The sequence below is a fragment of the Heterodontus francisci genome, unplaced genomic scaffold (genome assembly GCF_036365525.1).
Source record: "Heterodontus francisci isolate sHetFra1 unplaced genomic scaffold, sHetFra1.hap1 HAP1_SCAFFOLD_51_2, whole genome shotgun sequence".
Lineage (NCBI taxonomy): Eukaryota > Metazoa > Chordata > Chondrichthyes > Heterodontiformes > Heterodontidae > Heterodontus > Heterodontus francisci.
The window spans coordinates 1,285,857-1,357,945 of NW_027141369.1; the positions used below are offsets into that span (position 1 = coordinate 1,285,857).

Here is a 72,089-nt window from a genome sequence, read left to right on the forward strand (position 1 = left end):
AAGATTGAATATGATCTCATTTCATTCTCAGCTCGGGGTCTGTGCGGCTCAGTGGCACTTCTGGCTGTCTCCCGCTTCACAATCCATCAGTACTGAGAAAGCAATGGGGAATATTACTCATATGTTGTGTTCTTTAATTTTTTGGAAAACTTGAATGTATGTATTTTCTTCCACAACAAGGACACCAAGCCACTGTTAATGTAGGGCTGAAATAGCTCAGTTGGGAGAGCGTTAGACTGAAGATCTAAAAGTCCCGGGTTTCAGCAATTTTGCTTCCTTATGCGTCCCTTGCCTTGGTTCTGATTTTCCGGTTGCACAATTTACTTTGAAATTATTTACCAAGCGCCAGTGGATTGAATTTGAGAAACAACACAGAGTCATTTACAGCACAGAAGGTGGTCGTTTGGCCTATCACGTCCATGCTGGCTCTCCCCGGAGCAATCTAGTCAGTTCCACTCACCAGCTCGATCCCTTTCCTCCTGCAAGTTTCTTTCCTTCTAGTATCCATCTAATTTCCTTTTCAAATCATTGATTGTCTCTGCTTCCACCACACTCGTGGGCCAAGACATTACCACCCACAACATAAAAAATTCCACCTCATCAAGGATGGGAAATACTTACATCTTCTATATTTGCTTATTCTCTATTTCTATGAGAATAGACTGACAGTCAACATGAAAGGAAACCCAAAAATCTTCGAGCAGCATGTAAATGATAAGTGGGTAGTAAGAGGTTGAGTCGGGCCTATTAGGGACAAAAAGGATAATATAAGTTTCGGTGACTGCAGCGTTGATAGCAACGGAGGTGCGTGAACGGGCTTACAGCTGAGAAGTCAATTTCAGCGTAAGTTTAAAAGTGAATTCCCTTTTGTTTTCGGAGGACCAGGGGACTGCTGGGTAAGGAAAAGGGTATATATTTGTGTGGTTTAGAATCTCTTTCTTTTAGTTTCGGTGACTGCAGCGTTGATAGCAACGGAGGTGCGTGAACGGGCTTGCAGCTGAGAAGTCAATTTCAGCGTAAGTTTAAAAGTGAATTCCCTTTTGTTTTCGGAGGACCAGGGGACTGCTGGGTAAGGAAAAGGGTATATAGTTGTGTGGTTTAGAATCTCTTTCTTTTAGTTTCGGTGACTGCAGCGTTGATAGCAATGGAGGTGCGTAAACGGGCTTCCAGCTGAGAAGTCAATTTCAGCGTAAGTTTAAAAGTGAATTCCCTTTTGTTTTCGGAGGACCAGGGGACTGCTGGGTAAGGAAAAGGGTATATATTTGTGTGGTTTAGAATCTCTTTCTTTTAGTTTCGGTGACTGCAGCGTTGATAGCAACGGAGGTGCGTGAACGGGCTTACAGCTGAGAAGTCAATTTCAGCGTAAGTTTAAAAGTGAATTTCCTTTTGTTTTCGGAGGACCAGGGGACTGCTGGGTAAGGAAAAAGGTATATATTTGTGTGGTGGCTGTACCCGAGACACTACACGTGCAGTGTCTCCCACCCACCCTCCTCCTCTAACCAAAAAAAAAAGGACTCTGGTGTGTTGATAAGGTAAACTTTTTATTTGGGAAGTTCTGTCCGTTGGATTGCTAACCTAACAAGTTTTGACTTTTTGTTTTTTTGGTTTTTCAGTAGATTTGTTGGGAATTTGGAATAGTGGGAATGGAGATTAAGGCAGTTGTATGTTCCTCCTGCAGAATGTGGGAGGTAAGGGTCGCCAAGAGTGTCCCTGCTGACTGCATCTGTGGGAAGTGCACCCAACTCCAGCTCCTCGAGAACCGCGTTAGGGAACTGGAGCTGGAGCTGGATGAACTTCGGATCATTCGGGAGGCGGAGGAGGTTATTGAGAGGAGTTATGGGGAGGTAGTCACACCTCAGGTAAAAGAAGTAGGTAGATGGGTTAGCGTCAGGGGAAGGAGAGGGAACCAGCAGGCAGTGCAGGGATCCCCTGTGGCTGTTTCCCTCAACAACAGGTATACCGTTTTGGATACTGTTGCGGGGGACGACTTACCAGGGGTAAGCAATGGGGTACGGATATCTGGCACAGAGTCGGTCCCTGTTGCTCAGAAGGGAAGGGGGAAGAGGAGCAGAATATTAGTCATTGGGGACTCCATAGTTAGGGGAACAGATAGGAGATTCTGTGGGAACGAGAGAGACTCACGGTTGGTATGTTGCCTCCCAGGTGCCAGGGTTCGTGATGTCTCGGATCGTGTTTTTGGGATCCTTAATGGGGAGGGGGAGCAGCCCCAAGTCGTGGTCCACATAGGCACCAACGACATAGGTAGGAAGAGAGATGGGGATTTAAGACAGAAATTTAGGGAGCTAGGGTGGAAGCTAAGAGCAAGAACAAACAGAATTGTTATCTCTGGGTTGTTGCCCGTGCCACGTGATAGCGAAGCGAGGAATAGGGAGAGAGAGGAGTTGAACACGTGGCAGCAGGGATGGTGCAGGAGGGAGGGATTTGGTTTCCTGGATAATTGGGGCTCTTTCTGGGGTAGGTGGGACCTCTACAAACAGGATGGTCTTCACCTGAACCAGAGGGGTACCAATATCCTGGGGGGAAGGTTTGCTAGTGCTCTTCGGGGGGGTTTAAACTAATTCAGCAGGGGAATGGGAACCCAAATTGTAGTGCCAAAGTATAGGATGTTGAGAGTAGTGAGGTCAGGGATATGGTTACAAGGAAGCAAGAGGGCACTGGCAAGCAAGAACCTGGTTTAAAGTGTGTCTATTTCAACGCCAGGAGCATCCAGAATAAGGTGGGTGAGCTTGCAGCATGGGTTGGTACCTGGGATCTCGATGTAGTGGCCATTTCAGAGACATGGGTAGAGCAGGGGCAGGAATGGATGTTGCAGATTCCGGGATTTAGATGTTTCAGTAAGAACAGAGAAGATGGTAAAAGAGGGCGGGGTGTGGCATTGTTAATCAAGGAGAGTATTACAGCGACAGAAAGGACGTTTGAGGACTCGTCTACTGAGGTAGTATGGGCTGAGGTTAGAAACAGGAGAGGTGAGGTTACCCTGTTGGGAGTCTTTTATAGACCTCCGAATAGTTCCAGAGATGTAGAGGAAAGGATAGCGAAGATGATTCTCGACAGGGGTGAGAGTAACAGGGTAGTTGTTATGGGGGACTTTAACTTTCCAAATATCGACTGGAAATACTATAGTTCGAGTACTTTAGATGGGTCAGTTTTTGTCCAGTGTGTGCAGGAGGGTTTTCTGACACAGTATGTAGACAGGCCAACCAGGGGCGATGCCACATTGGATTTGGTACTGGGAAATGAACCCGGCCAGGTGTTAGATTTAGATGTAGGTGAGCACTTTGGTGACAGTGATCACAATTCGGTTAGGTTTACCTTAGCGATGGGCAGGGACAGGTATATACCGCAGGGCAAGAATTATAACTGGGGGAAAGGAAATTATGATGCGATTAGGCAAGATTTAGGATGCGTAGGATGGGGAAGGAAACTGCAGGGGATGGGAACAATCGAAATGTGGAGCTTATTCAAGGAGCAGCTACTGCGTGTCCTTGATAAGTATGTACCTGTGAGGCAGGGAGGAAGTTGTCGTGCGAGGGAGCCGTGGTTTACTAAAGAAGTTGAAGCGCTTGTCAAGAGGAAGAAGAAGGCTTATGTTAGGATGAGACGTGAAGGCTCAGTTAGGGCGCTTGAGAGCTACAAGCTAGCCAGGAAGGATCTAAAGGGAGAGCTAAGAAGAGCAAGGAGAGGACACGAGAAGTCATTGGTGGATCGGATCAGGGAAAACCCTAAGGCTTTCTATAGGTATATCAGGAATAAAAGAATGACTAGGGTTTGATTAGGGCCAATCAAGGATAGTAGTGGGAAGTTGTGTGTGGAATCAGAGGAGATAGGGGAAGTGTTAAATGAATATTTTGCGTCAGTATTTACAGTAGAGAAAGAAAATGTTGTTGAGAATATTGAGATTCAGGCTACGAGGCTAGATGGGATTGAGGTTCACAAGGAGGAGGTGTTAGCAATTTTGGAAAGTGTGAAAATAGATAAGTCCCCTGGGCCAGATGGGATTTATCCTTGGATTCTCTGGGAAGCTAGGGAGGAGATTGCAGAGACTTTGTCCTTGATCTTTATGTCGTCATTGTCGACAGGAATAGTGCCGGAAGACTGGAGGATTGCAAATGTTGTCCCCTTGTTCAAGAAGGGGAGCAGAGACAGCCCTGGTAATTATAGACCTGTGAGCCTCACTTCGGTTGTGGGTAAAATGTTGGAAAAGGTTATAAGAGACAGGATTTATAATCATCTTGAAAAGAATAAGTACATTAGAGATAGTCAGCACGGTTTTGTGACGGGTAGGTCGTGCCTCACAAACCTTATTGAGTTTTTCGAGAAGGTGACCAAACAGGTGGATGAGGGTAAAGCAGTGGATGTGGTGTATATGGATTTCAGTAAGGCGTTTGATAAGGTTCCCCACGGTAGGCTATTGCAGAAAATACGGAAGTATGGGGTTGAAGGTGATTTAGAGCTTTGGATCAGAAATTGGCTAGCTGAAAGAAGACAGAGGGTGGTGGTTGATGGCAAATGTTCATCCTGGAGTTTAGTTACTAGTGGTGTACCGCAAGGATCTGTTTTGGGGCCATTGCTGTTTGTCATTTTTATAAATGACCTGGAAGAGTGTGTAGAAGGGTGGGTTAGTAAATTTGCAGATGACACTAAGGTCGGTGGAGTTGTGGATAGTGCTGAAGGATGTTGTAGGGTACAGAGAGACATAAATAGGCTGCAGAGCTGGGCTGAGAGATGGCAAATGGAGTTTAATGCGGAAAAGTGTGAGGTGATTCACTTTGGAAGGAGTAACAGGAATGCAGAGTACTGGGCTAATGGGAAGATTCTTGTTAGTGTAGATGAGCAGAGAGATCTTGGTGTCCAGGTGCATAAATCCCTGAAGGTTGCTAACCAGGTTAATAGGGCTGTCAAGAAGGCATATGGTGTGTTAACTTTTATTAGTAGGGGGGTCGAGTTTCGGAGCCACGAGGTCATGCTGCAGCTGTACAAGACTCTGGTGAGACCGCACCTGGAGTATTGCGTGCAGTTCTGGTCACCGCATTATAGAAAGGATGTGGAAGCTATGGAAAGGGTGCAGAGGAGATTTACTAGGATGTTGCCTGGTATGGAGGGAAGGTCTTACGAGGAAAGGCTGAGGGACTTGAGGTTGTTTTCGTTGGAGAGAAGGAGGAGGAGAGGTGTCTTAATAGAGACATATAAGATAATCAGAGGGTTAGATCGGGTGGATAGTGAGCGTCTTTTTCCTCGGATGGTGATGGCAAACACGAGGGGACATAGCTTCAAGTTGAGGGGTAATAGATATAGGACAGATGTGAGAGGTAGTTTCTTTACTCAGAGAGTAGTAAGGGCGTGGAATGCCCTGCCTGCAGCAGTAGTAGATTCGCCAACTTTAAGGGCATTTAAGTGGACATTGGATCGACACATGGATGAAAATGGAATAGTGTAGGTCAGATGGTTTCACAGCTCGGCGCAACATCGAGGGCCGAAGGGCCTGTACTGCGCTGTAATATTCTAATCTAATCTAATAAGCTTGGAGGTGCAGGGCAATGTTAATCTACTTAATGAGTACTTTGTATCAGTGATCACTAAGGAAGTGGAATTTGACAAAATATCAGTCGAAGTGAAGAGAGTAGAGTCAATGGAGAGGGTACAAATTGAGAGAGGGAGGTACTAAAAAGGCTGGCTGTGCTTAGGGAAGATAAATCACCTGGTCCGGATGGCTCACATCCCAGGTTGCGAAAGGAAATGCGGATGCAGATAACGGAAGGGCTTGCTATAATCTTCCAATCTTCTCTGGATACGGGGGAGGTGCCAGAGAATTAAACAGTGGCAAATGTGACACCCTTATTCAAGAAAGGGTGTAAGGACAGCCGGGTAACTACAGGCTAGTTAGATTAACAGCAGCGGTGGGTAAGGTTTTAGAAAGAATAATCAGGGTAAAAAATCAACAGTCACTTGGAGAGGTTCGAGTTAATTAAGGAGAGTGAGCATGGATTTATAAATGGGAGTTCATGCTTGACTAATCTAACTGCATTTTTTGATGAACTAACAGAGCAGGTTGATGAAGGGAATGCAGTGGATGTTGTTCATATGGATTTTAAGGAAGCGTTTGACAAGGTACCACACAAAAGGGCGGTTAACAAAATTGAGGTTCGTGGTATAGGAGGGTCAGTGTCCAATTGGATAGAAAATTGGTTGAAGGACAGAAAACAGCGAGTCTTATTAAATGGTTCTTTGTCAGACTGGAGGATAGTCGACAGTGGTGTTCCCCAAGGGTCAGTGCTAGAACCACTGCTTTTTTTGCTCAAGGTAAGTGACTTGGATCTTGGAATACAGAGTAGAATCTCAAAATATGCCGATGACACCAAACCTGGAGGAGCGACAAACAGTGAGGATGATATGAACTGCCTGCAACAGGACAGTGATAGGCTAGCAGAATGGGCAGACAGGTGGCAGATGGAATTTAATAGTGACAAGTGTGAGGTGATGTATTTTGGCATAAGGAATAGGGAGAGGCAATATATACTTAATGGCACAGTTCTAAAGAGTGTACTGGAAGAGAGGGACTTGGGGTTCATGTGCATCAATCTTTGAAGGAGGCAAGTCATATTGCGAGAGTGGTTCGCAAAGCATAAGGGATCTTGGGCTTTAAAAATAGAGGCATTGAGTACAAAAGCAGGGAAGTTATGCTGAACCATTATAAAACTCTGGTTAGGCCCCAATTGGAGTGTTGCTTCCAGTTCTGCTCAGCAGACTCTAGAAAGAATGTGAGGGTCCTTGAGACGATGCAGAGGCGATTTACCAGAATGGATCCAGGGATGGGGGATTTTAGTTACAAGGTTAGGTTGGAAAAGCTAGGATTATTCTGCCTTTCTCAAAGGAGATTGAGTGGAGAATTGATAGAGGTGTATAACACCTCAAGAGAACAGGCCATCCTGGACTGGGTATTGTGTAATGAGAAAGGATTAGTTAACAATCTTGTTGTGTGGGGTCCCTTGGGGAAGTGCGCCCATAATATGATAAAATCCTTCATTAAGATGGAGGGTGAGAGAGTTGATTCCGAGACTCGGGTCCTGAATCTAAACAAAGGAAACTATGAAGGTATGAGGCGGGAGTTGGCTATGATAGATTGGGGAACGTTACTTAAAGGGTTGACAGTGGATAGGCAATGGCTAGCATTTAAAGAGCGCATGGATGAATTACAACAATTGTTCATTCCTGTCTGTGCAAAAGTAAAACAGGAAGGGTGGCTCAACTGTGGCTTACAAAAGAAATTAAGGAAAGTATTAGATCCAAGGAGGAGAAATATAAAATGGCCAGAACAAGCAACAAACCTGAAGATTGTGAGCAGTTTGGAATTTAGCAGAGGAGGACAAAAGGATTGATTAAGAAGGGGGAAATAGAGTATGAGAGTAAGCTAGCAGAGAACATAAAATTGACTGTAAAAGCTTCTATAGATATGTGTAGAGAAAAAGATTAGTGAAGACAAATGTGGGCCCCTTACAGTCAGAAACGGGGGAATTTATAATGGGGAACAAAGAAATGGCAGACCAATTAAATACATACTTTGGATCTGTCTTCACAAAGGAGGATACAAATTATCTCCCAGAAATGTTGGGGAACATAGGGTCTAGTGAGAAGGAGGAACTGTATGAAATCAGTATTAGTAGGGAATGTTTGGGAAATTGATGGGATTGAAGGCCGATAAATCCCCAGGGCCTGATAATCTACATCTCAGAGTACTTAAGGAAGTGGCCCTTGAAATAGCAGATGCATTTCTGGTCTTTTTTCAAAATTCTATCGACTCTGGAACAGTTCCAATGGATTGGACGGTAGTTAATGTAACTCCATTATTTAAAAAAAGAGGCAGAAATTAAACAGCGAATTATATACCGGTTAGCCTGACATCAGTCGTGGGGAAAATGCTGGAGTCCATTATAAAAGATGTAATAGCAGAGTGCAATAATAACTCGTCTCCACTCCTAGTATTTCTAAATCCCACACATTCACTATAATGTGAACAATTATTTCCTGTTGTGTCTCTCTCAGATTTGTAAACTTCACTGTGTTGGAGTGAGGTGACATCTACTGGCGGGAAGCAAGAACTGCAATCAAGCAGCAGAAACTCCACAGTCTGTCAGGGTTAAAGAAACATTGCAATGTGAGGATACAGCGAAGTGGTTTGATTGGGTAGATGGAGACATGATTCCACTTGTGTTGGTGTCTGAAGCAAAGGCCAGAAATACAAAATTGTCATTAATAAAAGAAATGAGGAATTCATGAAAAATGTCGTAACGTAGTGAATGGTTAGAATGTGGATAGAATAGAAAGTGAGATTGGATGGACAGAAGCAGTCTGAAAGGATGGCTGAAACAAAAGGTGAGTGCCCTGAAACTTTAACTGTGTTTCTCACAGCACAGATGCTGCCAGAGCTGCTGAACATTTCCAGCACTTTCTGTTTTTATTTCCGCATTTGCAGGATGTTGCTTTGATCTGAAAAAAAATGGATGATTGGCTGGAGGGTTCCAGTGAAATTCCACAGCAGCTAATAAAATTTGACTTGTCAGTGGCTCGTTTGTCTAGGGGTATGATTCTCGCTTAGGGAGTATGGTTAATTAACATGCGAGAGATCCCGGGTTCAAGTCCCGGACGAGCCCTGGTCTGCTGGCATTTTTAGATTAAGGTTATCTATTGGTTTCAGCCTTGCAGAAGGTGGAATTGACTTCCATGCGGAGCTGGCTTGAGGACCAGACAACTGGATTCAAAGAGCTTGTCGACAAAATTGCAATTAGCTAAATGTGCAGATAGCCAAGTGGGAATATAAAGTTGTTGCTGTAATTGTGACCTGACTCCAAAAACAACAGGACTGGGTTCTGGACTGGAATGGAATGGAATTCTTCAGTGTTTCTGTTGTTTGGCTTGCATTGACTCATCGATTTTCTTGTTTTTCACTTTGTCGATGCCTTTGAATAATTGTGGATCCTTCTTCAGGGTGTCTTCTTTCACCTGGTAGTTCTGACCTCTGATGATGTTGATTGTAATCAGCTTCAACTCGCTGAAAGTTTTGGAAGTGAGCAGATTTCCTTTGCTTGAGTCTACAACATGGAACTCAGTCTGACATGTGGACCCATGGGAGGATTTGAATGCCATCCCTGCGTTGGAGTTGTATCCATCCAATAAGAGACCGAGTAGAAGTGACAGTTCTGTCAGTCGAACATGAGACTTTTAATGGCAGGGTTGTGAGTTTGAGTGCCATTCCGTTTTCCCCTTTTTTAAGGCTTCATGAGCAGAGAGTACAGGGAGTGTTTGAAATGAGCAAGTCTCGCTTTGATTCAGGACTCTTACCTCTCAGCAGCATCTCACTATGAAAGATTGAATTTGATCTCATTTCATTCTCAGCTCGGGGTCTGTGCGGCTCAGTGGCACTTCTGGCTGTCTCCCGCTTCACAATCCATCAGTACTGAGAAAGCAATGGGGAATATTACTCACATGTTGTGTTCTTCAATTTTTTGGAAAACTTGAATGTATGTATTTTCTTCCAAAACAAGGACACCAAGCCACTGTTAACGTAGGGCTGAAATAGCTCAGTTGGGAGAGCGTTAGATTGAAGATCTAAAAGACCCTGGTTCAATCCCGGTTTTCAGCAACTTTGCTTCCTTTGCGTCCCTTGCCTTGGTTCTGATTTTCCGGTTGCACAATTTACTTTGAAATTATTTACCAAGCACCAGTGGATTGAATTTGAGAAACAACACAGAGTCATTTACAGCACAGAAGGTGGTCGTTTGGCCTAATCACGTCCATGCTGGCTCTCCCCGGAGTAATCTAGTCAGTTCCACTCACCAGCTCGATCACTTTCCTCCTGCAAGTTTCTTTCCTTCAAGTATCCATCCAATTTCCTTTTCAAATCATTGATTGTCTCTGCTTCCACCACACTCGTGGGCCAAGTCATTACCACCCACAACAAAAGAAAGTTCCACCTCATCAAGGATGGGAAATACTTACATCTTCTATATTTGCTTATTCTCTATTTCTATGAGAATAGACTGGCAGTCAACATGAAAGGAAACCCAAAAATCTTCGAGCAGCATGTAAATGATAAGTGGGTAGTAAGAGGTTGAGTCGGGCCTATTAGGGACAAAAAGGATAATATAAGCTGAGAGGTGCAGGGCAATGTTAATCTACTTAATGAGTACTTTGTATCAGTGATCACTAAGGAAGTGGAATTTGACAAAATATCAGTCGAAGTGAAGAGAGTAGAGTCAATGGAGAGGGTACAAATTGAGAGAGGGAGGTACTAAAAAGGCTGGCTGTGCTTAGGGTAGATAAATCACCTGGTCTGGATGGCTGGCATCCCAGGTTGCGAAAGGAAATGCGGATGCAGATAATAGAAGAGTTTGCCATAATCTTCCAATCTTCCCTGGATACGGGGGAGGTGCCAGGAGGAAACAGTGGCAAATGCGACGCCCTTATTCAAGAAAGGGTGTAAGGACAGTCCGGCTAACTACAGGGTAGTTAGATTAACAGCAGCGGTGGGTAAGGTTTTAGAAAGAATAATCAGGGTAAAAAATCAACAGTCACTTGGAGAGGTTTGAGTTAATTAAGGAGAGTGAGCATGGATTTATAAATGGCTGTTCATGCTTGACTAATCGAACTGCATTTTTTGATGAGCTAACAGAGCAGCTTGCTAAAGGGAATGCAGTGGATGTTGTTTATATGGATTTTAAGGAAGCGTTTGACAAGGTACCACATAAAAGTGGGGTTTACAAAATTGAGGTTCGTGGTATAGGAGGGTCAGTGTCCAATTGGATAGAAAATTGGTTTAAGGACAGAAAACAGGGAGTCTTATTGAATGATTCTTTGTCAGACTGGAGGATAGTCGACAGTGGTGTTCCCCAAGGGTCAGTGCTAAGATAAATGACTTGGATCTTGGAATATTGAGTAGAATCTCAAAATATCCCGATGACAACAAACTTGGAGGAGTGGCAAACAGTGAGGATGATATGAACTGCCTGCAACAGGACAATGATAGGCTATCAGAATGGGCAGACAGGTGGCAGATGGAATTTAATAGTGACAAGTGTGAGGTGATGTATTTTGGCATAAGGAATAGGGAGAAGCAATATTTACTTCATGGCACAGTTCTGAAGTGTGTGTTGGAATAGAGGGACTTGGGGTTCATGTGCATCAATCTTTGAAGGTGGCAAGACATATTGCGAGAGTGGTTAGCAAAGCATATGGGATCTTGAGCTTGTAAAAAAGAGGCATTGAGTACAAAGCAGGGAAGTTATGCTGAACCATTATAAAGCTCTGGTTCGGCCCCAGTTGGAGTGTTGCTTCCAGTTTTGCTTACTGCACTTAAGAAAGAATGTGAGCGTCCTTGAGAGGATGCAGAGGAAATTCACCAGAATGGATCCAGGGATGGAGGATTTTAGTTACAAGGTTAGGTTGGAAAAGCTAGGGTTGTTCTACCTGCATCAAAGGAGAGTGAGGGGAGAATTGATAGATGTGTTTTCGGCTATGACAGTTTTAAATAAGTTGGCAAGGAAACATTGTTCCCGTTAACTATTGGCACAAGGACTAGGGGACACAGATTGAAGGTTTTGGACAGGAGGTACAGGGGGAATGTGCGCAAGAACTTTCTTACACTGATTGGTGATGATCTGTAACTCGCTGCCCACGAGGGCGGTGGAAATGGAGACAATCGAGGATTACAAAAGGAATTTGAATGGGCACTTGAAGGAAATAATTTTACAGGGCTATGGGGATCGAGCAGACAAGTAATAACTCGTCTCCACTCCTAGTATTTCTAAATCCCACACATTCACTATAATGTGAACAATTCTTTCCTGTTGTGTCTTTCTCAGATTTGTAAACTTCACTGTTTTGGAGTGAAGTGACATCTACTGGCAAGAAACATGAACTGCCGCTTCTCGGCCTTTTGGCTAAGATCAAGTGTAGTATCTGTTCTTATCAGTGCTTATTTGATTGAGAAGAGACCATGATCATTGCCTTTTGATCCTGGGAAAGCTTTGAGTAAAATGGCTATAACCAATTTTCGAGCTTCGGGCCAGGGAGTGCGCAACACCGTTCGGGTGGTCGTGAAGGACAAGGAAGGAGATGCACCGGTCGATCGCACCTTCTTCATCAAGAACATTCTCTTAGATTGCTGCGGATTTCAAGCGACGGACGTCTTCGGCCTCCAGGATTTCCCCAGCAGTGGATACTTCGACGTGACGTTCCGGAACGTGGCGGGATGCATCAAGTTCCTGAAGGCGTTCAAGGAGAAAGGATACCGGGCGCCACTGTCGATCCTCACAGCGGAGCCGCTCTTCACGCTTCCGTCACAACGGGACTGGGTGGTGACGATTCACCTCTACAACCCCCATGTTCCGGTGGTGGATGTACTCACCTTTCTCGCCAGGTACATCGAGGTGGCCGGCAGCAGCACTGATGTCAAGGACCCCTTTGGGATCTGGACCAGCAAGCTGCAGGTCAAGGTGACCTTGAAGGTAGATGCCAGTGGAGCCATCATCCACCCTCCCTCCAGCTTCGCTATCGGGGGAAGTCGAGGCTTCTTGGTCTACGCTGGGCAGCCCAGAGTTTGCCGCACCTGTGGCAAATCTGGTCACACGGCAGCCAACTGCAGCACGGTTGTTTGCAAGAACTGCAAGGAGGAAGGCCATCAGACCAAGGACTGTAAGCAGACTAAGTGTTGCAACTTGTGCGGTGCGGCAGGCCATCTCTACAAGACCTGCCCCAAACGTTGCCTCAGCTATGCTCAGGCGGCAAGGTCCAAGGATAGGCCGGGAGAAGGTTCGACGAAGGCGTCCGCTGTTCGAAAGGAGACCAGCAGCTTTCTCCGCAGTGAGGAACTTCAGCATGAGAAGGAAGGGGAGGCAGCTGAAACCAACGACCCAGCACCTACCCAGCGCCCGGAAACCCCTCCTCCACAGACAGAATCGATGGAGGAGGAGGCAAAGATGGACAAACAGGTCAGTGGCAAGTGGTCCAAAGGAAAGCCACAAAGAAAAAACATCCCAAAGCCACCACCCAAACCAGTGGCAAGAGGAGGCTCTCTTCTGAATCAGACTGCAACAACTCCTCTTCACTGGACGGGGAAATGCTGGAACGACAGCCCCTTCAAAAGAGGCGGCAGAACTCCGAGATGGATGATAAAGCATCCCAGCCCCCGGGCACTGGAAGCTGTGAGGGGCCCGGCGTGCCCCAACCCCAATGCCCCACACGTAACGAAGTGGCCAACGCATCTCAGCTCTGCGACACCGGGAGCAAAGACACGTCTGGCGCACCTGAGCTCCTGGAGACCGGGAGCTGTGATGTTTTCGAGGAGGAACAGATGGAAGCAGCTGAGGACAACCCAATCCTCTCTGCCTACAAGACCCCCCCCCCCACCCCCGATGTCACCCGAGCGGCACAAACCCTGCATGAAAAATCAGGAGGCGTTTCTGAGCCCAACCAACGTGAAACTGCTTGCGCATACGATGGGTATGCAGGAACATCCCGAAGGGGAAGGACTGGGACAAGCGAGGACAAATGGTATGGGAAGCAACAACTAATTTTTCGTAAAAAATGGGTGCAAGAATTGCTTCCATTAATGTGCGTAGCATTAAATCGACTACGCGATGTGTTTCAACCTTGGATTACCTTGCCAAGGTCAAAGCTGACCGACTGTTTCTGCAGGAGTGTGGAATACCACACCTCAGCACCTGCAGGCAGTGGTCGCGATGGTGGTCCCACGGGCCATCGATCTGGTCGGGGGTAATGACTGCCGTTCCTCCGGCCTGGGTATTCTGCTGCGGGGAGGTAACTTCACCATCTCCGAAGTTAAGGAGGTGGTGGGCGGCCGCCTCCTCGTAGCAGACGTGATGTACAACAACGCTCCGCTCCGGTTGATCAACGTGTACGCCCCGGTACAACGCAGCGAGCGGCTGACCGTCTTCCAGCAGCTCCCACTGCTGCTGGCGACGTCCAGGCCGGTCATCCTAGGCGGTGACTTCAACTGCATCATCGATGCGACTGGACGATCCGGCAGTGACGACAGCAAACTGGACGCTACGTCCAGATTCCTAATAGAAACAGTTAAGGATGCCAAACTGCACGACGTCTTCAGCAAACCTGCAGACGGAGCGCAGCGCAGATACACATGGTCAAGATCGGACGGGTGTGCCCGTTCCAGGATTGACTTCCTGTTTGTGTCCCGTGCTGTCACGGTCGGATCCACCGACGTCAAGCCGGTGTTCTTCTCCGACCACTGCCTCTTACTGGCCGACTGTCACTTACAGGACGACCAGCGGGTTGGCAGAGGGACGTGGAAGCACAATGCGACACTGCTGACCCCAGAGAACGTTGAGGAACTCAAAGGGGATTACAAAGGTTGGAGGACCGTGAAACCCCTCTTTGAGTCTCCAGTTCACTGGTGGGAAGCGATTAAGGAGAACATCAAGAGGTTCTTCATCCACAAAGGTGTTCAGAAGGCGAGAGAGAGAGACAGAAGGAACTGTCCCGACTCCAGAAAATTATGCAAAATCTACTCCGGTTGCAGTCAATGGGGGTCGAGGTCAAGGAGGACCTCCAAGAGGTGAAGAGCCAGCAAGCCTCGCTCTTTGCCAAGGAGGCCTCCAAGATCATCTTCCGGTCCAGAGTCCGCTCCATCGAGCAGGATGACACGTGCTCGCGTTACTTCTTCCAAAAGGTACACAGAGAGAGCTCTGTTATCAGCAGCCTGAAGGAAGAAGATGGCTCGGTAACGTCTTCGCAGTCCGACATCCTAAGGATCAGCAAATCCTTTTATGCTGGGCTGTATGACGCGAAGCCCACAGACAGCAGAGCCTCCCAGTCCTTCCTGTCATCTATCACAGAGGTCCTAAATGACAGCAGGAGGGAGAGACTGGACAAGCCGCTAACTCTGGAGGAGCTGACAAAGGCCGTCGAGTCTTTCGAGACGAGTAAAACCCCCGGCAGCGACGGTTTACCGGTCGAGTTGTACTCGGCCCTGTGGGACTGGGTCGGCCCGGACCTGCTGGAAGTATACGAGAGTATGCTCCTGGCCGGCAGCATGTCAGAATCCATGAGAAAAGGCATCATCACGCTCATTTACAAGCAGAAGGGGGAGAGGGCAGAAATCAGAAATTGGCGGCCCATCTCACTGCTTAATGTTGATTACAAGATTCTGTCCAAAGTCATAGCCAGTCGAGTCAAGTCTGCTCTGGAGTTGGTGATTCACCCCGATCAGACCTGTACTGTACCCGGCAGGAAGATCTCTGATAGTCTCGCGCTACTCAGGGATACGATCGCCTACGTACGGGACAGGAGGGTGGACACCTGCCTCATCAGCCTGGACCAGGAGAAGGCTTTTGACAGGATATCGCACACCTACATGATGGACGTGCTTTACAAAATGGGGTTTGGGGAGGAAATCTGCAATTGGATCCAACTGCTCTACACAAACATCAGTAGCGCAGTCTCAATCAACGGGTGGGAATCTGAAAGTTTCCCAATCAAATCTGGAGTCAGACAGGGCTGTCCTCTGTCCCCGATCTTGTTTGTTTGCTGTATTGAACCCTTTGCTGTGTCTATTAGGAAGGAAGCGAGCATAAGAGGGGTGACAATCCCAGGCAGCGGAGGAACTCAGGTCAAAACCTCCCTGTACATGGATGACGTCGCCGTCTTCTGCTCGGATCCGCTGTCCGGGCGCAGACTGATGAGCATCTGCGACCAGTTCGAACTGGCCTCGGGAGCCAAAGTTAACCACGGCAAGAGCGAGGCCATGTTCTTTGGGAACTGGGCTGACCGATCCTTTGTCCCCTTCACCGTCAGGTCAGATTACCTGAAGGTGCTGGGGATATGGTTCGGAAGGGCCGGGGCGTGCACCAAAACATGGGAGGAGCGAGTAGCCAAGGTACGACAAAAGTTGGGCATGTGGGGGCAGCGATCTCTCTCCATTGTGGGTAAGAACCTGGTCATCAGGTGCGAGGCACTCACGTTGTTGCTCTACGTGGCGCAGGTCTGTCCCATACCCCACTCCTGCGCCGTGGCAGTCACCCGAGCCATTTTCAGCTTCGTCTGGGGATCTAAAATGGACCGGGTCCGGAGGGACACGATGTTCAAATCTCTGGACAAGGGCGGGAAAAATGTACCCAACGTGGCCCTCATCCTGATGACCACCTTCGTGTGCGGCTGCATCAAGCTGTGTGTAGATCCCCAGTACGCAAACTCCAAGTGTCACTACGTGCTGAGGTTCTATCTGTCCCCGGTGTTGTGAAGGATGGGCCTGGTCACATTGCCGCGGAACGCTCCATGCAGTTGGGCCGTGCCGTACCACCTATCCTTCGTGGAGCAGTTTCTGCGGGAAAACACCTTTGACCACCGGTCCATCAGGCAGTGGTCTGCACGGAATGTCCTCAAGGCCCTACGGGTAAAGGAAACGGTGGATCCTGTCGGATGGTTCCCCGAGCAGACCGTCAAAGTCATTTGGCGGAATGCCTCATCACCAGAACTTTCAAACAAGCACCAAGACGTAGCTTGGCTGGTGGTGAGAAGGGCCCTCCCCCTCAGATCCTTCATGCACACCCGAAGTCTCGCCCCCTCCGCACAGTGCCCCCGCGTTGGCTGTGGTGGGGAAGAGACGGTCGCACACCTCCTCCTGGAATGTGCCTTTGCAAAGCAGGTGTGGAAAGAGATGCAGTGGGTTTTGTCAAGGTTCATCCCAAGCAGCTCTGTAACACAGGAGTCTGTGCTCTGCGGGCTGTTCCCAGGGACGCACACCGAGACAAACATCAACTGCTGCTGGAGGACTATCAATTCGGTGAAAGACGCCCTTTGGTCTGCCCGAAACTTGCTGGTCTTCCAGCGCAAAGAGTTGTCCACCACCGAATGTTGCAGACTGGCACATTCCAAGGTCCAGGACTACGTGCTGAGGGACGCACTAAAGCTTGGGGCAGCCGCAGCAAAGGCTCAATGGGGAAAGACCACAGTGTAAGGTTCCCCCACCAAGCTGGACTGAGGGGCTGGATCCATGGGAAATCCCTCGAACTGTATCGTTAATATTCTCAATTGCTGCAAATGTAAAACTGTAATTGACATGACAATTGTGAAACGGAAGGGTTGGGAAGAAACTCATGACAGTATTGAAGGAAACTGATCTCCCTTGCAATGTTTGTATTTTTTGGTGCTGTTTGGAAACTGTTTGGCAATGTAATTTTTACAGATTTTTATGAATAAAGTATATTTTGGAAATAAAAAAAAAGAACTGCCGTGATGAGATCAGCCATGATTGTATTGAATGGCAGAGCAGGCTCGAGTGGCTGACTTGCCGACTCCGGCTCCTCGTTCTTATGTTCATAGAATCATACAGCACAGAAGGAGGCCATTCGGCCCCATTGTGCCTCTGCTGACTCTCTGACAAAAAGATGCAATTAGTCCAACCCCGTGCCTATTTCCCCATAATCCTGGAGAATTTCACTTTGAAATATTTGTCCAACTCCTTTATGAAAGTTATAATTGAATCTGTTTCCACCACACTGTCAGACAATTCATTCCAAATCCGAATCAGTTACTGGGTAAAACGATCTCTCCTCACCTCCCCTTGACATCTTTGGCCAATTATTTTAAATCTGTGTCCTCTGGTTACTGACCCCCAGGACAGTGGAAACAGTTTCTCCCTCTCTACCCTATGAAAATCCTTCATGATTCTGAACACCTCTATTAAATCTTCCCTTAACCTTCTCTACTCTGAGGAGAACAATCCCAGCTTCACCAGCCTGTCCAGAGAACTGACACCCCTCATCTCTGGTATCATTCTCGTAAATCTCCTCTGAACTGTCTCAGAAGCTTTGATGTCCTTTCTAAAGCCTGGTGCCCAGAACTGGACACATTACTCGAGCTGAGATCGAGCCAGCGACGCCCACATCCCACGAACGAATAAAAAAACGCTCCCGAACCAGTCCCCAATTCTTAAGCATTTATCGACGCTCCCTGCCCAGTCCCCAAATCTTATTCATTTAGAAACGCTCCTTGCCCAGTCTCCAACTCTTATTCAATTATAGACACTCCCTGCCCAGTCCCCAATTCTTATCCATTTACAGACGTTTCCTGACCAGTACCCAAATCTTATTCATTTAGAGACGCTCCCTGCCCAGTCCCCCAATTCTTATCCATTTGCAGACGCTCCCTGCCCAGTCCCCAATTCTTATCCATTTACAGACGCTCCCTGACCAGTACCCAAATTTTATTCATTTAGAGACGCTCCCTGCCCAGTCCCCAATTCTTATCCATTTATAGACGCCGTTTCGGGAAGCCTCACCGGGTAAAGCTTCACCATCGCCATCCGCAGGGAGACAGATGGGATTGTTCCATCTTATTGTGGCCCTGAGGCCCTGCTCCAGCTGTGTGAGCCCGCAAAGTCTTCTCGCACTTTGTGAATATCCCGCTCCAACTCCGAACCCGCAGCTCGAGCTGCTGACAAAGCTCTCTACCGCGCCTGCGCGCCCCGCTCCTGTCACAGATAGGGCGGATTCTAGGCCGCTGAGAATTCTGGGTATCACACCTGTCATTAATGCTATTCTTTCAGCTGAAAGGTTTTATTACGTACATTTCATGTCCTGGAATCGTCGTGAGTGTTTTCTTTTGCACCTGTCAGTGCCTGGGAGGATAGAGTCAGCTTCACTTTGTAGCCATGAGTTTCTGGTGTGAGAAAGTGGTGTTTAACTCAGTATAGTTCAGTTTTTGGTCTGTGACTGTGGGTATTATTCAATACCTGTTTGTTTCTGCTATTGCTCTGTGAGTTTCACCACATATCTTTCAACAACTTGTATGTGAGCATCAGCTTTTGTCGAGATCTATCAGTTTCTGAGAAGTGAGAAAGGGTTTGATTCTATCCCTATCAGTTTCTGTTACATGCATGTGTCTTGAATCTGCACCTCCTCTGAGTGTGTCTTTGTCTCTGTACTTGTAGGTGAGTATGTGTTTTGCTTTGTATCTCTCAGTCTTTGAAGTGTGAGCCTGGGTTTGTACCTAATTTCCTTTGTACCTTGCAGTTGGGATATGAAAGAAAGAATTTTACACGTTACCTGCCAACTGCTGCTACGTGACTGTGGGTTTCACACTGTATCTGACAATTTCTTGTCTGGTAATGCGAAGTTTACAGTGTACCTGTCACTTTCTAGTCCAGGACTGATTGGTTTTACTCTGTCCCTAGCATTCACTGGTTTGTTAGTGTGGGGTTTACATTGTACCTGTCAGTTTCTTGTATGTGAGTGTTGATTTCACTCTGAAAAGAATCATAGATCATAGAATAGTTACAGAACAAAAGGAAGCCATTCAGCTCATTGTGCTTGTGCTGCTTCTCTGCACGAGCAACTCAGCTCATGCCACAGACTCATGTATTCCATGAAAACATGCAATTTTTTTCACTTCAGATAATTATTTTATACCATTTTGAAAACCATGTTTGAATCAGCCTCCATCACACTCTCAAACAGTGCATATCAGATCTTAAGCACTCGCTGTGCAAAAGAAGTTTTTCCTCATGTTGCCTTTGGTTCTTTGGCCATTCACCTTAAATTGGTGTCCTCTGGTTACAGAGCCGTGAATAATATTCCCCATTGCTTTCTCAGCACTGATGGATTGTGAAGCGGGAGATGGCCAGAAGTCCCACTGAGCCGCACTGACCCCGAGCTGGGAATGAAATGAGATGAAGTTCAATCTTTCACAGCGAGATGCTGCAGAGAGATAAGAGTCCTGAATCAAAGTGAGACTTTCTCATACTTTTGCTGAATTTCATTTCAAACACTCCTTGTACTCTCTGCTAATGAAGCCTTAAAAAAGGGAAAAACAAAATGGCACTCAAACTCACCACCCTGAAATTAAAAGTTTCATGTTTGACTGACTGAACTGTCACTTCTACTCGGTCTCTTATTGGATGGATGCAACTGTATTCTTCAACGCAGGGGTGGCATTCAAATCCTCCCATGGGTCCACATGTCAGACTGAGTTCCATGTTGCAGACTCAAGCAAAGGAAATCTGTTCAGTTCCAAAACTATCAGCGAAATTGAAGCTCATTACAATCATCATCATCAGAGGTCAGAACTACCTGGTGAAAGAAGACAATCTGAAGAAGGATCCACAATTATTCAAAGGCATCGACAAAGTGAAAAACAAGAAAATCGATGAGTCAATGCAAGCCAAACAACAGAAACACTGAAGAATTCCATTCCATTCCAGTCCAGAACCCAGTCCTGTTGTTTTTGGAGTCAGGTCACAATTACTGCAACAACTTTATATTCCCACTTGGCTATCTGTACATTTAGTTAATCAAGCTCTTTGAATCCAGCTTTCTGGTCCTCAAGCAGGCTCCATATGGAAATCAATTCCGCCTTCTGCAAGGCTGAAACCAATCAATGACCTTAAACTAAAAATGCCAAAGAAGAAGGGCTTGTCTAGGATTTGAACCCAGGATCTCTCACACATTAATTAACCACTCATCCTAAGCAAGAATCATACCCCTAGAGCAACATGCCACTGATATCAGAACTTCCTTTTAGCTCCTGTGGAATTTCACTGGCAGCCAAAGCCGATCATCCATTTTTTTTCAGAGCAAAGCAACATCCTGCAAATTCTGAAATAAAAACAGCAAGTGTTGGAAATGTTCAGAAACTCTGGCAGCATCTGTGGAGAGAGAAACAGAGTTAACCTTTCAGGGCGTTTACCTTTTGTTTGAGCCATCCTTTCACACTGCTTCTGTCCACCCAATCTCACTTTCTATTTTATCTAGATTCCACCCACTCACTACCTAAATACATTTATCATGAATTCCTCATATCTTTTAATAATGACAATTTTATATTTCTGGCCTTTGCTTTGGACTCCACCACAAGTGGAATCATGTCTCCATCAACCCAATCAAACCCATTCACTATTTCCTCACATTGCAATGTTTCTTTCACCCTGACAGACGATGGAATTTCTGCTGCTTGATTGCAGTTCTTGCTTCCTGCCAGTAGATGTCACCTCACTCCAGTGCAGTGAAGGTGACAGATCTGAGAGCACACAACAAGAAGTAATTGTTCACGTTGTTCATTGTTCAGTGAACAGGTCCCTCTATTCCTGCACACTCTTTAGAACTGTGCCATTAAGTATATATTGCCTCTCCCTATTCCTTCTGCTAAAATGCATCACCTCACACTAGTCGCTATTAAAATCCATCATCACCTGTCTGCCCATTCTGCCAGCCTATCACTGTCTTGTTGCAGGTGGTTCATTTCATCCTCACTGTTTGCCACTTCTCCAAGTTTGGTGTTATCGGCATATTTTGAGATTCTACTCTATATTCCAAGATCCAAGTCATTTATCTGTAGCAAATAAAAAGCAGTGGTTCCAGCAGTGACCCTTGGGGAACAGCACTGTCGACAACCTTCCAGTCTGAGAATGAATCATTTATTACGACTTGCTGTTTTCTGTCCTTAAGCCAATTTTCTATCCAATTGGACACTGACCCTCCTATTCCATGAACCTCAATGTTGTTAATCACCCTTTTATGTGTCGCTTCTTAAAATCCATATAAACAACATCCACTGCATGCCCTTCATAAACCTTCTCTGTTAGTTCATCAAAAAATGCAGTTAGATTAGTCAAGCATGAACTCCCATGTATATATCCATGCTCACTCTCCTTAATTAACTCAAACCTCTACAAGTGACTGTTGATTTTTTCCCTGATTATTCTTTCTAAAACCTTACCCACCACTGCTGTTAATCTAACTGGCCTGTAGTTAGCCGGACTGTCCTTGCACCCTTTCTTGAATAAGGGTGTCACATTTGCCACTGTTTAATCCTCTGACACCTCCCCCGTATCCAGGGAAGATTGGAAGATTATAGAAAGCCTTTAGGTTATCTGCATCCACATTTCCTTTCGCAATCTGGGATGAAAGCCATCCGGGCCAGGTAATTTATCTTCCTGAAGCATAATCAGCCTTTTCAGTGCCTCCCTCTCTCAATTTGTACCCTCTCCATTGCCTCTACACTCTCCACTTCTACTGATATTGTGTCAAATTCCACTTCCTTAGTGATCATTGATACAAGGTACTCATCAACTAGATTAACATTGCCCTGAAGCTCTAAGTATATATTACCCTCTTTGTCCCTAATGGGGCCCACTTCACCGCTTACTACCTGCTTATTATTTAAAGACTGCTCAAAGATTTTTGGGTTCCCTTTCATGTTGACTGCCATTCTATTCTCGTGGAGATAGAGAATAAGCTAAATATGGAAGATATAAATATTTCCCATCCTTGGGTGAGGTGGAATTTTTTTATGCTGTGAGTGGTAATGTCCTGACCCACGAGTGTGGTGGAAGTAGAGACAATCAATGATTTGAAAAGTAAATTGGATAGATACCTGAAGCAAAGGAACTTGCAGGAGGAAAGGGATCGAGCAGGTGAGTGGAACTGAGTAGCTGGCTACGATAATTGCTGCAGTCACTTCGATCCGCCTTAGTTTTGTACAAGGTGACAATGTTTGTATCACGCATGTTTTGAGCCCTTGTTGAGCTGGACTATGGTGGGCTCACTGTCCAGTTCCTCCATGACAGGGAAGTCTGGAATGGCACTGAGAGCTACTTCAATGACAATGTTCTCCGTTATGTAGAGTTCAAGATAATGCTCCAGTCACCTTTCCATCTGCTTGTTAGGTTCAGTGATGATCACCCCTCTCTTTGTCTTCAAAAGGTGCTGATTTAGTTACTACTGGGCCCATTGCTTTCTTAATTCCTTCATACATCCCTCTAGCATCCCCGGATTCAGCAGCAGAGTTTTAACCAGTATTGATTGGTGCAGTGCTGAGCAGTCTGCAGAGACTTGTTGCTGGCAGCTCTGAGAGCATCTAGATGTTGTTTGATGGGGACTTGTTTGTAGTTCACGTGGGCTCTCCTCTTAGTTACAGTAACTGACTCCATTTCAGTCCAATAAGCCTCAAACCAGTCAGCATTCCTCCCATCTCTTTTCCTATACACAGTGAGTGCAGAGTTATAGATGGTGGTGTGCAGATGATTCCACTTTGACACTGCACTGAGGCCTTGAGCATTGTTGTCTGAAAGAGCCTGATCGAGGATGTTGAGGAACTCCTGGGTCAGTGGTTCGGCAAGTGTTGATCAGAGGACGACCTTTCTTCATGGATGGATGAAGCGTCCTTGTCTGAAGCCTGACCTTGTTACACACCAGTGAGTGGTCAGTGTCACAGTCAGCGCTGTGATAGCTGTGAGTGATGAGGACACTGCTGAGGGTGGTATGTCTGGTGATGATAAGGTCTAGCTGGTGCCAGTGGCGTGATCTCGGATGTCTCCAGGACACCTTGTGGCACAGCTTGACCTGGAAGTAGCTGTTCATCACACAGAATCCATGGTGACAGCATAGCTCCAGCAACCTCTGTACATTTTCGTTCATCTTGCAAATCCCCTGGTGCTCTATGCACATTGGCAAAGCTGTGTAGTCAGTATCCAAGCTTGTGTTGAAGTCTCCTAGAAGGTACAGTCCCTCAGTGCTGGGAATTCTACTGATGGCAGTGTCAAGTGTCACATAGAATTGATCCTTGACATCTGGGGTGGAGGTGAGTGTCGGGACATAGATGCACATGAGATTAACTGGGCCCACGCTTGTTGACAAGTGAAGAGTAAGAAGTCTCTCTGAGCCTACTGTGGGTGGTTCACTCATCTCAAGTAGCGTGTTTTTTACTGTGAAACCCACTCCATGCTCACGAGTTGCCTCTTGGGCTTTCCTCTGCCAGAAGAAGGTGTAGTGTTTCTCTTTGAGGGATCCACTTTGAACGAGTCTAGTTTCTTGCAGCTCAGCAATGTCCACATTGAGCCTTGTGAGTTCCTTGTCGATCACAGCTGTCTTGTGTGTGTCATCAACCTGCAGAAGGGTGTCGGTAAGGCCAGGACACACGGTCCTTACATTCCAGCTTGTGATGTGAAGGACTGGTGTCTTCTTTGTTGAGTTTGTTTTTCTTGGTGCATAGATTATCAATCCGTCTGTTCAGAGATGATTCTCTAAGCTTCAAGCACCCATTGAAGCAAGCAGGTCGTGGCTTCACAGCACCTAACTGACTGGGGGCTGCCCAGCTTGGAGTGAATGGTAGTTATCCAATGAGACACTAAGAGCTCTCCCACTGTCCGAAGTAACCCCTGGCGCTCATACTCTGCACCAATTGAATGAGAGCTCACAATCAGTAACTGTTTATTCCCGGGTTGTGCTCATGTTTAACCAAGAAGCTGGAGTGTCCTCTTCAGGGCACAGGCCTGGGCAAATAGTACGGAGACCCTGAGCATCAGGACCCCCTCTCAGCATTGCTAGTATTGTCCAAAGGAAAGGAAAAACCAGTACTGTTTGTTACCAGCTCTGCTGTTGGAGTTGCTGGAAAACTGCCTGATAAGTAACAGGTAACTGCCTCCAGGACTCCACTCCGGATTTACTCTCCAGGTTTACTCCCTCAGCCTTCTTATTCATTTATTTAGAGATACAGTACTGAAACAGGCCCTTCCAGCCCACCGAGTCTGTGCCGACCATCAACCACCCATTTATACTAATCCTGCATTAATCCCGTATTCCTACCACATCCCCTCAATTCCCCTACCACCTACCTACACTAGGGGCAATTTACAATTGCCAATTTACCTATCAACCTGCAAGTCTTTGGCTGTGGGAGGAAACCGGAGCACCCGGCAGAAACCCAAGTGGTCACAGGGAGAACTTGTAAACTCTGCACAGGCAGTACCCAGAATCGAACGCGGATCACTGGAGGTGTGAGGCTGCGGTGCTAACCACTGCGCCACTGTGTCTTCTCGAGACACCCATTGAGAAGTGAGACTTTTTGCCCAGAGATGGGGCTCTGTTTCTTGGCATCAGGATGGAACCACACACCAGTGGGCCTGTATGACATGCACAAGGATATCACACACTGCCCCATCCCTGGTACAGATCAGAGTCAGACACTGAACAGATTGCAACCCACAAGGACATCACAACCTTCCCGCTCTCTGGGACAGGTCAGTGTGACACACCAAACAAACAGCACCCCACAGGGACCTCATAAATGCCACGTCCCTGTGACAGATCAAGGTCAGACACTGCAAATATTGCAACCACAGGAACATCACAAATTGCCCCATCCCTCGGACAGCTCGGGGTCTGACATTGAACATATTGCAACAACAAGGACATTACTGTATAACTCCCTCCATTCTGAAAAACAAGCATTCACCCTACTTTTTACCCTGCAGCCAATTTTGGATCCACACTGCCACTGCCCCTTTAATCCCATCTGCTTGAATTTTGTTAACAAGTCATAGAGAGATGCAAAACTGAAACAGGCCATCCGGCCCACTGAGTCTGTGCTGACCAACCACCACCCATTTATAGTAATCCTACACCAATCCCATATTCCCTACCACATCCCCACCATTCTCTTACCGACACTAGGGACAATTTACAACAGCCAATTTACCTATTAACCTGCAGTCTTTGCTTGTGGGAGGAAACCAGAGCACCCAGCAGAAATACACACAGTCACAGGGAGAACTTGCAAACTCTGCACAGGCAGTACCCAGAACTGAACCTGGGTTGCGAGAGCTGTGAGGTTGCAGTGCCAACCACTGTGCCATTGTGCTGCCCCAAGTCTAGTTTATGGTACCTTTTCAAACACAATTTTGATGTCCAGACACGCACCATTAACCTCACCACCCTCGTCAACTCTCTCTGAAACTTCATCAAAGAAATTAATTCATTAATTATTTCAGACACAATCTTCTGTTAACCAATCTGTACTGGCTGTCATTTATCAGCCCATGTTCTACCAAGTGACAGTTAATTTCCTCCTGGATAATTGTCTCTAAAAGTTTCCCCACCACCGACATTAGACTAATTGGTCTGTAGTTCCTGGGTTTATCTCTCTTTTTAAACAGGGCTGTAATATTCACAACCCTTGCAGACTTATCTTTTAATTCTGGAAAGTCTATTGCAGACAATCACTTTGGGCATGACTTTAACCAATTAAAGCAACAGGATACTTGATTAATAAGTCCAGAACTTTTATTGAGAGTAAAATAGTACTTAATAATTGAAAGTAAAATTATACTTAACAAACTTGGGGAATATAACTTTACAGCTCTGGGGTCTGGTCGAGCTTGGTCTCAGAGCGTCACGGTCCTCTTTGTCCAGTCTAGATCCCTCATCAGGTGGAGAACTTGTTCGATGATCTGAGGCTTTACCCCAGAGGCCTTCTAGTGTTCCTGCACACTGAAACCTTACAAGATCCCTACTTTTAACCCCTGGATGGCCATCACACCACCATGTAAAATAATAATTGGTCCTAGCTGTTGCTAGGTACATTTAATTAGTTCTTAATAATGTCTTCCACTAACAGTCACCTGTAAGTGTGCGATATCCTGTCAAAAGCCTTCTCCTGGTCCAGGCTGATGAGGCAGGTGTCCACCCTCCTGTCCCATACATAGGTGATCATATCCCTGAGTAGCGCAAAGCTATCAGAGATTGTCCTGCCTGGTATAGTATAGGTCTGATCAGGGTGAATCACCAACTCCAGAGCAGACTTGAATCGACTGGCTATGTCTTTTGACAGAATCTTGTCGTCAGCATGAAGCAGAAATTGGGCCACCAATTTCTGATTTCTGTCCTCTCCCCCTTCTGCTTGTCGATGAGGGTGATGATGCCTTTCCTCATGGATTCTAACATGCTGCCAGCCTGGAGCATACTCTTGTTTACTGGCAGACATGTTGATTCTTTCCTCAAATCAGTGCACAATAAAAGAGACTGATTCTGTCAGGCTCCTTTTTATACAGGCCACCTGGACCTGGCTGAGAAAGGCAGAGTGAGAGCAGGGAGGGGAGGAGACAAGAGTGAAGATTAAACAGAGAGCTAGATGGAGGAGACACCCAGAGTGACAGACAGAGAGAGAACGGCCCCTCATCTTTCAGCTCCACCTCCAGTTTCCTCCGGGCTGCCAATTTCAAACCCTTTATTAACAGTAGAACCAAAACCCAGCTCTCCACACAAACCCTTCCAGACTCGGCCTTCATAGTCAAGGCTTTCCAGAAAGCCGGAGCTTTTAAATATGGTCCCGATGCAATTAACACTCAGTAATATTCCCACCTAAACACAGTCCATTCTATACTAAGAAACCTCCTCAGTAACATCACCATTTCCTCACACATCCGCTTCCAGCAGTTCACAGCACCTTACTGCAGCTGTTTGGGGAATCTCCTGTGTTAAGATTGGAGTTGGAAAGCGGCCTTTACCCGGCAGTGTTATTGTCTCACACTGAATCTGCCAGACATCCTGTTCTCTTTATTGCGAGAGAGAAAGCACGGATTTAGGAAATGTTCATTTGAAATGATCTCTATTGAGAACGAGCCCGGCCGTGGGACAGGTATTCCAGTGCAAAGAGCTGTCCATGACCGAGTGTTGCAGACTGGCACATTGCAACGTCCAAGACTATGTGCTGTGGGACGGCATTAAAGCTTGGGGAAGCCACCATGGAGACTCAATGGGGAAAGGCTGCAGTCTGAGGCCCTAGTAGGCCATAGTACAGTGAGGGGCTGGAATCCGTGAAAAACCCCTCGGGCTGTTTGCACCAGAGAATGTTTGATTTGTAATGTAAATACTGTAAATATAACCTGTGCAGGCAGGGATAGTGAGATACATCATGTACATTATTGAAGGAAACTGATCTGTATTGTACCTTATGTAATATTAAATTTGAACTGCTTTGCAATGTAATTGCACAAATTATATGAATAAAATACATATTGTGCAAAAGAAAGCAGCTTTCCTGTCAACACACACCTTGTCTCAGGGCACAACTTTCCTGTGATCTTGTCATACCCAACTTCGCTCTATATCTTCTGACACACACACTTTACAGTCTGTCATTTCCAAAAACAAGCATTCTAAAATCAAAAGACCTTTTGTTTATTTCTCCTTTCTTTTCATTTCTCCTCTATTCTTCTCAATCACTCCCTTCAACAGTCCTATTCAGATCAAGGTGGAATGTGAATAGTGTCACAACTCACCTGACACTATTATTACCCTTCTTTTCTCTTGTCTCATTCAATGGGAAAGTTTTATTCACCAGTCTGTTGCTGTTTTACACTCTTGCCATACCATCTGGTATTGCATCCATCTGAATTCTGTGCTTTCATGGCCTTATATTTCTTTTCCACTTCTGGATGATTTGTTTGCTTCAGTTCCATTCAACCAGGCTGGACCACAGGGAAGCTTAGAACCTTTGCCTTGGATGGGTCCACGTTGATCCATTACATTCAGAATCACCTCCTTGAAATAACTCCATAGTACAACTACAGTAACCACACAGCATCTGCTTCAAACACTCCTCCACATTTTATCTGTTCTGACCGTCAACACCTCCAGCTCTTTTGTTTAAGTGGAACCCATCAGGTGTGTATAGGCTCCTTCTATTCTGAAAGCTGTAGCACTGGTTCAGGGAATTCAGCCCTGTTTCTCTACTCGAAAGGATCAGCCATGCTTGATCTGCCTCGTATTTTGCTTTTATTGCAACGTTACAAGACCTCCAATCCTCTGGCACCACACCTGTATCCAGTGAGGGATTGGAAAATGATGGTCAGACCTTCCACTATTTCTTCCCTGGCTTCTTTCAACAGCCTGGGGTACATTTCAACTGGTCCTGATGATTTATCCACATTCAACGATGCTCATCCCATTAAGACTTCCTCTCTCCTTAAGATATCACGTCCAATACTTCACACTCCTCCTCCTTAATAACAATATCTGCATCACCCTCTCATTCGGGAAAACAGTAAAGTATTCATTCAGGATATTGGCAACATCTTCCACCACGATACAAAGGTTACATTTTTGATCTTTTATGTGCCCTGCTGTTTGCTTCGTTGCCTCTGACTCTCATGTTTTGTTGCAACATCTTTGGGTCCATTGTTACTTTGTTTGTCCATGTTCTTTCCTGCTTTCTCTTTGCTCTTCACCGCTGCTCCCAAACGCCTCCAGTTCAGTCAAAACACAACTTGTCAGAAGTGAGATTCGAACCCACGCCTCCAATGGAGATTGCGACCTAAACGCAGCGCCTTAGACCGTTCGGCCATTCTGACTGCTGGCGATATACTGTCAATGCTAAGGAAATTATTCATTCTTTGTGAAAGTATTTGTGAGATTGTGGAAATGTCTGGAAGTGGAAAGACCGGCGGGAAAGCTCGGGCCAAGGCCAAGTCTCGCTCCTCCCGGGCTGGACTGCAGTTCCCGGTGGGCCATGTTCACAGGCTCCTGAGAAAGGGTAACTAAGCTGAGCGTGTGGGTGCCGGAGCCCCGGTCTTTCTGGCTGCTGTGCTCGAGTATCTGATCGCTGAAATCCTCGAGCTGGCCGGCAACGCGGCCCGGGACAACAAGAAGAACCGCATCATCTCCAGACACCTGCAGCTGGCCGTCCGCAACGACGAGGAGCTCAACAAGCTGCTGGGAGGGGAGACCATCGCTCAGGGCGGGGTGCTGCCTAATATCCAGGCCTTGCTGCTGCCCAAGAAAACCAGCGCTCAGAGCTCCCAGAAAAAGTAAAGCGGCCGAAATGTCATCGAATAAACCAAAGGCTCTTTTCAGAGCCACCCACAGTCTCTGTGAAAGGGCTGGTTACTGTCAGGAGGGAATCAGAGATGGAGTTATTGGAACAGTGGATTGACCTGTTTCACATCTGTCCAGGTGTGTTTTCAGTTCCCTCTCTGGATTTCGCTCTGTTTCTCTGCTCACACATCTCCCCCTCTAGTTAAGTGAAGAAGTGAACTACAGGGTGTCAGAATCAACAATTTAATAAATCCCGCTGCCTTCGATTTGATAAATCCCGAGATTATCCCGGTACATTAACGGGAACTGGTTCGGAGCTGATGAATTAATTTAATAATGGAAGTGTCCGTGTTAATTCTCTGTTTTTCATTTGGACAGTTTGAATTGTGTTTTTATTTCTCTCCGGTGATCTGAGTGCCGCTTCTCAATGAGAATCTGCTCCCGGAACAGAGTAAATGCAGGAAGGAAGAGGCCATTCTCGGGCTGTGTGTCTCTCTCCTAACCTGATCTGTTTAGACCGCACTGTTCCCAGAGGACGGAATCAGTGAGAGTTGTGCACACACAGGAGCTGAGTCCGTTGCAGCGCTTTAATATGTGCCTTCCCCCCGGCCCTCCCTATTCTCCGGACACAGAGCTGTCTGTTCCCCCCGGCGGCGGGATAGGGTCGGGGATTCTCTCCCCGCAGTGTCAGGGTCTGCAGCCCCGGGGAACTGGCGGTTTCAGTCAGAGTGACCGAGCTAACTTACATATCCTGTGTACTGATCTCCAATGGATTCAAATATTAGTGAACTCATTGGGTAATGTTTGTAAATAACCCTCATGTGAACGGACCCGACTCCATTAATGCCTTCCAAATAAAACTGGGATCCATTTCTTTCCCCCAAATGCCAGCTAACGGATCCCAGGAGCGGGGTTGAGATTGTGCTGAGCAGCAATGAGTCTCCGGTAATGCTGCTTTCTAAATTCCAGACCAGCTCTCAGTCCAACAGGCCTTTCGGGAAAGTGATGTGACAAAACAGAAACCATGTGACCGCCCCTTCAATCTAATGGGTTTGATGATGAACAGAGATGGCAGCTCTTTCCTTTGCTGATTTGGTGGCTCTGAAAAGAGCCCTTGTTACACTTGTTACTGAAGCTGGGTTTAAGGTGCGTTCCCCGCGGATGCGGCGGGCCAGCTGGATGTCTTTGGCCATGATGGACCGGGATCATTCTGGTGAATCTGCTCATTTTCCGACAGAAGCATCAGTCGCTGTTTGAACTGTTTAAAGTCAGGGGTGTATTAGCAGCCAGAAAGTGAAGGGCAGTTCATTGCTCCCTGCAGCATTATCCGCCTCTTTCAGGAGAAATGATCAGAAACCGCTCGTTTCTGTCAGTCCCCGAGAAGCCTGTGAGAAGCGGTTAGTCGCTAATTTGTTCCTTTTACAGAGAGGAAGCTGATATTTGTCCCGTTTTAAATTGCTGAACCGGACCTTCCTCCCGCCGCTTACAGTTAACAGATTGACAAATGAAAACGATTCCTAAAATCGCGTCAGGATTTTGTGACGGTAAATACAGTAAAACAGAACATAAAATGAGAGGTTTTAAAATTGTTGCCTGAAAATTGAAATTTTCCATCACTTCAATTCCTTCCTGCTCTGGAATTGCCGGGCTTTTTTCAATTGGAAAATCTAAGCCAATGAGAACTTCTATTTACTTATATGTGATTCTCCTATTGGTTAAGAATTGGATTGAGAAGCGGGTGACCAATCAGAGACAGAGTCAAACTGCGGGGATTCCAGGCCCCCAGTAACTGAGCTGAAACTGTTCAGATTGACAAACCCTGGCAGTAGCTTCACACATTGGACACTTCACACTGAGTCATTCAAGGGCTGGTGTGAAAGAAGCTTCAGATCCTGTCATTACTCTCTGACTCATTATTCATCTAGAACCAAACAATTAGTAAATGTGAAGCAGTGAAGAGACTTTTCACTCTCACTGCAGAATGTGTCATCTGGCGAAATTAGGAACTATTATTTTCGGAGATTCCAGGTACATTCCTCCCTGAACAAATCCATTCCTCACATTCCCGATCACAGCCTATCGCAGCTCCTGTTGTCACCCGACTCCAGCTGAATTGGAGAAACTCATGTGTTGGGGTTTGAGTTGTGAGGTGGGGTTTCTCCGCCAGTGTTCCTGTCTCACAGACTCTCCCCCTGAATTTGTGAACTGAGACTGTACCGAACACATCTCCAGTTAGAGAGAGGGCCGGATATCCCTCTGTTTTATTACAGAGAGTGGGGAAAAGTCTGGGTGGAGGGGAGTCACCAGGGATCCTGGATTTACTCCAAATCATTTCCATGTGGAATCTGCAGGCGGGGCCGGGACAGGGATCATTTGATCAGGGGATCAGCTCTTTCCTGAGAGATGTGGGTGGCTCTGAGAAGAGCCTTTGTGTTCAGATGTTTCCAAGTTTCCCGCGCTCTTTCACTTCTTTCCAGACCCTGCTTTCTGAGCCTTCGCTGCTTTCGGCTTGACCTTGCTCTTCCATGTCTGCACTTTCTTCAGCGCCTTTCCGCCCGCCGCACTCTTGCTTTTTTTGACCTTCTTTGCAGCAGACTTTTTCTGAAGCGCTGCTTTCTTCACCACCTTATTTGGCGTTGCCGCCGCCTTGCTGCTCGTTTTCTTGGCTGTTACTTTCTTTGTTGTCACTTTCACGTCTGCTGGTTTCTTCACTAAAGATTTCTTGTCTGCTGGTTTCTTCACTGAAGATTTCTTGTGTGCTGGTTTCTTCACCTTCTTTCCCACATTTCCCTAGGTTTTCCTTCTTGCTGATTTTGATGGAGCCGGAGGCTCCCTGTCCCTTGCTATGCACCAGGGAGCCTTTGTTCACATTCCTCTTGATACTTTGCTTGATCTGGGTTTTGAGCTTCTCCTGAGCGGTGGCAGACCTGCAAGAAATCAACTACCAGCTAGCGTATAAAGAGAGACCAAGGCTCAGGGCCTTCAGTTACCTGGAGGGGAGTCGGAGAGGCAGCGGATCCTGTGAGGAACCACAATCCAGGAAGGATGAGAAGGTCATTGTCAGGGGACAGAGGAGATTAAGTTAAAGATTTACCAGTTTATAAGCAAGCGCGGAGCCAAGGAAAGGTGCTGGGGCAGATCAAATAATAGGAAGCTGTGATCAGTTCGAAGGCAAGAGTGATTAAATGACAGAAGAGATGATGGTGCAAGGCAAAAGTCAGGGAAAGAAAAAGTAACATTTGGTAAGCACAGATACCAGGAGTGGGGTTTGAACCCACGCAGACACATGTCTATTGGAGCTTAAGTCCAACGCCTTAACCACTCGGCCATCCTGGTACATTAGCCAACCACTGAAAATGAAATTTAATGTGATCCGGGTGCCATCTGGCCTTTCACAATAGAAAGTTATGACTCCTCTCCCATGCTGAATTGGACCCTTCATTATTTATGAACCTCAATCGGATCACCCCTCAGTCTAGGTTTCTCTAAGGTGTAGGGTCCCAACTCTTTTAGTCTAACTTGATAACCAAGATGTCTTATACTGGGAATTCGTCGAATGTCTCTCCTCTGTACCCTTTCCAAAGCCTCAATATCACCCATCATGTGAGGAGACCAAGACTGGATACAATATTCCAAGTGAGTCCTGACCAAGGTTTCATAAAAGGACAAATTCGGGACATCTCAGATACTGAAGGAGTCCATGTCCAGAAGCAGCAAGACCTGGACAACATTCAGACTTGGGCTGCTAAGTGGCAAGTAACATTCACACCACATAAGTACCAGGCAATGACCATCTCCAACAAGAGAGAATGTAACCATCTCCCTTTGACGTTCAACAGCATTACCATCGCTGAATCCCCCCACCATCAACATCCTGGGGGTTACCATTGACAAAAGCTTAACTGGACCATTCATATACATACTCTGGCTACAAGAGTAAATCAGATAGTGGGAATTCTGTGATGAGTAACTCAGCTCAAGGCACATGGTGAAATGCTCATTAGGAGAGCTGGAGAAATGGACTGGTCAGGTGGGCAGAAAAGTGGCAAATGGAATTCAACTTGGAGAAGTGTGAGGTGATGCCTTTGGTGAGGTCAAACACAGCAAAGGAAGACACAATTAATGGGTGAATGCTGAGAGGTGCAGAGGAAGTGAGGGACCTTGAAGTGAATGTCCACAAATCCCTGAAAGTAGCAGGATAGGTTGATAAGTTGGTTGAGAAGGCTTATGGAATCCTTTCCTTTATTAGCCAATGTATAGAATATAAGAGCAGGGAGGTTATGCTGGAAATGTATAAATCATAAGTTAGGCCACAACTTGAGTTCTGTGTGCAGTTCTGGTCACCTGATTCCAGAAAGGATGTAATTGCACTAGAGAGGTTACAGAGGAGATTTATGAGGATGTTGCCAGGACTGGAAAAATGCAGCTATGAGGAAAGATTGGATAGACTGGGGTTGTTCTCCTTGTAATAGAAGAGGCTGAGGGGAGATTTGATTGAAATGTACAAAATTGTGAGGGGTCTGGATAGAATGGATGGGAAGGGTCTATTTACCTTAGTAGGGAGGTCAGTGACGAGGGGGCATAGATTTAAAGTGATGTGTTGAACAATTAGAGGGAGATGAGGAAAGGTTTTTTCACCCAGAGGGCTGTGGGAGTCTGGAACCCACTGCCTGTAAGGGTAGCTGAGGCAGAAACCCTCAACTCATTTAAAAGGAGTCTGGATGTGCACCTCAAGTGCCTGAACCTGCAGGGCTACGGTCCAAATGCTGGACAATGGGATTCAGCTGGGTGGCTCGTTTTTTGGCCTGCCTATGCTGTAAACTTTCTATGTTCTATGATTCTATGCAGACACAATGGGCCCAATGGCCTCCTTCTCCACTGTAATAATGTTGTGATTTTTGACTCTCCAAAACTTGTCAACCATCTACAAGGCACAAACCAGGATGAGTGCAGCACCAACAATACTCTAGAAACTCGACACTGTTCAGGACAAAGCAGCCGCCTTGATTGTCACCCCATTCACCACCTTAAACATTCACTCCCTTCACCACTGACGCACAGTGGCAGTAGTGTGTACCATCTACCAGATGCACTGCTGCAACTCACCAAGGCTCCGCAGACAGCACCTTCCAAACCGAAGACCTCCACCACCTTGAAGGACAAGGGCTGCAGATGCATGGAAACACCACCATGTGCAAGCTCCCCTCCAAGTCACACACCATCTGATCTGCAAATATATCGCTGTTCATTCACTGATGCTGGGTCAAAATCCTGGATCTCCCTTCCTAACAGCACTGTGGGTGTACCTACACCACATGGAGTGCAGCAATTCGAGAAGGGAGCTCACTGCCACCTTGTCAAGGACAATTAGGGATGGGTAACAAATTCTGGACTTGCCAGTGTCGCTCACATCCCATGAAAGAATATGCCTCATTTTATACTCAATTGTCCTCTGAATGCAGCCCAACCCTCTATTTGCTCCAACTATCACTTCACAGCATTGCTGCTGTACCTTTCGAGATCTGTGCACTAGAACATCCAGATCTCTGCTCAAAATTATTTTCTTTTTTCCACCTACTTTAATGTTTTTCCCTGAAGGGTGTATGAATGTTGAGCATTCGCCCTGTCCACATGAATAACACTGCACTTACCCAAATTAAACATCATTTACCAGTCATGAACCCAATCTCCCAACACATTAAGATCAGCCTGAAACAGTCGAGTATCGTCTACAGTCTGAACACTCGCACAGATCTTCAAATCATCTGTCAATTTACAGATGGTGCCCCCTACACCTACATCCAGATCATTAATAAAAATAGTAAAGAGCAACAGTCCCAACACCGATCCCTGTGGGACACCACTGGTAACTGGTCTCCAAACAGATCCAGATCCATCTGTAACTACTTTCTGCCAACGTCCTGCCAGTCAGTTCCCAATCCAGATCAATATATGACCACTGATACCAGGGACATTAATCTTATAGAGAAGCCTCTTGTGTGGAACCTTATCAAAATCTTTTGGATGAGATCAGCTAATTGAACACAGGCTGGGGATGAGGCCTAGGCCTGTCCCGCTTTGTGTGTGGGTCTCAGAACCACACAAGGTGAGATCAGCTCACTGAGCACAGGCCCATCCTGCTCTATATAGTGCTCAGTACCTCGCCAAATGAGAATAACTAACACACCACAGGCCATGGAGCCTCGGCCCATCCTTCCCTGATTGCGGTTCAGTGCCAACCAGGTCAGATTAGCTAATTCAGCACAGGCCGGAGATGGAAGCTGGATCTTTCCTGCTCTGGGGGCTCCGTACCATACCAGGTGCGATGAAGTAAAATACCACAGGCCGGGGATGGAGCCTGAGATTTCCCTGTTCTGTGTGGGGCTCTGTACAACAATGTGTGAGAAGAACTATCATCCCTCAGGCTGAGGAAGGAGCCTGGGCCCATTCTGTTCTGTGTGGCTCCTACCACACTGAGTGGGATCAGATAACTCAACACAGGCCATGAATACAACCAGGCCCTTTCCTGCTCCGTGTGGCTCAGTATCACACCAGGTGGCATCAGCTAACACAGCACAGGCTGGGGCTGGGGCTGGAGCTGGAGCCTGGGCCCGCCCTGCTCTGTGGGCTCAGTAACAACCCGTAAGATGAACTTTTTTCAAAAGACTTCAGTGTATTTATCTCTGTCCAACACTCTGAGGCAGCTTTCTGTGTTTATAAAGAGTGTAATTTATTGACTGGTCTCTTGGATCAAACAGGGTAACAGACAGAGGTCTGTGTGCAGAGGGTTTGGAGGTGAGCTCTGATTCCTAAGCCTTTCTGGACTGTGAGGAATAAAGAATGAATGAGAGAGAGAGAATGTGGGAGAAGGGATGATGGAAGAATTTGTCCGTGAACCTGATTAAAAGTGGCTCAAACGCAAGATAATATTAAGATATCAAGAGCAGAACATTAACATAATCTGAGTTCCGCGATCTGGTCGGGTCCCATTCCCCTGAAGTGAGGAATGAACGGGTGGGGAAATTCCACCTGGAGTTATATTTGTCTCCAATGAAGATGAGTCCACAGTGAGGATGGAATAGCTCAGTTGGGAGAACACTAGATTGAAGAACCAGGATACAATCCCTGGTTTCAACAGTTTTAATTTGGTGTCTCCATCAGTTTAAGTAGAGAGAATCAGAGGGGAGATTTTCCACTCTTGACCCCATGGGCTGAATTTTAAACTAACGGTGCGGCTCTCGGCAGAGACACCGTGAGTGGGTGCCGTCACCACACGAGTGAAATGTGGCCGGCCGACCCCGATCACGGAGCAGCTGACCAATTAATGAAGGGGAGGCGTGGGGCCCATGTAAACAAGGACCAGAGGTAGGGAACGAGGCACCGATGGCACCGACATCTGACACAACGGCAGGTGCTGGCACCATATTGAAAGGACTGCCAGACCTGTATTCACTGCTGCCTGGTTTAAAGGAGTGTCTTCCTGAGAGCCCTCTGCTGTCCCAGAACCCGTTCTGCTGCCTCTGCTGTCCCAGAACCCGTTCTGCTGCCTCTGCTGCCCCAGGTCCCGTTCTGCATCCTCTGCTGTCCCAGAACCCGTTCTGCTGCCTCTGCTGCCCCAGGTCCCGTTCTGCTGTCCCAGGACCCGTTCTGCTGCCCCAAGATCCATTCTGTTGCCTCTGATGCCCCAGGACCCGTTCTGCTGCATCTGCTGTCCCAGAACCCGTTCTGCTGCCTCTGCTGCCCCAGGTCCCGTTCTGCTGTCCCAGGACCCGTTCTACTGCCCCAAGACCCATTCTGCTGTCTCTGCTGCTCCAGGACCCGTTCTGCTGCCTCTGCTGTCCCAGAACCCGTTCTGCTGCCTCTGCTGCCCCAGGTCCCGTTCTGCTGTCCCAGGACCCGTTCTACTGCCCCAAGACCCATTCTGCTGTCTCTGCTGCTCCAGGACCCGTTCTGCTGCCTCTGCTGTCCCAGAACCCGTTCTGCTGCCTCTGATGCACCAGGACCCGTTCTGCTGCCCCAGGTCCCGTTCTGCCTCCTCTGCTGCTCCAGGACCCGTTCTGCTGCCCCAGGACCAGTTCTGCTGCCTCTGCTGCCCCAGGACCCGTTCTGCTGCCTCTGCTGCCCCAGAACACGTTCTGTAGCCTCTGCTGCCCCAGGGCCCGTTCTGCTGCCCCAGGACCCGTTCTGCTGCCTCTGCTGCTCCAGGACCCGTTCTGCTGCATCTGCTGCCCCAGGACCTGTTCTGCTGCCTCCGCTACCCCAGGACCTGTTCTGCTGCATCTGCTGCCCCAGGACCTGTTCTGCTGCCTCCGCTGCCCCAGCACCCGTTCTGCTGCCTCTGCTGCTCCAGGATCCGTTCTGCTGCATCTGCTGCCCCAGGACCTGTTCTGCTGCCTCCGCTACCCCAGGACCTGTTCTGCTGCATCTGCTGCCCCAGGACCTGTTCTGATGCCTCCGCTGCCCCAGGACCTGTTCTGCTGCATCTGCTGCCCCAGGACCTGTTCTGCTGCCTCTGCTGCCCAGGACCCATTCTGCTGTCCCAGGACCCGTTCTGCTGTCACTGATGCCCCAGGACCCGTTCTGCTGTCACTGATGCCCCAGGACCCGTTCTGCTGTCTCTGCTGCCTGATAGGTAAGGAGCTGAATGCGAGCCTGCAGTGAACATGGTCCAATAGTTTAGCGATGCCTTCCTGCAGGTTCGCCTCCAGGTGACAACAGATAGGTGGAAGATCCTCTTCCCCAGGGATGGGAGGTGGAGACCTGTCCACCTGACCAAGCAAAGCTGCTTTGAGATAGTAGGTGAAGTCAGCAGCCGTGGGGTCACCCCCAAGACATGGATCCAGTGCAAGAAGTGGGTCAATGACCGGATCCGGGCTGCTCAGGCGCAAACTCAAAACACTTTGGACCCTTTGGACATTGCGCATGGCAGAGTGAGAGGGAGTGTTTGGTGGAAAGGGAGTGACCACCCAGTCATGTGTATTGGGGAAGGGCAGCAGGACATGCTGCCTGAGGCTTGGCTGCATCTCGGTGGGAGGTGCACATCAGTCATTGTATAAACTCACACAGTCCCTCGAGAGGGGCCACATGCAGGAGGAATATGTGTGTCCACATCATGGACTGCTGGACTATCACCATCAGAGATATTGGGTTTGTCCCCGCTGGGAGACTAACTTTGTTGATCATCGTGGCTGCAGGAGAAGACAGCCCACAATCGGAAAGAGCATGTCAAGACTGGCAGTGGATGCCTTATCTCCATGTCCTCATCCCGATGGAGGAGGAGGCCATGGAACAGGCCGGGCAGCAAAGCAGCTGCTCCATAGCTGATGGAGAGACAGGGACACCTACCTAAGAGAGTGAATGAACATCTCCTGGGGCACAAGGGTGCATCTGCTGCAAAGGAGCCACACTGCTCATCTGTTCACCACTGCATCAATGGAGCTGCACAGTAGGGGTGGTTGGAATGTCACGATGGGCAGACCCTAACCCTTCAATGTCCCTGTTTTCACATGCAGGCTAGGATGAAAGACAAGAGCGAAGAGCTGGAGAGACTGGGGGACAGCCAGACACCTCTGAGGAGGAGGAGGGAGCCTCAGAGGGTGCACCGTCACATCATTCCCCTGCACCCTCCACCAGCACAGTAACCCTCACTCGGTGGGTATCCACTCGCTGTTAGATTTGGGCACACAAGCTGGTGAGCACGTCACAGACAGGCCCGGGCAGATGACGGAGGCAGTGACAGCCGAGGCCACTGGCAGTTGGAAGTCTGTGGGAGGCCAGGCCCATGCTGAGTCCCAGGCTGATGACGTGCCTCTGGTGTCACCAGCAACACGGGAAATGCTGAAGCTGCAGCAAGAGGTCAGGCAACATCTGGCAGAGTTGCCGGAGGTTATGTGTACCCAAGTTCGGATGATGGAGGAGTCCATCCAGGCCTTGCATGCTGTACTGTCTCTGATGGGGGTGTGTCTGGCTTCCTTCCTTGAGAGATTGGTGACTCTGATGGAGAGCCAGATCCAGCCGACCAATCAGTGGCTGCCGGAGATGTGTGCAGACCTGCACTCCATCGCTTTGTCCATGAGCTCCATCCAGCGGTGACAAGGTGAGAGGGGGGACGAGGCACCTGAACTCTTCACCAGGTCCACGTCCCTCTCAGGTCAGCAGCGAGGTACAAGTGTGTCTTATAAGGGGGAGGAGCAGCTGGCTGCTACATCTGGGGTCTCCTCTCAGGGTGCTCCTGGTGTGGACAGTAGCTCCAAAGCCCCTCTGCCAGTGACAGAAGTGATGCCAGTGCCTGCCTCCATCACCCTCGGTGACAGAGGGGGGTCCCTGTACCTGTGCAGGAGGCCCTCAGTGTGCCGGGGCCCTCCAGGCCTCAGGCAGCAAGAGGACGGCCACCAATGTCATCCCAAGCCATGGGGCAGCAAGGTCAGCAGCCTGTCTCCACCTCAGCTGACAGAGCAAGGGGAGCACCACGTAAGAGCACGCAGAAAAGATTTCAGAAGAGCACCTTGATTCACTGAGGGGTTCACGGGTGAATGTACATTCCAGATGGATAGGGTTGTGTTTGTTGTCACACGGAATATAGAAATGATGTTCTCTCACTATGTCTCCTTCCTATTGTTGATGCCCTTTGGGACTTCATTTAAACCGTTCCTCCCAAGGGGCTGGAAGTGAGGGACCAAGCCCTGAGTTCACAAAGCTTCGTCCTTGTCACTGTGCGATGTGTACCTGGACGCTGCAGTACAGAAGGAAGGAGGCGACAACAGGGCTGTTTAAAGCTAAGACTTTATTGCTGTGGTTCCAGAAGGTGGTAAGGCTCAAAGGAAACTTGAATGTATAAGGGTGTCTCATGTCTCCCTTGTGTGTATCTCATGGCCCCTTTCCTGCTGTGCCTGAGGTTCTTCATCTGGCACTGCTTGGGCAGCATCCTCCTCCACATCCTCATCATCAGAGGAGACATCACACTCCACGATATCCTCACTGGTCAACACCTCACCCCTCTGTAATGCCAGATTGTGCTGTGCACAGAAAACCACCACGATATGCGAGACCCTCGCCGGGACATACTGAAGGGCTCCACTGGATCGATCTAGGCACCTGAATCTCATCTTCAGGAGACCAATGGCCTCCTTGATGGTCGCTCGGGTTGACCCGCAGCAGGTGTTGTACCTCTCCTCTGCATCCGTGCGTGGGTTCCTCACAGACGTCAGTAGTCATGTCCTCAGTGGGTAGCCCTTGTCTCCAAGGATCCATCTCTGAAAGCGGATGGGGCCGCGGCAAGGTTCTGGCACCTGGGAGTGCCTTGGTATGCAGGCGTTGTGGCTGCTTCCCGGGATTTGTGCACACACCTATGGGATCCATTTGCAGTGGTCGCAGACCAATTGCACACTGAGCAAGTGGAAGCCCTTCCTGTTGAAGGCTGCTGGCTGGTCTGCAGGAGCCTTGATGGTCACATGGGTGCAGTCAATGACACCCTACACCTGGTGGAATCCAGCGATGGCCCCAAATCCTATAGCTCTCTCAGCTTGACTGTTTGGATCAATGTGCACATAGTCACCGGCCCTCCTGAACAGGACATTGGTGACCTCGTTGATGCACTGATTCACTACAGACTGTGAGATTCCACACATATCTCCAGTGGATCCCCACAATGATCTGGTGGTGCAGAAGTTCAGTGGCACGGTGACCTTCAGTGACACTGGCATCAGGTGCCCACCAAGTCGCAAGGGGCACAGCTGCATCATGGCAGAGAGATCAGTGACGACCTCCGTGGAGAGGTGCAGTCTGCGGAGACACTGTCACTCGGACATCTGCAGGTTGTTGAACCTCGGCTGACGTGTTCCTCTGCCTCCTTCTCCAGCCTCCTGTTCGAGGCTGGCCTTCCTGTGGGCCCCCAAGCTGCTGTGGTGCCCCTGCTGGTGCCTGCGCCTCCCTCCCTTCCTCTCTACTCCTCCTCCTCCTCCTCAATGGGAGCCACGAATGAGGCCCATGACAGGTTGCCCCTCCCTGAGTGCAAGGCCTTCACAGTAAACAACACCCAGCCACATTTACCTCATTTGTCATCCTCAATGAAGTGGCACTGCCCCAATGGCACCCTGGTGTTGTTCCCTCTGCAGAGCTGGCACATTGGCCCCCTCTCCTGACAGTGTTTCCCGATGCCCTTTCCCCCTCCACCCTTGCTGCCAAGTGACGCTGCCTCACCCGATAGCTTCCCAGTGAAGCCAACACTCAGCTCCCACCTCCCAGTTGCCTCCTTTAACCAGGCGAGGCTCTGAAGACCCGTGGTTCCCGTGTGCTATTAGTTCAATTGGATCCAGTGAATAAAATTGCTGATAATTGGATTCATAAATACTTTAAATGCCTTCTTGCCGTGTGGATGTGCGAAGTCTGCCCTCCATGTCAGCCGCCGACAGGAAAATCCGGACCAACGTCTTCCATCCCTATTTTATACTCCCCCGCACCTCCCCCTCCCCGGCCTCCATTCCCGTCTCCAACGGTCCCTTAAAATTCTGGCACATGTCTCTAAGACTAATGGGAGTGAAACTACATCTGCTCCTTAGACTGAACAGGGAGAGCTGCTCTCTCTGTGTTTAAAGTGAATGAATCTGATCTTTACCTTGTCTTACTGGAACGTTCACTGTCTGGAAATGTCTGTTTGAAAATGTTTTCCTGTTATATTAATGGAGCGGAGGAGCAGATGTGAGGTACTGTTGAACAGAGAGGTTTGCAAGTGGGTGAAGGGGTGGAATGACGGTGTAAGTGAGAGGTGCAGTGAGTTGGCCATTCTCAATAGAGTGTCAGGAATGAAGGTCAGAGGAACAGACCAGGCTGGAAACACAGAAAGAGCGAGGAGAAGCTGGTGTGAAAAACAGAGATTAAACAACGGGCTTGTTCAGTTGGTTTGGGTCTGGTGTTTAGAATACCCGGTATCTGGGTTCACTTCCCTTCCAACTCAGCGAATTGTATCAACATTATGTTCATAAAACCAGAGAATGATACCCAAAGAAGGAGACCATTTGGTCCATTGTGTCAGTGCTGTCTCCTGTAATCTGTACATTTTTCCTTCCAGTATTTATCCCAATTGCTTTTCAAAGTTACGACTGAAGCTGCTTTCAAGTCCTGATCAGACAGTGCATTCCAGATCACAACACATCACTGTATAAAAAATCATTCCTCATTTCGCCTCTGGTTCTTTTCTCAGTCACCTGATAAATACATCCTCTGGTTACTGACCTTTTTGCCACTGGAAACAATTTCTCCTTATTTAACTTATTAAAAACCTTCTTGATGATGTCACATACTAGACTGCCAGTAAAACTGAAGCCCATGGAATAAAAGGGACAATGACAGCATGCATATGAAGTTTGCTGACTGATAGGAACATAGGAGCAGGAGTAGGCCATTCAGCCCGTCGAGCCCACCCAGCCATTCAATATGATGATGACTGATTGTCCACTTCAATGCCTTTTACCCACATTCTCTCCATCTCCCCTATGTCATTTGTATTTAGAAATCTGTCAATCTCTGCTTTAAACATACTCAATGACTGAGCTTCCACAGCCCTCTGAGGTAGAGAATTCCAAAGATTCACAACCCACTGAGTAAAGAAATTTCTCCTCATCTCTGTCCGAAGTGGCTTTCCCCTTACGTTGAAATTGTGTCCCCTGGTTTTAGACTCCTCAACCGGGGGAAACATCTTAGCTTCATCTACCTGTCTATCCCTTTAAATATTTTGTAAGTTTCAATGAGATCACCTCTCATTCTTCAAAACTCTAGAGAATACAGGCCCAGTTTCCCCAATCTCTCTTCATTTGACAGTCCCGCCATCCCGGGAACAAGTCTGGTGAACCTTCGTTCCACTCCCTCTATGGCAATGATATCCTTCCGAAGGTAAGGGGAACAAAACTTCACACAGTATTACAAAGTGCAGACCAACCAAGGTTATATACAATTGAAGCAAGGCTTCACTACTCCTGTACACAAATCCTCTTGCATATCCTCTAACATATCATTAGCCTTCCTAATTGCTTGCTGCACCTGCATGTTAGCTTTCAGTCACTTATTGACAAGGACACCCAGGCCCCTTTGTACATTCACACTCTTACCATTTAACAAATAATCTGCACATCTGCTTCTCCTACCAAAGTGGATAACCTCACATTTGTACACATTATATTTCATGTGCCACTTTCTTGTCCACTCACTAAGTCTGTCCAAATTCCCTTGAAGCCGCTTTGCATTTTCCTCACAACACACATTCCCACCTAGTTTTGTGTCATCTGCAAACTTGGAAATACTACATTTGGTCCCCGCATCCAAATCATGTGAACAGCTGGGTCACAGTGTGGTGGTGAACAGTTGTATTTCTGTCTGGAGGAAGGTTTACAGTGGGTTCCCCATGGTTCCTCATAACTTCAGTTATGTGCAGACACTGGAAAAGCTGGGGTTGTTCTCCTTGGAGCAGAGCAAGTTCAGAACAACTTTGACAGAGTTAGAATCAAGGAATCAAATGGTTACAGTACAGAAGGAGACCATACAGTCCATCATGTCCATGACAGCTCTTTGCAAGAGCAAATCAGCTAATTCCACTCCTCTGCCCTTTCATTGTAGCCCTGCAAATTTTCTCTATTCAGGTGTTTATCCAATTCCCTTTTGAAAGCCACGATTGAATCTGCCTCCAGCACACTCTCAGGCAGTGTATTCCAGATCCGAATAACTCACTCTGTCCCACACCCCGGTACCATTGCAGAAAATCTTTTCTGTTCATTTCATCCCTCATAAATAATTGAAATGAAATGTTTATTAGGAAATGCACAACATAAAAAGGAGAGAGAAATAAATGCTGAGCAAAATAGAAGTCAATGTTTGGAAGGTAAAAAGAGCAAAAGATGTAACTTTTATTCTGGATGAGTGAGAGGAATATATCACACTTTGGGGCTTTTTAAGAGGATTTACTGATAAACCTGGGATTTGAGAGGAAGCTGCTTCATGGTATACAGAACAAATTCAGCCCCTGGGGTGGAGCCAACAGCTGCACCGTCCAATAACAGACAGGACGGAGACACTGTCTCAGGCCTGGTGAGCTCAGTCGATGAAAGCATGAAACTCTGAATCTCAAGTTTTTGAGTTTGAGCCCACGGTGGGTGTTTTCTATTTCCTTTTTAGGCTGATTTTACAGGCGTTATCCAGCTCTGAATTCCTCGGCAGAGAGTTCAAGGAGTGTTTGAAATGAGATTCAACAGCAGTATGAGAAAGTCTCTCCTTGATTCAGGACTCTTACCTCTCTGCAGCATCTCGCTGCTGAAGATTGAACTTTTTCTCATTTCATTCTCAGCTCAGGGTCAGTGTGGATCACTGGGACTTCTGGCTGTCTCCCACTTCACAATCCATCAGTGCTGAGAAATCAATGGGGAATATTACTCACATGTTGTAATGTTTTATAAATACTTGAATGTATTTCACACTGTGTCCAACAGTGTGAATCTCCCCTGGTATATCAGCTCACCAACACTTCAACAGAACATTCACATAATGTGAGCTCTGACATCTGTTCAGATCCCATTCCCAAGACCTGGAAAGTGGGATTGGGCTGGATCGCTCTTTTTCAGCTGGCACAGACACGATTGCTAAATGGTCTCATTCTGTGCCATAAATTTTCTCCATTTTCTATGTTCTATGAAGTGAGGTGTTATTGGGAGGGGCAATTCCACCAGGGTTATATTTTATACCAAAAGAATGACACAAGGGATACTTCACATTTTTATTCATTCATTCATGCGATGTGGGCATCGCTGGCTAGGCCAGCATTTATTGCCCATCCCTAATTTCCCATGAGAAGGTGGTGGTGAACTGCCTTCTTGACCCGCTGCAGTCCATGTGGGGTAGGTACACCCACAGTGCTGTGAGAAAGGGAGTTCCAGGATTTTGACCCAGCGACAGTGAAGGAACGGCGATATAGTTCCAAGTCAGGATGGTGTGTGGCTCGGAGGGGAACTTGCAGGTGGTGGTATCCCCTGCATTTGCTGCCCTTGCCCTTCTCGGTGGTAAAGGTCGCTGGGTTTGGAAGGTGCTGTCTAAGGAGTCTTGGTGCATTGCTGCAGTGCATCTTGTAGACGGTACACACTGCTGCCACTGTGTGCCGATGGTGGAGGGAGTGAATGTTTGTAGATGGGGTGCCAATCAAGTGGGCTGCTTTGTCCTGGACGGTGTTGAGATTCTTGAGTTGGAATTGCACCCATCCAGGCAAGTGGAGAGTATTCCATCACACTCTTGCCTAGTGAATTGTGGATGGTGGACAGGCTTTGGGGAGTCAGGAGTCATGGATGAGTGAGAGGAATATATCACACTTTGGGGCTTTTGTAAGAGGATTTATTGATAAATCTGGGATTTGAGAGGAAGCTGCTTCATGGTTTACAGAACAAATTCAGCCCCTGGGGTGGAGCCAACAGCTGCACTGTAATTACTCACCTCAGGATTCCAAGCCTCTGACCTGCTCTTGTAGTCACATTATTTGTATGGCTGCCCATGGTAACCTCCATGATGTTGATGGTGGGGGATTCAGTGATTGTAGTGCTATTGACTGTCAAGGGGAGATAGTTAGATTCTCTCTTGTTGGAGATGGTCATTGCCTGGCACTTGTGTGGTGCGAATGTTACTTGCCACTTATCATCCCAAGCCTGTGAGACTGAAATAGCTCAGTTGGGAGTGTGTTGGACTGAAGATCCCTGGTTCAATCTGGGGTTTTGGCAGTTCTCCTTTATTCTGCATCGCCCTTTGGTTTTGACTCTTGAGCTGCACAATTTACACTGAAATTATTTACCCAACTCTGAAGGTTGGATTGGAATAGAGAGATATCAAGGATGGGAAATATTTACATTGTCTGCTTTTGCTTATTCTCTATCTCCTTGTGTCCTTTTCCCCAGTTTTTGAATCTCTCGGGGCCGGGTGAACATTTGATTTGCTGCACATGTCCCAAACTGAAGCCTTTTCCACATCTCTGGGCGGTCAGACTTGCTCTGTCTGTTTTTGCTGCTCGTGACCATTAACGAGAAAGGCCACGAGTTCAATGTTTATCAGCAAACGGAAGATAATTGGAAAGAATTCTGTGTTACTCCAGACCAGTGACAAAGATGCAATGGATGGTATTCAAAATAAATTCCCTTTGACATTTTATGTAAACTTGTTTGCATCTAAAAGTTGGATTTTAAGTGTTACAAAAATGTGTCAAATTAATGACTGACCATGTGACAGCGCACATGGGGATCAAATCCACAGCCTTGTTGTTATCAACACTGCATCCTAACCAACTGAACTAAGCGGCCGATAGACAGAGCCAGGTATGGGTTTGAGCCGCAAGCTGTGCGGTTTGTGTTTTATTTCTCACACTGGGTGACAGAGCGATTGTGCAAACAATGGACACATCACATCCCTGAAGCATTGTTCTGATATAAAACAGTGTGAAATAAGAACTGCGCATGGAAATGGAACGGAACCAGAAATCAGGATTTTAATCTATTAAAGTTGATCTTGAAATTCTTCGATGCACGAACATTCCAAGAGAACGAACTCTCTTCTGATATAAAATCCAGGAACATGAGCTGCTGGAAAACATAACTGAGCCTGACGCGATTTGAACACGCAACCTTCTGATCTGGAGTCAGACACGCTACCGTTGCGCCACAAACTCACACATAAAGTAAAGTCTTCCATTCCTGACAGATTTACTTCTTGTTCAGATTCAGTGATTGAAATTAATTCAATCCTCATCTGACCTCCGCTCTGGAAAGGCCTGCCACCCGACCTGAACCCGACGGGACCCGACGACCTGTGTCGGGTCCGGGTCGTGTTGGGTCGCTCTTCCGGGTCTGGCTTTCGGGCTCGGGTCAGGTCGGGCCAGGTTCGGGTCGGGCTGGGTCCAGGTCGGGCTGAGTCCGTGTCGGACACACACAGTAAGTATTACATTTAACTCTGCTGGGAAGTTGAGTTTAATAAGTGTCAAAAGTTGAAAAGCCAACCTAAGCTGGGAGTCCGGGTTATCAAGGAGGGAAACTCTGAGTCTGCTCAGTGAGCAAGTGAGCATTTCTATGACGTCATTGCGCTCATGCTGCAGCTTCCTGTAGATTCGAAATCGGGAGGTAGATAAAGTGAACATTCCAGTGGTCGGGTAAGGCTCGGGTTAGTTTGGGCGTGGAAATAAATGGAGATACTCGGGCCGGGTCGGGCTCGGGTCCAATGTGGTTCTGTCAGGTTCCTGACCTGAGCAGGCCTTTACCGCTCTGTCAGTTCAGTGCCTTATTTAAACTATTACTTGGAGTTCTGTTTTACAGGGTCTCGGCTGTTTAAGTGTTTCCCAGACCCACTACTCTGATTAATCAGACATTTTGCTGTTAACTGCTGCTGCTACAATTGAAATGTAAAAAAGAATTTCCAGTGACCTGCAACCAATGGACAAATACATTTCAGAAAGTTAAAGCTCATTCACCAATCCACAAATGTGTTTCTCTGCTTATATTTATAAACAACTCCTTCTCTCCACTATGAGAACTATACAATCACTCTAGTTATTTGAAAGTTAGTATAAGATGTTCCAGTTCATCAATTTTAAAACTGCAGCAGGTATTTTCCAGAAAACTTCTCTGTTGGAACCTCAGTCCCATTTAGATTGAAAGTGGACAATTAATGTATTCACTTGTTCATTGTGGACAGGTGTCTGACTTAGAATAAATCTCATTAACTTTCAATGAGGTGGCAGTATTTCTGTACCCCCATTTTACACAGTCTGTCCTGTTCATGCACCATGTTTTTATTCTCCTCTCCCATTCTCCACAGGATACAGATTGCAAGCATCATCAATCTAGCTGTTGAAAAGCATTGGAAGAATCTGGTCACACAGGTATTGAAACATTCATTTTCTGCCATTTTCCAAGTTGGTTGCTTTAAACACAGTGCGATGTGCAATCATCTTGAAAAGAGATTCTCTTCAATATCCAATACAAACTGAATTACAAACCTGACAGACAAACACAGGAGAACAAGTGACTAGTGAACACAAACCTCATGGTGCTCATTTTCAGATTTATTGCAGTCATCCGACAAAACAAGTGAAAGAATATTCCAGTGAAATGATTTGGAAAGTAGGGGTGACTTTTGTTGGTGCCTTTCTTTGCTCTGTTGGTGAAACTTTCTTGCACCTGACTCCTGTTCATGTCTCTGTTTCCTCTATTGAATGAGGAAGGAGGTATTTGATCAGAAATCAACTGGATTGAGTACCTTTGAGAGGGGATTTCTGCACCATCAGGGCTGGAAACAGGAGTGAGTGAAAGACAATGTGTGGAGTTTGATTTTGTACAGAGGGAGAGCAAATCTAACGGGACTGTGAGATATTGGCCTTGATTTTACAGCCCCAATTGCGGTGAACTCTGAGACTTTCACTGCTATTGAGGGTCTGAACAGCACTGCAACTGCTGGTACATGCACACACTAACACCAGCATCTGGAAGTTGTGGTGGTGAGAAATGTGCTTAGAAGGAGCCTCTGATCATAATCGCACCAGCCCACTCTTTAAAGTGACAGGGACCTGTAGTTCAGCAATTTGGCCTCATTTCCCACAATGTACCCTGATTTTTACCTGGGTTGGATTAAAGCCGGTACCAACAGGCTCAGGGGTGCTCGGGAAGGACTTTTCTGTTGACACAACAGCTCCACTATTCCAGGAAGACACCGGCAGCAGCAGTTGTCAACTTTCAGAGGGAGTTCAGACATTTAAAATGTTGTATTTTATTTCTTAATTGCATGTAACTTTTTAGCATAGCCTGATCAGAGTTCTTAAATTTACATCTGACTTTATTAACAAGATTGAAGTGCTTTTAAAAGATCTCTAAATGTATATGACTTTTTATCAAGATTTACTTGGCTTCTTTGGAAAGACTCTTGAGCAAGATTGAAGTGACTTTTAAAAACTACATCTTATCCTTTAAAATTCTGCTTCCATGTAGATGACATTGGAAGATGGCTTCAGAATAACTTAGACTATCTTTCTAACAGGTACTGCAACAGCTTAAGACCTACTTTTCTGCAAAAGCTGGTGAATTACCTTCCGGGAGCGGAGAGGAGCGGAGCGGAGCAGACCGATATGGACCGATATGAGGAGAACGTTGAGAGCGGAGCCTATAAATCCAATCCGAGGATCGAGGTCCAGTCTCTTACCTTCCAGGAGTGGAGTGGAGCACATCCAGTGTGCTGGAGTTTTGAAAAAAAAGAAGCCAACTGTGATGTCAGAGGAGGGCTGCAAGGTGATTGGTTGGTGAGTCACTGCTGTTAGTGTATTTAAATATCTTAAAGAAAAGGGCAAAGTTTTTTTACTTGAAAAAAAAACCTCTGCTGATAAGATGAGTACTACTAAAGTGTTTTTTTTATTCATTGTAGCTTATGAAGGACTTTAGATTGTCGTGGGTAGAACAAGGCCCCTAGTGTCATTAGTATTTTTTAATTAAGGGAGTAACTAATTAATCTAAAGGTAAGTCATGGCAGGAGAGCTCAGCCCCGTGATATGCTCCTCCTGCGCTATGTGGGGATTCAGGAACCCTCCCAGTCTCCATGACGACCATGTGTGCAGGAAGTGTATCCAGCTGCAGCTACTGGCTACTCGCATTATGGAGCTTGAACTGCAGGTGGTTTCACTGTGGAGCATCCACGAAGCTGAGGGCGTCATGGATAGCATGTTTAGTGAGGTGGTCGCACTGCAGGTAATGGATGCACAGGCAGAAAAGGGATGGGTGACCACCAGATGGAATAGTAGGAGCAGGCAGGTAGTGCAGGAGTCCCCTGTGGTCATCCCCCTCTCAAACAGATACACCGCTTTGGTTCCTGTTGGGGGGAAGACCTCCCAGGGGAAAAGAGCAACAGCGCGGTCCGTGGCACCACGGAGGGCTCTGCTGCACAGCAGGGGAGGAAAACGGGAGGAAGAGCTATTGTGATTGGGGATTCTGTCATAAGTGGTGCAGATAGGCGTTTCTGTGGCCACAAACGAGACTCCAGGATGGTATGTTGCCTCCCTAATACTCGGGTCAAGGATGTTTCGGAGCAGCTGCCGGAAATTCTGAAAGGGGAGGGTGTGCAGCCAGAGATCATGGTCCATATTGGTACGAACGACATAGGCAGGAAGAGAGATGAGGTTCTGCAAAGTGAATATAGGGAGTTAGGCAGAAGGTTAAAGAGCAGGACCTCTAGGGTTGTCATCTCAGGATTACTCCCTGTGACACGTGCTAGTGCGGGTAGGAATAGGAGGATTAGGCAAATGAATGCATTGCTGAAGACTGGCGTAGGCGGGAGGGCTTCAGGTACTTGGATCATTGGGATCTCTTCTGGTGCAGAGGTGACCTGTACAAGAGGGACGGGTTGCATCTGAACTGGAAGGGGACCAATATCCTTGCAGGGAGATTTTATACTAATACACTGGAGGGTTTAAACTAGTCTTGCAGCGGGGGTGGGACCCAAAGTAGTAGTCTCTCCGATGAGATAGTTGAGGCAAATGGAGAGGTTAAAGCAAGCAAGTCCAGTTGGCAGGCCAGGCAGGGGCAGGACAGGGAGCGTGGAAGGTCTGGTGGGCTAAACCGCATTTACGTTAATGCAAGTATCCTTACAGGTAAGGCAGATGAACTCAGAGCATGGATCGGTACATGGGAATGTGGTATTGTAGCTATTACGGAAACGTGGTTGAGGGATGGGCAGGACTGGCAGCTCAATGTTCCGCGGTACCGATCCTTCCGGCGTGACAGAGGTGGAGGTAAGAGAGGAGGGGGAGTTGCACTATTGATTCGGGAGGACATCACGGCAGTACTTATAGAGGATATTCCGGGGTGAATGTCCAGTGAGGCCATACTGGTAGAACTTAGAAATAATAAAAGGGTGATCCCTTTGTTGGGATAATACTGTAGGCCCCCCAATAGTCAGAGGGAAGTGGAGGAGCATATATGTAGGAAATCACAGATAGGTATAGGAATTATTGGGTTGTAATAGTAGGTGATTTTAACTTCCCTAATATTGACTGGGACTGCCTTAGTGCTAAGGGATCAGATGGGGAAGAATTTGTTAAGTGAGTCCAGGATAGTTTTCTGAAGCAGTACGTGGATGGCCCGACTAGAGAAGGGGCTACACTCGATCTCCTCTCAGGAAATGAGGATGGGCAGGTGGTTGATATGGCAGTGGGGCAGCACTTTGGGACCAGTGACCATAACTCTATTAGCTTCAAGATAGTTATGAAAAAGAATAGGACTGGTCCTCAGGTTGAAGTCCTAAATTGGGGGAAGGCTAATTTCCATGGCATCAGACAGGAACTCTCAAAATTTGAATGGGAGAGGCTGTTTACAGGTAAAGGGACGTCTGGCAAGTGGGAGGCTTTTAAAAGTGAGATAGGAAGAGTTCAGGGCCAGCATGTTCCTGTTAGATGGAAGGGCAAGACTGGCAAGTTTAGGGAACCTTGGTTGACGAGGGATATTGAGGGTCTGGTCAGGACAAAGAAGGAGGCATACGTCAGGTATACGCAGCTGGGATCGAGCGAGTCCCTCGAGAAGTATAGGGGATATAGGAGTATACTTAAGAAGGAAATTAGGAGGGCGAAAAGGGGCCATGAGATTTCCCTGGCAGATAAGATCAAGGCGAATCCTAAAAGATTCTATAAGTGTATTAAGAGTAAAAGGGTAGCTAGGGAGAGAGTAGGTCCCCTTAAGGATCAGTGTGGCATTCTATGTGTGAAGCCACGCGAAATGGGCGAGGTCTTAAATGAATATTTCTCGTCTGTATTTACCGTGGAGAAGGTCATGGAAGCTAGTGAGTTCAAGGGAGGGAACAGCGATATCCTGCAGCATATCAACATTACAAAGGAGGAGGTGTTGGAGGTTTTGAAGCGCATTAAGGTGGATAAATCCCCAGGGTCTGATCAGATGTATCCTCGGATGCTATGGGAAGCAAGGGAGGAGATTGCTGGGGCGCTGGCAGAGATTTTTGTATCATCGTTAGCCACGGGTGAGGTACCGGAAGACTGGAGGATAGCTAATTTGTTAATTAATAAATTAAATAACAAATCATGTCACCTCTTTCTCTTCTAAACTCTGGCGGAGACAAGCCTAGCTTGTCCAATCTTTCCTCGTAAGACAGCCCACCCATTCCATGTATTAGTCTCGTAAACTTTCTCTGTACTACCTCCAATGCATTTACATCCTTCCGCAAATAAGGAGACCAGTACAGTACTCAGTACTGCAGAAGAGGTCTCACCAATGTCCTGTATAGCTGAAGCATAACCTCCCTACTATTGTATTCAATTCCCATGGTGATAAATGATAACATTCTATTAGCTTTCCTAATTACGTGCTGGACCTACAGACTAACCTTTTGCAATTCATGCCCTCGGACACCCAGATCCCTCTGCATCTCAGAGCTCTGCAATCTCTCACCATTTAGATAATATGCTTTTTTATTCTTCCTGCCAAAGTGGACAATTTCCGACTTTCCCACATTATACTCCATTTGCCAGGTCTTTGCCCAATCACTTAACCTATCTATATCCCTTTGTAGCCCCCTTATGTCCTCTTCACAACCTACTTTCCTACCTATCTTTGTGATCAGCAAATTTAGCAACAATACCTTCGGTCCCTTCATCTAAGTCATTTATATAAATTGTAAAAAGTTGAGGCCCCAGCACAGATCCCTGTGGCACACCACTCGTTACTTCTTGCCAACCAGAAAATGACCCATTTATGCTGACTCTCTGTTTCCTGTCAGCTAGCCAATCTTCTATCCATGCCAATATGTTACCCCCGACACCATGAGCTTTTATTTTCTGCAATAACCTTTGATATGGCACCTTATCCTTCTGGAAATCGAAATACAATACATCCACTGGTTCCCCTTTATCCACAGCACATGTAACTCCCTCAAAGAACTCCAATAAATTGGTTAAACATGATTTCCCTTTCAAAAAACCATGTTGACTCTGCCTGATTACCTTAATTTTTTCTAAATGCCCTGCTATAACATCCTCTGTAATAGCTCCAAACATTTTCCCTCAGACAAATGTTAAGCTAACTGACCTGTCGTTTCCTGCTTTCTGTCTCCCTCCCTTTTTGAATAAATGAGTTACATTCACTCTTTTCCAATATAACGGAACCTGCTCGAATCTAGGGAATTTTGGAATATTAAAACCAGCGCATCAACTATCTCACTAGCCAATTCAGGACCTGGCGATTTGTCAACCCGCAGCTCCAACAATTTGTTTAGTACCACTTCCCTGGTGATTGTAATTTTCTTGAGTTCCTCCATCCCTTCAATTTCCTGATATACGGCTAATACTGGGATGTTATTTGTATGCTCAATAGTTAAGACCGATGCAAAGTATCTGTTCAATTCATCTGCCATCTCTTAATTATCCATTATTAATTCCCCAGACACACTTTCTATTGGACCAACAGTCGCTTTGTTAACTCTTTTCTTTTTAAAATATCTATCGAAACTCTTACTAGTTGTCTTGAAATTTCTTGCGAGCTTTCTCTCATACTCTAATTTTACCTTCCTTATCAATCTTTTAGTCATTCTTTGCTGTATTTTTATATTCTGTCCAATCTTCTGACCTGCCTCCCACCATTGCACAATTATAGGCTTTTTCTTGAAGTTTGATAGTATCTTTAACTGTTTTCGTGAACCATGGATGGTGAGTCCCACCTTTGGAACTTTTCTTTCTCGTTGAAATGTATCTATTCTGTGTATTCTGAAATATCCCCTTAAATGTCTGCCACTGCATCTCTATTGACTTATCCCTTAACCTAATTTGCCAGTTCACTTTAGCTAGCTCTGCTTTCATGACCTTATAATTGCCCTTATTTAAATTTAAAATACTAGTCTGGGACCCACTCTCCTCTCCCTCAAACTGAATGTAAAATTCAATCATATTATAATCGCTACTACCTAGGGGCACCTTAACTATGAGGTCATTAATTAATCCTATCTCGTTGCACAATGCCAGGTCTAGTATAGCCTGCTCTCTGGTTGGCTCCAGAATGTATTGTTCCAAGAAATTATCCCCAAAACAGTCTATGTACTCCTCATCTAGGCTACCTCTGCCCATCTGAATTTTCCAATCTATATGCAGATTAAAATCCCCCATAATTATCACAGTACCTTTCTGACAAGCTGCCATTATTTCTTCCTTTATATCCCATCCGGCAGTGTGGTTAATGTTAGGTGGCCTGTACACCACTCCCACAAGTGACTTCTTGCCTTTATGATTTCTCATTTGTACTCAAACTGCTTCTGCATCCTGATCTCAAGAACTCAGGTCATCCCTCTCTATTACGCTAATACCATCATTAATTAACAGAGCTACCCCACCACCTTTTCCTAGCTTCCTGTCCTTCCAAAATGCCACGTCACCTCCAATATTCACATCCCAATCCATGTCGCCCTGCAGCCATGTCTCTGTAATGACTATCAGATAGTACTTATTTATTCTATTTGTGCTCCCAGTTCATCTGTTTTGTTTCAAATGCTCCATGCATTCATATACAGAGCATTTAGCTTTGTCCTTTTATTATTTTTGTCACATCTAGCCTTATCTGTCGATTTACTCTTAGATTTGTACATTCTGTCCCTTCCTGTCACAGTCTGTTTATCATTTCCCATATTTATACCTTTCTCTCTTGCCTTGTCTCTCCTCCTTGATTCACCATATCTTCCCAAATTTGATCCCTTGCCCCCACTATTCAGTTTAAAACCGTCTCTACTTCCCTCGTTATGTGGCTCGCTAGAACACCGGCACCAGCACGGTTCAGGTGTAGACCGTCCCAACGGTACAGCCACCTCTTTCCCCAGTACTGGTGCCAATGCCCCATGAACCAGAACCCACTACGACCACACCAGTCTTTCAGCCGCACATTACTTTCTCTAATCTTATTTGTCCTATGCCAATTTGCACATGGCTCAGGTAATAATCCAGAGATGATTAACTTTGAGGTTCTGCTTCTTCATTTGGTGCCTAGTTCCTCATACTGACTTTGCAGAACCTCTATCCTTGTCCTGCCTTTGTCTTTGGTACCGACATGGACCACGACGACTGGATCCTCCCCCTCCCATTGTATGTTTCGCTCCAGCCCTGAGCAGATGTCCTGAATCCTGGCACCGGCAGGCAACACAGCCGTCTGGACTCTTGCTTTTGCTGCAGAGAACAGAGTCAATCCACCTTACTATACTGTCCCCTACGACCACTACATTCCTTTTTTCTCCCTCTTTGAGCCGCAAACACCTACTGCAGACTTGTTTGCCCTGGATCACACTGGCATCCAGGAACTCCCACATGCTGCAGCTGTGACACATCACCTGTCCTGTCATCCTTAACGTGTTTCAATTAACTACTTAAATATTTTATTCAATTATTCATTTTATTGCATATTTTATTAAACTTACCACTAGTTTGTTTACTATTTTAAACGTTGGGACTAAAATGGATCTTAATCACTTACCAGATGCGCATCAAGCAGGTCGGTTCTTCCAAACCAATCAACTGCCTGCTTGCCTGTGATGTCACAGCTTACCAGATCCTCACCAAACAACTCCTTCCACTGCACCGAAGAAAGAACCAAATCCTGTATCCTCACCCCAGCGGCTCTCTGTTTCCATGCTCTCACTCTCCATTGTGATGTCACTCCTCGATTTTTCCCCCCTGCTCTGCTCCTCTCTCTCTCGCTCTGTCTCCGAGTCTGTGCTTTTGGCGCATTTCTTCATTTGTTGTTCCGTTGTGCTCCTCTGTTTCTGGTCCAAAATCTGACCCTGGTGGGACTTGAACCCACAACCTTGTAATATGGTCTTAATCATTATTGAAAAGTCCAACACGCTATCCATTGCGCCACAGAGCTTCACACACTTTTATTAACATCACTAAGGCCTTTGATCTTGTCAGCAGAGACGGCCTTTTCAAACTGCAATGGAACATCGGCTGCCCTCCTGACCTCTTGGGCATCATCTCTTCTTTCCACGAGAACATGCACAGTTCCATCAGTTACAATGGAGCAACATCAGACGCTTTCAAGATCAGCAGTGGGGTAAAGCAGGGCTGCGCGCTGGCGCCAACTCTCTTAGGAACAGAGGAACATAGGAGTAAGCTATTCAGCCCGTCGAGCCTGCTCTGTCATTCAATTCGATCATGGCTGATCACCTACCTCAAAGCCCCTTTCCCATGCTATCCCCATATCCCTTGATGTCATGAGTATCAAGATTTCTATCAATTTCTGTCTTGAACATGCTCAATGATTGAGCTGCCACAGCCCTCTGGGGCACAGTATTCCAATGATTCACCACCGTCTGAATGAAGAAATTCCACCCATCTCAGTTTTCAATGGCCTACTCCTTATTCTGAGACGATGTCCTTTGGTTTTAGACTCACTAACGAGGGCAAACATCCTGTCTACATCCACACTGTCACGCCCTGTAAGAATTTTGTCAGTTTCAATCAGATCACTTCTCATTCTTCGAAACTTTAAGGAATACCGGCCCAGTTTCCTCATAAGACAATCCCACCATCCCAGGGATTAGTCTGGTGACATAAAAACAAGAAATGCTGGAACCACTCAGCAGGTCCGGCAGCATCTGTGAAAAGAGAAGCAGAGTTAACGTTTCAGGTCAGTGACCCATCTTCGGAACTGACATATATTAGAAAAGTCACAGGTTATAAGCAAGTGGGGTGGGGGTGGGGCAAGAGATAACAAAGGAGAAGGTGTAGATTGGACAAGGCCACATAGCTGACCAAAAGGTCATGCAGCAAAGGCAAACAATATGTTAATGGTGTGTTGAAAGACAAAGCATTAGGACAGATTAGGTAATAATGGACTGAATATTGAACAGCAGGAAGTACAAACCTGAAAAAAAACAGTAGGTAAGCAAACTGAACAAACTGAGATGAAATTAAATATATGCAAAAAAAAGATTAGTCTGTTGACCCTCTGTTTCACCCCCTCTATGGCAAGTGTATCCTTCATAAGATGAGGAGACTAAACTGTACACAATACTCCAGTGCGGATTCACCAAGGCTCTATACAATTGCAGCAAGACATCTTTACTCCTGTACTCATGACCCCTCGTGTGGGTGCAACATACCATTTGCCTTCCTAATTGATTGCTGCACCTGCACAAGAGCTTTTAGTGTCTCAGGAACAAGGACACCCAGGTCCCTTTGGACATGGACACTTCCCAACCTCTCACCATTTAAGAAATACTCTGTCTTTCTGTTTATTCTACCAAAGTGAATAACTTCACACTTATTCACATTATATTCCATGTTCTTGCCCATTCACTTAGCCTCTCCAGGTCCCCTGGAAGCCTCTCTGCATCCTCCTCACAACTCACACTTCACCGAGCTTTGTGTCATCTGCAAACTTGGAAATATTACATTTAATCCCCACATCCAAGTCATTTATATAGGTTGTTCACAGCTGTGGCTCCAACACTGATCCTTGCAGTACCCCAATAGTAACAGCCTGCCATCCTGAGAAGGACCCGTTATTCCTGCTCTCTGTTTTCGGTCTGTTAACCAATTCTCAATCCATATCAGTATATTATCCCCAAGCCTATGTGCTCTAACTTTGTTTACTCACCTCCTGTGTGGGACCTTACCAAAGGAAAATACAAATACCACACATCCACTGGTTCTCCTTTATCTGTTCTATCGGTAACATCCTCAAAAATCTCAACAGGTTTTACTAACCTGTTTTCTTTTTCATAAATCTATGTTGACTCTGCCCAATCATGTCATCATTTTCGAACTGTCTAGTTATCACATCCTTTATAATTGGCATATTCTTCTCCATGCTGCTATTGTACACTTTCAATTACTCAGATATAGGTGTTCACCTGCACATCAGAGCTGACGACAAGCTGTTCAACTTGGCAAGACTGTGCGCCAAGACCAAAGTGGGTAAATTCCTAGTCTGTGAGTTGCTATTTGCTGATGATGCTGTGCTGACATCCCATAATGAAGTTCAGTCACAGCAGCTTGTAGATCGGTTCTCCCTGGCCTGCAAAGAGTTTGGACTGACAATCAGCATCAGGAAGATGAAAGTTACGGGCCAGGACGTAGAGACTCCACTTTCCATCAACATCGACAACCTCACTTTGGAGGTTGTCAACAACTTCACATACCTTCAATCAACAATCACCAGCAATCTGGCCCTTGATGCTGACATCAGCACCAGCATTGCCAATGCTGCAGCTGTCATGTCAAAGCTGAGAAGACAAGTGTGAACCGACAGCAAACTGACCGAAAATACAAAGCTCCACGTGTACCAGGCTTGTGTTCTCAGCACCCTCCTTCATAGTAGAGAAGCATCAACAACTTATACAAGCCAAAAAAAGCGGCTGAACACCTTCCACCTCCACTGCCTCAGATGGATACTGGGCATCTCCTGGCAGGACAGAGTGCCGAATGCGGAAGTACACCAGCGTGCAGGGATCCGCAGCATGTTTGCCCTCTCGAGTCAGCAGTGACTCTGTTGACTGGGCCAAATGGATGACGGTCACATTGCCAAATACATGCTCTATGGTGAGCTTGCTATCAGCATGAGATCAACAGGTCAGGGAAAAAAATCAAGTCCTTTGAAGAGGTTTGAGTTAATTCAGGAGAGTGGGCATGGATTTATCAATGGGAGTTCATGCTTGACGAATCTAACTGCATTTGTTGATAAACTATCTGAGAATACTGATGAAGGGAATGCAGTGGATGTTGTTTATATGGATATTACGAACGCATTTTATAAAGTACCACATAAAAGGGTGGTTAACAAAATTGGGATTCATGGATTAGGAGGGTCAGTGTCCATTTGGATAGTAAATTGTTTTAAAGACTGAAAACAGCGAGTCATATTAAATGGTTCTTGGTCAGACCGGAGGATAGTCGACAGTGGTGTTGCCCAAGGGTCAGTGCCAGAACCACTGCTTTTTTTGCTAAAGGTAAGTGACTTGGATCTTGGAATACAGAGTAGAATCTCAAAATATGCCGATGACACCAAACTTGGAGGAGTGGCAAACAGTAAGGATGATATGAACTGCCTGCAACAGGACAGTGATAGGCTAGCAGAATGGGCAGACAGGTGGCAGATGGAATTTAATAGTGACAAGTGTGAGGTGATGTATTTTGGCATAAGGAATAGGGAGAGGCAATATATACTTAATGGCACAGTTCTAAAGAGTGTAATGGAATAGAGGGACTTGGGTTTCATGTGCAACAATCTTTGAAGGTGGCAAGACATATTGCGAGAGTGGTTAGCAAAGCATATGGGATCTTGGGCTTTATAAATAGAGGCATTGAGTACACAAGCAGGGAAGTTATGCTGAACCATTATAAAACTCTGGTTAGGCCCCAATTGGAGTGTTGCTTCCAGTTCTGCTCAGCAGACTTTCGAAAGAATGTGAGGGTCCTTGAGAGGATGCAGAGGCGATTTACCAGAATGGATCCAGGGATGGGAGATTTTAGTTACAAGGTTAGGTTGGAAAAGCTAGGATTATTCTGCCTATATCAAAGGAGATTGAGTGGAGAATTGATAGAGGTGTTTAACCCCTCAAGAGAACAGGCCATCCTAGACTGGGTATTGTGCAATGAGAAAGGATTAGTTAACAATCTTGTTGTGTGGGGTCCCTTGGGGAAGTGCGCCCATAATATGATAAAATTCTTCATTAAGATGGAGAGTGAGAGAGTTGATTCCGAGACTAGGGTCCTGAATCTAAACAAAGGAAACTATGAAGGTATGAGGCGGGAGTTGGCGATGATAGATTGGGGAACGTTACTTAAAGGGTTGACAGTGGATAGGCAATGGCTACCATTTGAAGAGCGCATGGATGAATTACAACAATTGTTCATTCCTGTCTGTGCAAAAGTAAAACAGGAAGGGTGGCTCAACTGTGGCTTACAAAAGAAATTAAGGAAAGTATTAGATCCAAGGAGGAGAAATATAAAATGGTCAGAACAAGCAGCAAACCTGAAGATTGTGAGCAGTTTGGAATTTAGCAGAGGAGGACAAAAGGATTGATTAAGAAGGGGGAAATAGAGTATGAGAGTAAGCTAGCAGAGAACATAAAAACTGACTGTAAAAGCTTCTATAGATATGTGTGGAGAAAAAGATTAGTGAAGACAAATGTGGGTCCCTTACTGTCAGAAACGGGGGAATTTATAATGGGGAACAAAGAAATGGCAGACCAATTAAATACATACTTTGGTTCTGTCTTCACAAAGGAGGATACAAATTACCTCCCAGAAATGTTGGGGAACATAGGGTCTAATGAGAAGGAGGAACTGTATGAAATCTGTATTTGTTGGGAATGTTTGGGAAATTGATGGGATTGAAGGCCGATAAATCCCCAAGGCCTGATAATCTACATCCAAGAGTACTTAAGGAGGTGGCCCTTGAAATAGCAGATGCATTTCTGGTCTTTTTTCAAAATTCTGTAGACTCTGGAACAGTTCAAATGGATTGGACGGCAGCTAATGTAACTCCACTATTTAAAAAAAGAGGCAGAAAGAAAACAGCGAATTATATACCGGTTAGCCTGACATCAGTCGTGGGGAAAATGCTGGAGTCCATTATAAAAGATGTAATAGCAGAGTGCAATAATAACTCGTCTCCACTCCTAGTATTTCTAAATCCCACACATTCACTATAATGTGAACAATTATTTCCTGTTGTGTCTCTCTCAGATTTGTAAACTTCACTGTATTGGAGTGAGGTGACATCTACTGGCGGGAAGCAAGAACTGCAATCAAGCAGCAGAAACTCCACAGTCTGTCAGGGTTAAAGAAACATTGCAATGTGAGGAAACAGCGAAGTGGTTTGATTGGGTAGATGGAGACATGATTCCACTTGTGGTGGTGTCTGAAGCAAAGGCCAGAAATACAAAATTGTCATTAATAAAAGAAATGAGGAATTCATGAAAAATGTAGCAACGTAGTGAATGGTTGGAATGTGGATAGAATAGAAAGTGAGATTGGATGGACAGAAGCAGTCTGAAAGGATGGCTGAAACAAAAGGTGAGTGCCCTGAAACGTTAACTGTGTTTCTCTCAGCACAGATGCTGCTAGAGCTGCTGAACATTTCCAGCACTTTCTGTTTTTATTTCAGCATTTGCAGGATGTTGCTTTGATCTGAAAAAAAATGGATGATTGGCTGGGGGGTTCCAGTGAAATTCCATAGCAGCTAAAGAAACCTAACTGATCAGTGGCTCGTTGGTCTAGGGGTATGATTCTCGCTTAGGGAATGTGGTTGATTAACTAGTAAGAAATTCAGGGTTCTGATCCCAGATGACCCCTGGCCTGCTGGCATTTTTAGATTAAGGTTATCTATTGGTTTCAGCCTTGCAGAAGGTGGAATTGGCTTCCATGCGGAGCTGGCTTGAGGACCAGACAATTGGATTCAAAGAGCTTGTCGACAAAATTGTAATTAACTAAATGTACAGATAGCCAAGTGGGAATATAAAGTTGTTTCAGTAATTGAGACCTGACTCCAAAAACAACAGGACTGGGTTCTGGAATGGAATGGGATTCTTCAGTGTTTCTGTTGTTTGGCTTGCATTGACTCATCGATTTTCTTGTTTTGTCGATGCCTTTGAATAATTGTGGATCCTTCTTCAGGGTGTCTTCTTTCACCAGGTAGTTCTGACCTCTGATGATGTTGATCGTAATCAGCTTCAATTCGCTGATAGTTCTGGAACTGAGCAGATTTGCTTTGCTTGAGTCTACAACATGGAACTCAGTCTGACATGTGGACCCATGGGAGGATTTGAATGCCATCCCTGCGTTGGAGTTGCATCCATCCAATAAGAGACCGAGTAGAAGTGACAGTTCTGTCAGTCGAATATGAGACTTTTAATGGCAGGGTTGTGAGTTTGAGTGCCATTCTGTTTTTCCCTTTTTTAAGGCTTCATGAGCAGAGAGTACAGGGAGTGTTTGAAATGAGCAAGTCTCGCTTTGATTCAGGACTCTTACCTCTCAGCAGCATCTCACTATGAAAGATTGAATTTGATCTCATTTCATTCTCAGCTCGGGGTCTGTGCGGCTCAGTGGCACTTCTGGCTGTCTCCCGCTTCACAATCCATCAGCACTGAGAAAGCAATGGGGAATATTACTCACATGTTGTGTTCTTTAATTTTTTGGAAAACTTGAATGTATGTATTTTCTTCCAAAACAAGGACACCAAGCCGCTGTTAATGTAGGGCTGTAATAGCTCAGTTGGGAGAGTGTGAGACTGAAAATCTAAAGGTCCCTGATTCAATCCCGGGTTTCAGCAATTTCGCTTCCTTACGCGTCCCTTGCCTTGGTTCTGATTTTCCAGTTGCACAATTTACTTTGAGATTATTTCCCAAGCACCAGTGGATTGAATTTGAGAAACAACACAGAGTCATTTACAACAGAGAAGGAGGTCATTTGGCCGATCACGTCCATGCTGGCTCTCCCCGGAGCAATCTAATCAGTTCCACTCACCAGCTCGATCCCTTTCCTCCTGCAAGTTTCTTTCCTTCAAGTATCCATCCAATTGCCTTTTCAAATCATTGATTGTCTCTGCTTCCACCACACTCGTGGGCCAAGACATTACCACCCACAACATAAAAAATTCCACCTCATCAAGGATGGGAAATATTTACATCTTCTATATTTGCTTATTCTCTATTTCTATGAGAATAGACTGGCAGTCAACATGAAAGGAAACCCAAAAATCTTCGAGCAGCATGTAAATGATAAGTGGGTAGTAAGAGGTTGAGTCGGGCCTATTAGGGACAAAAAGGATAATATTAGCTTAGAGGTGTAGGGCAATGTTAATCTACTTAATGAGTACTTTGCATCAGTGATCACTAAGGAAGTGGAATTTGACAAAATATCAGTTGAAGTGAAGAAAGTAGTGGCAATGGAGAGAGTACAAATTAGGAGAGGGAGATACTAAAAAGGCTGGCCGTGCTTAGGGAAGATAAATCACCTGGTCCGGATGGCTCACATCCCAGGTTGCGAGAGGAAATGCGGATGCAGATAATGGAAGGGCTTGCTATAATATTCCAATCTTCCCTCGATACGGGGGAGGTGCCAGAGGATTAAACAGTGGCAAATGCGACACCCTTATTCAAGAAAGGGTGTGAGGACAGTCCGGGTAACTACAGGCTAGTTAGATTAACAGCAGCGGTGGGTAAGGTTTTAGAAAGAATAATCAGGGTAAAAAATCAACAGTCACTTGGAGAGGTTCGAGTTAATTAAGGAGAGTGAGCATGCATTTATAAATGGGAGTTCATGCTTGACTAATCTAACTGCATTTTTTGATGAACTAACAGAGCAGGTTGATGAAGGGAATGCAGTGGATGTTGTTTATATGGATTTTAAGGAAGCGTTTGACAAGGTACCACATAAAAGGGCGGTTAACAAAATTGAGGTTCGTGGTATAGGAGGGTCAGTGTCCAATTGGATAGAAAATTGGTTTAAGGACAGAAAACAGCGAGTCTTATTAAATGGTTCTTTGTCAGACTGGAGGATAGACGACAGAGGTGTTCCCCAAGGGTCAGTGCTAGAACCACTGCTTTTTTTGCTAAAGGTAAGTGACTTGGATCTTGGAATACAGAGTAGAATCTCAAAATATGCCGATGACACCAAACTTGGAGGAGCGGCAAACAGTGAGGATGATATGAACTGCCTGCAACAGGACAGTGATAGGCCAGCAGAATGGGCAGACAGGTGGCAGATGGAATTTAATAGTGACAAGTGTGAGGTGATGTATTTTGGCATAAGGAATAGGGAGAGGCAATATATACTTAATGGCACAGTTCTAAAGAGTGTTCTGGAATAGAGGGACTTGGGGTTCATGTGCATCAATCTTTGAAGGAGGCAAGTCATATTGCGAGAGTGGTTCGCAAAGCATATGGGATCTTCGGCTTTATAAATAGAGGCATTGAGTACAAAAGCAGGGAAGTTATGCTGAACCATTATAAAACTCTGGTTAGGCCCCAATTGGAGTGTTGCTTCCAGTTCTGCTCAGCAGACTTTCGTAAGAATGTGAGGGTCCTTGAGAGGATGCAGAGGCGATTTACCAGAATGGATCCAGGGATGGGAGATTTTAGTTACAAGGTTAGGTTGGAAAAGCTAGGATTATTCTGCCTATATCAAAGGAGATTGAGTGGAGAATTGATAGAGGTGTATAACCCCTCAAGAGAACAGGCCATCCTAGACTGGGTATTGTGCAATGAGAAAGGATTAGTTAACAATCTTGTTGTGTGGGGTCCCTTGGGGAAGTGCGCCCATAATATGATAAAATTCTTCATTAAGATGGAGAGTGAGAGAGTTGATTCCGAGACTAGGGTCCTGAATCTAAACAAAGGAAACTATGAAGGTATGAGGCGGGAGTTGGCGATGATAGATTGGGGAACGTTACTTAAAGGGTTGACAGTGGATAGGCAATGGCTACCATTTGAAGAGCGCATGGATGAATTACAACAATTGTTCATTCCTGTCTGTGCAAAAGTAAAACAGGAAGGGTGGCTCAACTGTGGCTTACAAAAGAAATTAAGGAAAGTATTAGATCCAAGGAGGAGAAATATAAAATGGTCAGAACAAGCAGCAAACCTGAAGATTGTGAGCAGTTTGGAATTTAGCAGAGGAGGACAAAAGGATTGATTAAGAAGGGGGAAATAGAGTATCAGAGTAAGCTAGCAGAGAACATAAAAACTGACTGTAAAAGCTTCTATAGATATGTGTAGAGAAAAAGATTAGTGAAGACAAATGTGGGCCCCTTGCAGTCAGAAACGGGGAATTTATAATGGGGAACAAAGAAATGGCAGACCAATTAAATACATACTTTGGTTCTGTCTTCACAAAGGAGGATACAAATTACCTCCCAGAAATGTTGGGGAACATAGGGTCTAATGAGAAGGAGGAACTGTATGAAATCTGTATTTGTTGGGAATGTTTGGGAAATTGATGGGATTGAAGGCCGATAAATCCCCAAGGCCTGATAATCTACATCCAAGAGTACTTAAGGAGGTGGCCCTTGAAATAGCAGATGCATTTCTGGTCTTTTTTCAAAGTTCTGTAGACTCTGGAACAGTTCAAATGGATTGGACGGCAGCTAATGTAACTCCACTATTTAAAAAAAGAGGCAGAAAGAAAACAGCGAATTATATACCGGTTAGCCTGACATCAGTCGTGGGGAAAATGCTGGAGTCCATTATAAAAGATGTAATAGCAGAGTGCAATAATAACTCGTCTCCACTCCTAGTATTTCTAAATCCCACACATTCACTATAATGTGAACAATTATTTCCTGTTGTGTCTCTCTCAGATTTGTAAACTTCACTGTATTGGAGTGAGGTGACATCTACTGGCGGGAAGCAAGAACTGCAATCAAGCAGCAGAAACTCCACAGTCTGTCAGGGTTAAAGAAACATTGCAATGTGAGGAAACAGCGAAGTGGTTTGATTGGGTAGATGGAGACATGATTCCACTTGTGGTGGTGTCTGAAGCAAAGGCCAGAAATACAAAATTGTCATTAATAAAAGAAATGAGGAATTCATGAAAAATGTAGTAACGTAGTGAATGGTTAGAATGTGAATAGAATAGAAAGTGAGATTGGATGGACAGAAGCAGTCTGAAAGGATGGCTGAAACAAAAGGTGAGTGCCCTGAAACGTTAACTGTGTTTCTCTCAGCACAGATGCTGCTAGAGCTGCTGAACATTTCCAGCACTTTCTGTTTTTATTTCAGCATTTGCAGGATGTTGCTTTGATCTGAAAAAAAATGGATGATTGGCTGGGGGGTTCCAGTGAAATTCCATAGCAGCTAAAGAAACCTAACTGATCAGTGGCTCGTTGGTCTAGGGGTATGATTCTCGATTAGGGAATGTGGTTGATTAATATGTAAGAAATTCAAGGTTCTGATCCCAGATGACCCCTGGCCTGCTGGCATTTTTAGATTAAGGTTATCTATTGGTTTCAGCCTTGCAGAAGGTGGAATTGGCTTCCATGCGGAGCTGGCTTGAGGACCAGACAATTGGATTCAAAGAGCTTGTCGACAAAATTGTAATTAACTAAATGTACAGATAGCCAAGTGGGAATATAAAGTTGTTTCAGTAATTGAGACCTGACTCCAAAAACAACAGGACTGGGTTCTGGAATGGAATGGGATTCTTCAGTGTTTCTGTTGTTTGGCTTGCATTGACTCATCGATTTTCTTGTTTTTCACTTTGTCGATGCCTTTGAATAATTGTGGATCCTTCTTCAGGGTGTCTTCTTTCACCAGGTAGTTCTGACCTCTGATGATGTTGATCGTAATCAGCTTCAATTCGCTGATAGTTCTGGAACTGAGCAGATTTGCTTTGCTTGAGTCTACAACATGGAACTCAGTCTGACATGTGGACCCATGGGAGGATTTGAATGCCATCCCTGCGTTGGAGTTGCATCCATCCAATAAGAGACCGAGTAGAAGTGACAGTTCTGTCAGTCGAATATGAGACTTTTAATGGCAGGGTTGTGAGTTTGAGTGCCATTCTGTTTTTCCCTTTTTTAAGGCTTCATGAGCAGAGAGTACAGGGAGTGTTTGAAATGAGCAAGTCTCGCTTTGATTCAGGACTCTTACCTCTCAGCAGCATCTCACTATGAAAGATTGAATTTGATCTCATTTCATTCTCAGCTCGGGGTCTGTGCGGCTCAGTGGCACTTCTGGCTGTCTCCCGCTTCACAATCCATCAGCACTGAGAAAGCAATGGGGAATATTACTCACATGTTGTGTTCTTTAATTTTTTGGAAAACTTGAATGTATGTATTTTCTTCCAAAACAAGGACACCAAGCCGCTGTTAATGTAGGGCTGTAATAGCTCAGTTGGGAAAGTGTGAGACTGAAAATCTAAAGGTCCCTGATTCAATCCCGGGTTTCAGCAATTTCGCTTCCTTACGTGTCCCTTGCCTTGGTTCTGATTTTCCAGTTGCACAATTTACTTTGAGATTATTTCCCAAGCACCAGTGGATTGAATTTGAGAAACAACACAGAGTCATTTACAACAGAGAAGGAGGTCATTTGGCCGATCACGTCCATGCTGGCTCTCCCCGGAGCAATCTAATCAGTTCCACTCACCAGCTCGATCCCTTTCCTCCTGCAAGTTTCTTTCCTTCAAGTATCCATCCAATTGCCTTTTCAAAGAAAGTAGAGGCAATGGACAGAGTACAAATTAGGAGAGGGAGGTACTAAAAAGGCTGGCTGTGCTTAGGGAAGATAAATCACCTGGTCCGGATGGCTCACATCCCAGGTTGCGAAAGGAAATGCGGATGCAGATAATGGAAGGGCTTGCTATAATATTCCAATCTTCCCTCGATACGGGGGAGGTGCCAGAGGATTAAACAGTGGCAAATGCGACACCCTTATTCAAGAAAGGGTGTGAGGACAGTCCGGGTAACTACAGGCTAGTTAGATTAACAGCAGCGGTGGGTAAGGTTTTAGAAAGAATAATCAGGGTAAAAAATCAACAGTCACTTGGAGAGGTTCGAGTTAAGTAAGGAGAGTGAGCATGCATTTATAAATGGGAGTTCATGCTTGACTAATCTAACTGCATTTTTTGATGAACTAACAGAGCAGGTTGATGAAGGGAATGCAGTGGATGTTGTTTATATGGATTTTAAGGAAGCGTTTGACAAGGTACCACATAAAAGGGCGGTTAACAAAATTGAGGTTCGTGGTACAGGAGGGTCAGTGTCCAATTGGATAGAAAATTGGTTTAAGGACAGAAAACAGCGAGTCTTATTAAATGGTTCTTTGTCAGACTGGAGGATAGACGACAGAGGTGTTCCCCAAGGGTCAGTGCTAGAACCACTGCTTTTTTTGCTAAAGGTAAGTGACTTGGATCTTGGAATACAGAGTAGAATCTCAAAATATGCCGATGACACCAAACTTGGAGGAGCGGCAAACAGTGAGGATGATATGAACTGCCTGCAACAGGACAGTGATAGGCTAGCAGAATGGGCAGACAGGTGGCAGATGGAATTTAATAGTGACAAGTGTGAGGTGATGTGTTTTGGCATAAGGAATAGGGAGAGGCAATATATACTTAATGGCACAGTTCTAAAGAGTGTTCTGGAATAGAGGGACTTGGGGTTCATGTGCATCAATCTTTGAAGGAGGCAAGTCATATTGCGAGAGTGGTTCGCAAAGCATATGGGATCTTCGGCTTTATAAATAGAGGCATTGAGTACAAAAGCAGGGAAGTTATGCTGAACTATTATAAAACTCTGGTTAGGCCCAAATTGGAGTGTTGCTTCCAGTTCTGCTCAGCAGACTTTAGAAGGAATGTGAGGGTCCTTGAGAGGACGCAGAGGCGATTTACCAGAATGGATCCAGGGATGGGGGATTTTAGTTCCAAGGTTAGGTTGTAAAAGCTAGGATTATTCTGCCTTTCTCAAAGGAGATTGAGTGTTGAATTGATAGAGGTGTATAACACCTCTAGAGAACAGGCCATCCTGGACTGGGTATTGTGTAATGAGAAAGGATTAGTTAACAATCTTGTTGTGTGGGTTCCCTTGGGGAAGTGCGCCCATAATATGATAAAATTCTTCATTAAGATGGAGAGTGAGAGAGTTGATCCCGAGACTCGGGTCCTGAATCTAAACAAAGAAAACTATGAAGGTATGAGGCGGGAGTTGGCTATGATAGATTGGGGAACGTTACTTAAAGGGTTGACAGTGGATAGGCAATGGCTAGCATTTAAAGAGCGCATGGATGAATTACAACAATTGTTCATTCCTGTCTGTGCAAAAGTAAAACAGGAAGGGTGGCTCAACTGTGGCTTACAAAAGAAATTAAGGAAAGTATTAGATCCAAGGAGGAGAAATATAAAATGGCCAGAACAAGCAGCAAACCTGAAGATTGTGAGCAGTTTGGAATTTAGCAGAGGAGGACAAAAGGATTGATTAAGAAGGGGGAAATAGAGTATGAGCGTAAGCCAGCAGAGAACATTAAAACTAACTGTAAAAGCTTCTATAGATATGTGTAGAGAAAAAGATTAGTGAAGACAAATGTGGGCCCCTTACAGTCAGAAACGGGGGAATTTATAATGGGGAACAAAGAAATGGCAGACCAATTAAATACATACTTTGGATCTGTCTTCACAAAGGAGGATACAAATTATCTCCCAGAAATGTTGGGGAACATAGGGTCTAGTGAGAAGGAGGAACTGTATGAAATCTGTATCAGAAGGGAATGTTTGGGAAATTGATGGGATTGAAGGCCGATAAATCCCCAGGGCCTGATAATCTACATCCCAGAGTACTTAAGGAAGTGGCCCTTGAAATAGCAGATGCATTTCTGGTCTTTTTTCAAAATTCTATCGACTCTGGAACAGTTCCAATGGATTGGACGGTAGTTAATGTAACTCCACTATTTAAAAAAAGAGGCAGAAAGAAAACAGCGAATTATATACCGGTTAGCCTGACATCAGTCGTGGGGAAAATGCTGGAGTCCATTATAAAAGATGTAATAGCAGAGTGCAACAATAACCCGTCTCCACTCCTAGTATTTCTAAATCCCACACATTCACTAGAATGTGAACAATTATTTCCTGTTGTGTCTCTCTCAGATTTGTAAACTTCACTGTATTGGAGTGAGGTGACATCTACTGGCGGGAAGCAAGAACTGCAATTAAGCAGCAGAAACACCACAGTCTGTCAGGGTTAAAGAAACATTGCAATGTGAGGATACAGCGAAGTGGTTTGATTGGGTAGATGGAGACATGATTCCACTTGTGGTGGTGTCTGAAGCAAAGGCCAGAAATACAAAATTGTCATTAATAAAAGAAATGAGGAATTCATGAAAAATGTAGTAACGTCGTGAAGGGTTAGAATGTGGACAGAATGGAAAGTGAGATTGGATGGACAGAAGTAGTCTGAAAGGATGGCTGAAACAAAAGGTGAATGCCCTGAAACGTTAACTGTGTTTCTCACAGCACAGATGCTGCCAGAGCTGCTGAACATTTCCAGCACTTTCTGTTTTTTTTTCAGCATTTGCAGGATGTTGCTTTGATCTGAAAAAAAAATGGATGATTGGCTGGGGGATTCCAGTGAAATTCCACAGCAGCTAATAAAGCCTAACCTGCCAGTGGCTCGTTGGTCTAGGGGTATGATTCTCGCTTTGGGAGTATGGTTAATCAACATGCGAGAAATCCCGGGTTTAAGTCCCGGACGAGCCATGGTCTGCTGGCATTTTTAGATTAAGGTTATCTATTGGTTTCAGCCTTGCAGAAGGTGGAGTTGACTTCCATGCGGAGCTGGCTTGAGGATCAGACAACTGGATTCAAAGAGCTTGTCGACAAAATTGTAATTAACTAAATGTACAGATAGCCAAGTGGGAATATAAAGTTGTTGCTGCAATTGTGACCTGACTCCAAAAACAACAGGACTGGGTTCTGGACTGGAATGGAATGGAATTCTTCAGTGTTTCTGTTGTTTGGCTTGCATTGACTCATCGATTTTCTTGTTTTTCACTTTGTCGATGCCTTTGAATAATTGTGGATCCTTCTTCAGGGTGTCTTCTTTCACCAGGTCGTTCTGACCTCTGATGATGTTGATTGTAATCAGCTTCAATTCGCTGATAGTTTTGGAAGTGAGCAGATTTCCTTTGCTTGAGTCTACAACATGGAACTCAGTCTGACATGTGGACCCATGGGAGGATTTGAATGTCACCCCTGCGTTGGAGTTGCATCCATCCAATAAGAGACCGAGTAGAAGTGACAGTTCTGTCAGTCGAATATTAGACTCTTAATGGCAGGGTTGTGAGTTTGAGTGTCATTCTGTTTTTCCCTTTTGTAAGGCTTCATGAGCAGAGAGTACAGGGAGTGTTTGAAATGAGCAAGTCTCGCTTTGATTCAGGACTCTTACCTCTCAGCAGCATCTCACTATGAAAGATTGAATTTGATCTCATTTCATTCTCAGCTCGGGGTCTGTGCGGCTCAGTGGCACTTCTGGCTGTCTCCCGCTTCACAATCCATCAGTACTGAGAAAGCAATGGGGAATATTACTCACATGTTGTGTTCTTTAATTTTTTGGAAAACTTGAATGTATGTATTTTCTTCCAAAACAAGGACACCAAGCCACTGTTAATGTAGAGCTGAAATAGCTCAATTGGGAGAGCGTTGGATTGTAGATGTAAAGGTCCCTGGTTCAATCCCGGGTTTCAGCAATTTTGCTTCCTTATGCGTCCCTTGCCTTGGTTCTGATTTTCCGGTTGCACAATTTACTGTGAAATTATTTACCAAGCACCAGTGAATTGAATTTGAGAAACAACACAGAGTCATTTATAGCACAGAAGGTGGTCGTTTGGCCTATCACGTCCATGCTGGCTCTCCCCGGAGCAATCTAGTCAGTTCCACTCACCAGCTCGATCCCTTTCCTCCTGCAAGTTTCTTTCCTTCAAGTATCC

General features: G+C 45.9%; 4 non-coding genes and 1 pseudogene across 4 annotated transcripts; 2 read left to right on the top strand and 3 right to left on the bottom strand.

Annotated features, from left to right (window-relative positions):
* Positions 1-11,934: 11,934 nt before the first annotated feature.
* On the top strand, positions 11,935-12,043 carry LOC137363044 (U2 spliceosomal RNA; annotated as a pseudogene).
* A 17,050-nt stretch (positions 12,044-29,093) lies between these two features.
* On the bottom strand, positions 29,094-29,176 carry trnal-uag (transfer RNA leucine (anticodon UAG)). Its single transcript has one exon. It is a non-coding gene; the product is annotated as a tRNA-Leu (tRNA).
* A 3,716-nt stretch (positions 29,177-32,892) lies between these two features.
* Positions 32,893-32,975, bottom strand: trnal-uaa (transfer RNA leucine (anticodon UAA)). Its single transcript has one exon. It is a non-coding gene; the product is annotated as a tRNA-Leu (tRNA).
* Positions 32,976-47,250: 14,275 nt separating this feature from the next.
* Positions 47,251-47,322, bottom strand: trnaw-cca (transfer RNA tryptophan (anticodon CCA)). The gene has a single exon. It is a non-coding gene; the product is annotated as a tRNA-Trp (tRNA).
* Positions 47,323-71,776: 24,454 nt separating this feature from the next.
* trnay-gua (transfer RNA tyrosine (anticodon GUA)) lies at positions 71,777-71,849 on the top strand. The gene has a single exon. It is a non-coding gene; the product is annotated as a tRNA-Tyr (tRNA).
* The last annotated feature ends 240 nt before the right edge of the window (positions 71,850-72,089 follow it).